The 72,089-nt window shown below is 41.9% G+C and overlaps 2 protein-coding genes across 3 annotated transcripts; both read right to left on the minus strand.

Moving 5' to 3' along the window:
* Nucleotides 1–3,116: 3,116 nt before the first annotated feature.
* On the minus strand, nucleotides 3,117–11,358 carry LYPD5 (LY6/PLAUR domain containing 5). The gene is made up of 5 exons (XM_077260019.1): nucleotides 11,104–11,358; nucleotides 10,803–10,928; nucleotides 9,819–9,992; nucleotides 5,204–5,341; nucleotides 3,117–3,954 (listed from the first exon to the last, which is right to left on the minus strand). The coding sequence occupies exons 1-5, from the start codon at nucleotides 11,159–11,161 to the stop codon at nucleotides 3,647–3,649; spliced, it is 804 nt and encodes a 267-aa protein (XP_077116134.1). The 5' UTR covers nucleotides 11,162–11,358; the 3' UTR covers nucleotides 3,117–3,646.
* Nucleotides 11,359–15,762: 4,404 nt separating this feature from the next.
* Nucleotides 15,763–37,155, minus strand: LOC143770410 (uncharacterized). Of its 2 annotated transcripts, XM_077260021.1 has the most exons (8): nucleotides 37,076–37,154; nucleotides 31,921–32,037; nucleotides 30,847–30,996; nucleotides 28,093–28,233; nucleotides 27,683–27,814; nucleotides 21,470–21,622; nucleotides 21,139–21,336; nucleotides 15,763–18,459 (listed from the first exon to the last, which is right to left on the minus strand). In XM_077260021.1, exons 1-8 carry the CDS (start codon nucleotides 37,137–37,139, stop codon nucleotides 16,415–16,417), a joined length of 3,000 nt encoding a protein of 999 aa, XP_077116136.1. In that variant the 5' UTR covers nucleotides 37,140–37,154; the 3' UTR covers nucleotides 15,763–16,414. The 2 variants fall into 2 exon arrangements, with proteins under 2 accessions (XP_077116136.1, XP_077116135.1); XM_077260020.1 differs by having other exon boundaries at nucleotides 15,764–21,336; nucleotides 37,076–37,155.
* Between the last annotated feature and the right edge of the window lie 34,934 nt (nucleotides 37,156–72,089).

A 72,089-nucleotide genomic window follows, 5' to 3' on the forward strand; every position in this document is an offset into this window, starting at 1 on the left:
TTGAGTGGTTTTTGTAACTTTTCATTTTTAAGACTCTGTACATATCAATTGTTATTTCAAAATGTTATCATCCCGCAGTCCCGGAGTACTGTTCTTAACTAAGGGGGGATGTGGTGCCCCTAGGGGTATTTGCCACAAAAATAGTTATTGACACCAAATACAAATACTAGAATAGCAAGACTGCACTACCATCTCCGGCCAGAAGGGGGAGCTCCAGAGACTCCCCTTGATCTATTCTGGTCTGAGAAAAGGACTGGCAGTTGGGTTGAGGAGCTGAAAGTGAGAGGTCGTATAACTGAACTCCTAACAGCCCTATGACGGATTATAGACCTGTAAAACCCATAGTAGGAAAAGAGGAATAGAGAAAAAGGACATTGTGAGAACCGGGTAGCAATAACCTCTACCCAGAATAGGCGCAGAGACGGATACCGGATCCGTGGCTATATTCATTATATATAATACAGCAACCGGAAGGAAGTGAGGTGATATCGACTTCACCAGGGTAAGACGCAGCAACAGACACAGAGTTCAGCGGTACTCCCAAAGGGGGTAAGCCGACAAAAAGGACTCGGGTTGTCCGTCGAACCAGAGCACAGAAGAGACAGATTGGGTCGGCAGTCAGTTCACATACAGCAGCAGGGCCATACAGAAACTGCGCATAATAAGAGGTGGAAATCCTGACAGGGTCAAAGTAATTCAGAGTTCTTATACAGACTCCGGTGACAGTATTAGTTGCAAATCCCTTTTTGTTGAAGTAAACTGGTTAAACGTTTCAGCGCCTCAGTCTTTCATTTGGACAATAGCCATCGGTCCAGGATCGGGGTCATCACAGCCGAGAAGACCTGCTGCTGATCAAGTAAGTGTCTGTTCCTTCATGATATCCCTTACATTGTGCATCGCCTGAGGCCACAGCACCGGGTCAAGCCACTAGTGACATCCCCCTCAAGAGACGGACCTCATTGATCTGGTGCTGGGTACCTCGGTCTCCCGGGCGTCACATTAGCTAGAGGCAAGCAAGAAGTAAAATTAAGACAAGTTTACAGTTGTTTAAGGAGCACATCGCCCTGGTCAGATTGTTTACTTTGTACAACAAAGGAAAGCATATCTTCATATTTTGAGACTGAACAGAATCAAAAGTACATGATTGGAGCACCATGGAGACTTAACTTTTCAGTGACAATCATATCAAACTCACGTTTTAGGATCTTGATAGACAACTTTTATCGATGTCCTTCTGGTAGGATATTTTTTCCTTATAACCATGCCCCATTAAGACCACACCACTTTTTGGATATTCAATAGTTTGACACCTCCAATGCCTCTTTCACCTGCGTGTGGTGTTAGTGCTCTATATAGTGAAAAAGCATCCTGGTTTCATGCACAGTAAACCTTTCAAAAATGAAGTTTACCTGGAGGTTTTCATGGTGCCTATGAGATTTTTCAACTCTTTGGGGAGTCCTGATCAACTCTTTTTTTTTAAAGAGCCTTATGGATGTTCAGGGAGTATAAATATATCTCAGATGGGGCAGCATAGGCAGAGTAACTACTCTAGAGGACTTTAGATTAGCTCAGATGTCAATTGTTCATTTTCCAAAATTGATTCAGAAGGACAATTCTGACAGAGACAGGAAAAGAGTCAAGTACAAGGATTCCTCTGGATGCATGGGTCATGGGTTAAACCATAAAAAACTTCAACTGACTCTTCTGATTCATGTCATTTGGTGTTAATAAAACACAGTGGACCTATACTAGCAGATGACATGGCTCCCCAAACCAGCACTGATTAAGGATACTTTCCACTAGACATTGGAAATCAAGGTTCCGGAGTCTGGAGGAAGAGTGGAGAGGCCACAATCCACGCAGCCAAGAAGTCCAGTGAGAAGTTTCCACAATCAGTGATGGTTTGGGGAGCCATGTCATCTGCTGGTGTAGGTCCACTGTGTTTTCTCAAGACGTTAGCGCAGTCATCTACCAAGAAATTTTAGAGCACTTCATGCTTCTCTCTGCCGACTAGCTTTTTGGTGATGGAAATGTCATTATCCAGCAGGACTTGTCCCCTGTCCACACTGCCAAAAGTACCAATACCTGGTTTACAAACAACAGTATCACTGTGCTTGATTGGCCAGAAAACTCACCTGACCTTAACCCCATAGAGAATCTATGGGGTATTGTCAAGAGGAAGATGAAACACCAGACCCCACAATGCAGACGAGCTGAAGGCTGCTATCAAAGCAACCTGGGCTTCCATAACCCCTCAGGAGTGCCACAGTCTGATCGCCTCCATGCCACACCGCATTGATGCAGTAATTGATCCCAAAGGAGCCCCGACCAAGCATTGAGTGCATTTACTGAACATACATTTCAGTAGGCCAACATTTCGGATTTTAAAATAATTTTTCAAGCTGGTGTTATAAAGTATTCTAATTTACTGAGATAATGACTTTTGGGTTTTCATTGGCTGTAAGCCATAATCATCAACATTAACAACAATAAACACGTGAAATAGATCACTCTATGTGTAATAATTGTATATAATATATGAGTTTCACATTTTGTATTGAAGAACTGAAATAAATTAACATTTTGATGATATTCTAATTTGGTGAGAAGCACTTGTATATTTACACACATTTAATGAGCCAAATGGTGTTAAGCTATGGGAAAAAGTCTCCCCTTTCGAGCAATATGTCCACTTTGACTTGACAAATGTAATAATAGTGGGCGTTTTTCATGTATTGTCTTAGAAATGCATAAAACCATTTATTTCATAGACTCATTCCAGCTCAGCAATTATTTGACCAAGGTGGCACTTTTTGTTTCTGTCTTGGACCATTTCCGTGACATTTTTAGAGCAGGTTTTGCAAAATGTTGTAAAACAGTGCTCAAAAATATCTGCTTTGCATAAAATCACTCCAGGGAAGGAGGATTGGAGCACATTTGCAACAATTTTGGCAATTTTTTTGAAAAGTGATGAATCAGGCAAAAACATCTGGAAAACATGAACCCCAACAAAACTGAAAAAGAAGCAGGCCATCCTCTATAAAATAGACAAAAAGGGCGCAAGTGTAAAGATGAATTTGATGCAAGCAGAATAAAAGGCACAAAACAACAAAAAATCAACAAGAAAAATGATAATTTAGTATGCTTTGCCTAAATAGCTCCATCATATTCCATAGCGTTTTACATATATTATCATCCCTGTCCCCAGTGGGGCTCACAATCTATGTTCTTTATCATTATGATTGTGGAATGTAAGAGAAATCTAGAGAATACCCAAAAAATGGGGAGAACATACAAACTCCTTGCAGATTTTGTCCTTGGTGGGATTTGAACTCAGGACCCCAGTGCTGCAAGGCTGCAGTTCTAACCCATACAATGACCAAATGTCCCATCATTAGTCCGGTTCACACTGGTGCCATAACCAGTGTCATTCCCAAGACTGGGTATGGAATAACTCAATAGTCTGTTGTGTTCTATCCATTTGGGAACAACATCAATTATATCATGTCAATCCTAACCACAGATGGTCATTTTGGTGAACGATTATTGAAATAAATGGAAAAAAATAAAAGGAAATTCTTTTTGTTGAATAAACCATAAAATTAAAAACTTTGGAGCGAACTGTCGGGATCACATTTGGTAGCAGTTACAAGATGAATTTCATAGTGATTAGGATGAGCATGACCAAGTAGCACGGATGTGTTCTCCCAACGCCACTGGTGGTTATCTTGGTGGCTGAGGTCACCGGCTTGGCTTTGGTGGTACTGGTAGTGGAAGCCTCAGTTTCATTGGGTGTAACAGTTGTTTTTGCTACTAGAAGGTTCTTATTGCAGAGGTTTTCTGAACAAAATGCGGCATTAAAGGATAGGCTATACACGTCGATATCGATGTTGATGGCGGTGTCATTGGTAGGCAAAGAACATTCCTTAATAAAAATGGGAAAAGTGATTCCTCCTGGAAGACAAGGAAAGAGAGAACATAAGGTGTTATAACAGCGTACATGGGTCATCTGTTTTATCAATTAGTGTTTAAAGGGAGGAACATGAGACCCCCGATATTAGACAGAGTCAATATGTACAGAATGAGCACCAATTAAAATGTTAAGTTCAAAAAACCGGCAGCTACTTACCAATCGAATTCCCCGGTTCTGCACCATGCCAAACTATTGAAGTCATTGATTGGCTGATGAAGGTAACATCAACCCACCTGAAGTGATGACATCCTGTCCATCAGTCACTTAACTGCTGCAGCCAATCAGTGATCACAGTGGTCAGCTGACTGATGGATGAGACGTTATCGCTTGTGGTCCAATGGAGATGACCAGAGCGACGGTGATGGCAGCGTGGGGAATTCAAATAACAGGCAAAAATACCATTTTTCCAGGTGTTGATGTTTGGAGATGTAATTTCAACAGGTATAACATGTAGCATCAATAGTCATTCAGTTACAGCATTTAGTTAGTCATTATGATGACACTGCAGTGGTTAAAATAAATCTGTCAATTTTTTTCCATATAGTCTGAGAAAAAGCTTAATGTAAAGAAAGAGACTCTGGTTCCAGTGACGTAACACGTATTTTGCTCCTTTCTGTAGTTTTGATAAAATCACAGTTTTATCAGCAGGAGATTATCACTGGAGGACTAGTAAACCTGCTGTCAGATAGTCCAACCACACCCTCAGCACTAATTGGTAGCTTTCTGCTTATGTACGCAGAAAGTAACCAATCAGTGGTGTGGGCGGGGTCATATGGAGCTCAGCATTCAGGGAACTGCAATGCCCAGTAAATTTAGTGATCACTGTAATCAAGATCTTTGCACCGACATCATGCTGTTTTCAGATGGGGTAGCGAAAAACATGACAGATGATACATTTCCTATAAAGGGTCAGTGACCTACACAAACAGATTTTTTTAATGCAATGCAATGAAATATACCAAGTGAGTCACTTGATTAGTACCATTTAGGCTTCATATAACCAAATATTATATTAATATATCCTACATCTATAGATCTTTTTTTAGTTAGATTTCCTGTAAAGTAGTTCTGTGGTGCCTACTGATACCAAAAGGTAATAAGCAAGATGCAGAAAAGTCACTTGCTGATTATCATTGGGACCATATAATAAAAAAACAGTAAGAAGTAAATTTCACTCTGGCTAAAGTTACATGTTTACAACTCCATGACACAAAGTTCGAGGTTACTCACTTATTGTGATGTTTCCTGCAGCTTCGTAACAAGAAGTGAGATTCAACGCACATCTCACTTTCTCAGCTGATTCCACAGAGCATTGTGATTCATTTGTGCTGAGGCAAGAGTAACATTCCAGACCACTGGTTCCACTGACTAATAACATAAAGCAACATATGACATTAATAATTTCATTATAATATGCTTTAATAGGATGCAGTGACTTCGGAGCCCATCATATCCTTCCCAGTCAATCATATGGTTCTCGGCGGAGGGCACTAGCGTTGTCTGTGAGTGTCGAACATGGGGAATTGTAATAGTGGAGGCTGATGTCCACCCAAGACCATTCATAGAAACACAAGACTGTTCTGTTGGCCAATTTCCGAACCATTCCATTCTAATAAAAATCAGCTTAGTGAGTAACCGAGGATCCATGGTTAGTTTAAAAGGAAAACCCATAGAGCCACATGGTTGGGCACCCAACGTTGTTCCACACATCCAGGATAGGATTATGAGAACCTTGAGGAAATCAGCAGGTGAACGTCAACAGAACAACATTTCATTGAGTACTAAAATTTCTTCACCTGAAGCCATCGAAGGGCAAGAGTTAAAGGAGGGAGAGAAAGAGATGTGTGCATGAAATTGCAATCTGGCTACTGGTTAAGATCATGGTGGTCATTTTAACTCCTTTCGATTAAGGGCACTTCTGGCACCAAGTAGACCTCTGATATCACTGTGAGGTGTCATGACAATAAGACAAACGTTACTTGGGTCATTGCCGGCACTGATGTCAGAGGTCTACATGAGGTCCAAGGGATAACGTTTCTCCTTGTTGAGAGTGACATACCGGCTCTGGCATACCAAGGTAAGGAGGCTCGTTTGCTCCTCTGGGAAATTTAATATGAAAATTGCCTCTTCAGAGAGGAAAAGGACTTGAACTCTTCACACCACCTGTTGGAAGTAGCGATCCTACAAGTCATAGTAGACCTTTTAACGAGTCTTGCACTATGACGTAGGATAAAACCCTACGTGGTCTACTTGATAACTGAAGCACCAGCCTAGAGTGAAGAAAGCCGAAGAGGAGGTGTATCACGAAGAAGAAGAAGAGGTGTAGAGGACCAGACGCCTAGCTACAGGGGTTGCGGCAAAGGTGAGTATTATTATCATTTTGTTTTTTTACCATTTTCCAGCTTTCTATGATTCAGCAAAATGGCAGCAGTGGTTCACGGCCGTTTTGCTGAATTTGTGCAAAGGAAATTGAAAAAAAAATCCAATTCTGGAGAAAATGAAGTTTGGGAAAATTTGAGGAGAATTTAGTTCTACTAAAAAAAATGCTACTTTCTAGTTGCAATACACCAGCAATACAGACCCACACAGCAATTAGTTTTTTCATGGTAACCCTCTACAATTCAACGTAGTGGCATCTTTGGACATGATCTCATGGATACAAAAAACAAATATGGGATTTTTAGGAAACAGAATTTTTTTAAGGCTTAGGCAGTTGGCAGAGTCTTATGACCCATCCTCTTCCTACCCATAAAACCTGTTTTGTTTCTTTGATGTGAGATCTGACATTTGTTGCTGTGTCATGAGTCTATTTGTCTTGATTTTACAAGAGAACATTTCCTTGGCATTTTTCCATTCTCATTAAAATTGATTTATTGCTAATATCAATGTGAATTTTCTCATTTCAATAAGGTCTAAAACATATCAGTCTATGGTCTTTGACACAAAGTAAGGCCACCACCAATGGCCACCATAGCCGAGCCCAAATGTTCTGTCAACTGGATTTCTATGGGCCCTGGAAGGCCAGGCCAGCTAATCAAAAGAACGCCAAAGGATGCCAGCAGTTAAGAGAAGGTTCTCAATGCCCCTGTCCATCAAAGACAGATTACAGGAGATACCCCTTTTCACAGAGCAAATGACTGGGAGGAGGCTATGTATGACTTGTCCTTATACATGGGTTCTATTAATGAGCTGTACAGGAGCAATGTGCTCATGCACACCTGTACGGATGTTTCCTCCCTTAACGTTCCATACATTTTTTCAATATTTTATCACAACATGCTAATAAAATTTTTGCCAAAGTGATATTCACACCTTAACCACTAGGTGGCCATATAAAGACACATTGTTAGCGATTAGCGATTGTTAGCGCCAGCAATTGTTAGTGTTAGTGTTATTCTCATGCAAAGTTCCAAATCCTCTACATAAACATAAAGAACCCTATTCACTATTGCACTTGCACCTTTTTTGTTGTCCCTTGCTCCATCACATATTTCTATTTGCACATTTTTTAAGTCTATTTTATATGTGTTTTAACTTGCCACTTTTGGCATGGTTTAAGATTTCTAGATATTTTCAGATATTTTCACCTGATTTGGAACATTTAAAAAAAATTACAAAATGTGTTGCACATTTACTCTAGCCCCAGACTAGAGTGATTCTACGAACATAGCGCTGTGCATATAGATTAGGAATCACTTACCCTGCTTCCTTCTCCAGACCCAGTGATCATATGATCATATGATTGGGTGTCATGAGGAAACAGGAGATGCTGGGTCTTAGAAAACTCTGGCAGCTCTACTATGCAGCCAGAAGGCTTATATTCCTTTGTAGCTGGTGCTAATATACCATCCCCAGTTACAGCAAAAATAAAACAGAAAAAAAGCATAAAAAATTAACGAAAAAAAGGGACGCTGGCAGTCTAAATCGCTGTTTCCAATCACTCTCCCAGAAATGTGTTTAATATATAAAAATAATTTCTATGGAATGGTTAATGCAATTTAAAAAATGTTTAGCAATCCTTTATAGTCGTAATTAAAAATAAAAAAGTAAAAAATAGACACATATTTCTTATTTTCCTTTACATTTTCTCCCAATATCAACAAAAATAAATAAATATAAAAATAGCATAAAAATGAAGGCCTATGTGTGGCAAAATAAAAAATAAGTAAAAAGTATTTGGATACCTGAATGAGAAAAAATTATAGAACCATTAAAAGAGAATATATGATAAAATGTGAAAATGTACCTGGCGAGAAAGGAGAGAATTAAATGGCGCGGTCATGAACTGGCTAGAGCTATGAAAAAATACCATTTTTGACTTTGCACAAAATTCATTATCTACGTGCACCTTTTTGGCACAAAAACATAAGTGAATACCACTAGGCAAAAGAAAAGTAATCTAAAAAAATACACAAATGATCAATTGAGGCAAAAAGTGATGTTACCACTAGAGAGACCTCACAAGTCCATCTCATAAAATTTATGTATTGATGTCAGTACACTTTTAAACTCTCAGCTCCTGATGAAGCTTGATGCGAAATGTACGTCAGGTGCGTTTTCTTTTATATATAACGTGTACTCCATGCCACTGTGCACTACTATCAGTATGTGATAAAAAATTATTAGTATAGATTATCAGGATTAGTTATTGAATTGGCTCACCAAAAAAGACTAATATCATTAAAAATTAAACTTTATTAATTATTTTTTTTTTTTTTAAAACACCAAAAAAAAGAGAAAGTGAAAAAACATTTTGCTTGTTTTTTCCACTTTTTGTTTTTTGGTGTGTTTTTTTTTTTAAATAATTAATAAAGTTTAATTTTTAATGGTATTAGTATTTTTTGGTGAGCCACTATCAATATGTGATATCACTCTCTCCCTGTTTATCTGTATATACCTTAAAGGGCTTTAATTTATACAGCACCGGCCATTTTGGCTTGTACCTTTTCAGCATCCATCCTCAATACTGTAATTGCACATAATATAATTCTGTATTGATTTGTAGTATTCACACTAGAGTTTTGTTATTATTAGTGATGAGCGAGTGTGCTCGTTGCTCGCTTTTTCCCGAGCATGCTCGGGTGACCTCCGAGTATTTGTTATTGCTCGGAGATATAGTTTTCATCACCTCAGTTGCATGATTTACGGCTTCCAGATACACTGAATACATGTGAGGAAAGGCTGTTTGTTAGGGAATTCCCACATGTATTCAGCGTATCTGGAAGCCGTAAATCATGCAACTGAGGCGATGAAAACTATATCTCCGAGCAATAACAAATACTCGGAGGTCACCCGAGCGTGCTCGGGAAAACCCAAGCAATGAGTACACTCGCTCATCACTAGTTATTATCACTTACCTACCTTTAGCATTTTATGTCTGACTTTTCTATGTCCATTTTTATGCTTTCAATCATTTTGTTATCCAATAAAGAATATATTTTATATTAAATTTGAGCCTTGCACATTATTATAAAGGTATTCCTGAAATTATTGGTGCATTTGGGCCCTTTATCTATTGCTCCTCATACTCATGTTGGCTGGAGTAATTTCATTGATGTTCGTCATGTAACGGAAGGGTCCCCACAATAGAGAAAATTAACGTTTCTTTGTTCTCTTCTCTACTTTTGGCATTCAACTCAGAGCGGGTGGCCTTGATTGCAATTTTTAGAAGATACATGAGGTCTATGCTGATTTTATCAAAACACCTTAATTAATGCCCAAATGTTTCTACTCAATGACAGCAGAACGAGATCTTGACATTGAGAATCCACTTTTACAATTTATCAAAAAGTTAAGGAGCTTAGAGGTAACGTGACATTTCCCCATGTATGTCCATGATCCTTACCTTCAACATCAGGGAATTTGTCACTCAAGTCTTCGATATGTTCATTACATGTCGATGAGTCACAGAGAGTCCTCGAAGCAAGAATTTGTACCCCAAAAGGAATTGATGAAACAATGGAAGTCATAGGGTAACCGCGGTCACATCCCTTCACTATCAGGTGCTCCGTCAGTTTTCCTGATGAAACACAATGAGATTGGTTACAATCTGGTGACCCTATGATATTTTTCTTTACTAGTGGCCAACCCCAACCCAATGAAGCCTAACTCAACCAACTGTGGTCTGGAACCCCCTATATAAAGTCATCCCATGCTATTTAGTATCTCATAACATCCACAGTCAACTGATGACATTGCAGAGGTTGAAATTCCACCTACGTAGATCCTTGTGCTTGGTGGTTGCTCCTCCATATAAGACAACAGAGTTACTTTAAGTTGAAAAATAACATATCCTACATGTCCAATTTGATATTTGGCAAAGCTGATCTTGAAGTGGTTGTGTTACCTTTACTTAAAAGGTTATTACCATCTTAACCCCCAGTGATTCCAAGAATGCAAAAATTTCCCATATGCCCATGTACCCCAGCACTCCATCCATTGTCTAGAATTATCCTCAGCTCCAGAAGCCTTGTAGACAATAAAATTAAGGTGGTGCCAGGCATCGTGAAATTCCGATGTGGCAATTTGGAGCCCCCATTGTGGACATGCTCCATCCACCACTTTTACTGTAGATTTTAGTATTGTTTTGGGTGCCGGTGGTGGAACCCCCAGGAATCAGCAAGCTATCACCTATCCTGTGGAAGGATGATACTTTTTTTACGTTGGGCATAAAGAAGCAACAAATACAAAAAATAATGCATTTTCTTTTTTGGAGAAACACTTAGATTTTAAGTGTTTTTACAATCCAAGAAAAGGTCATATAGGATTGCTTCTTCTGCCTCAGATTTTGCTTTCATAGTAACAGAAATCACATTTTTGTCATTTTTACCTAATTTGGCAGAAAATGAAACTACTGCACAGGCGTTATCATCTCCAGTACAGTTAACTGTACTCGAATTGGAACATCTGACATCCAGAGTCTCATTACAGGCAAAACACTCCAAACAGTGGCAACCTGCAACAGCAAGAATATTAATATTAGTCTATCTATCATCTAGTTATTATAGTAAAGAACACAGGAGGTCATTTGTGGGCAACATACTGTAATGAAACCTCTAACTCCTCCATCTCTCCACTCCCCCTGGAATAAAGTAATAATATTATGTGCTAGAAAACCATTAAGAAATTACCGGACACAGAAAGGAAGCTGGTGATCAAACCCAAGAAAATAGCGGTGGTTGATGGCATTGCTGGAAGCCCAATGGTGTTACACCTCTGGTAGTGACGGGAGATGGTTCCTACAGGAGAACAATGATTGCTTAGGAAGTTCCGTGAGAGTCTAATGATGTCCTTGATTCTGAAGCTCCACCCAATAGATGACACGTTATCTCGGGGTGAGATGTGTTATTGGCCACTTAAAATTTTATTGTGTCACTGCAAAAAAATGCTCAGAGTGGTGAAACATTCACAGTTTTAATGGAGTTTTTCAGTTTACGACAGGTCAAGGAGGTTTGCGAGATTTTGTTATCTTCAAAAGAGAAACATTTTTGAAATTGTGAGTTCACGCAACTTTGGGAAACTTAATATGTAAGCCATACAATTCTTCTTAACCTCACAGAAAAAGTGAGATACATCTGAAGAACGGATGTCTGTAGCCACTGGGGACATATTTAGAGATGGCCTCAATGGGAACTGCAGGAGTGTATCTATAGGAGTTACAAAATGAAAAGTCACACTGAGGCACTAGTGGTTTAGGAGGACCACTGACATATATAACAAAGAAAGTCACCAATGCAGATTTTGCATTCCAAGATTTTGCTGATTTTGGGGCTCAAAAGCTTCAAGTTACACCTCCGTAGAGATGGTTAAATCTTTCACAACTTTTCCTACCAAGTCTAGTAAAAGCCATTGTCCCATATTATCTCTTGTAGTAGAAAACAATCTTCATGCTCTTCAGGCCAGCTCCTTGGACCCATGAAGCCTCAAAAAATTTGAAACTCTTCCCTTCATAGTCGATTTTTTTTTTGACATTTAGTAAGGTTTTCTTATCCTTCTCTTTTTTTCCCCAAGAACCATAACTTTTTTACTGTTTAATCACCACAGCCATATGAGGGCTACATTTTTTTTGCAGTTTTTCATTTTTCCATCCAATGTACCAAAAAATAGAAAAAAAATTCTACGTTGGGTGAAATCGTGAAAAATGCATTACTTCCATTGTTTAATTGTTTATCTTTTTTAACAATCGGATGGCAATCTTGCTGAAAGCACCAATATATTGGTGAAGGGGGATTCACAGAACAAAATGCCACACTCACCAATACTTGTCACAAAACCAATATACTGCATGATGACGACAAGTCCCATTGATAGGGTTAGGTTAAATTGTTGGAGTGGAATTGAATTTATCTTGAATTTTACAAAAATCCATATTCTTAGAAATGCAGATTTTTTTTGTAATTTGTTCCAAACTAATTCAGCAATATAGCGATCTTAGACATCTTTATACTATGCCGGGACTTCCAGCTGGGCCTATCTGTGCCAAGAAATCCCAGACTAGAGCGTGCGTCATAGGATTTTGGCACAGGTTGTGACGTCTTGATGTGCACCATCACGTTACGATGTACATTCTGGGCTGGGAGTTGAGGCCGCAAGTAAGCCCAGGGCCTAATTTCCAGCTGCGACTAGGTCTGGGACATCAATGAAAGCCTTGTCACAATCGGAGGTCCAGGCCTAGTATATAGAAGTCAAAGGTTTCAGGTCGTGGCAATGGTAAGGACCTTACGGGGGACATGGAGCAGCTGAGGTGAGTGGTAAAGTATTAGTTGTTTTGTTTTCTGCATCCCATATTTTTTATGCCTTGAAGTCTCTCCAAACACCAGAGAGTAATAAGAAACATTCAATTTTGCGGAAAATAAATTTGCTTCTAAATTATTTTCCTAGCAAAATCATCTACATTTTCTGAATTTGAAACTCATCTAACCAGCTACGTACAACGTGGTCCCGACAAGTGTTAAGAAAAATATATAAGATATATTATATAAGACCTTGTGCCAAATTGAAACAGAAATCTGTAGAAGCCATTAGGTTACAAGTTTTTGTAGGTCCACCTGCTGGACCTCACCGGTAGATTTCTCAACTCTTTAGAGGACATAAATAAGTCTAGTTTTTGGTTGGGTTTTTCATGATTTTCCGAGTGTGTGTTTGAAATTTGGGCTTTGAGGCTGAGAAAAATAGTGATCCATAGAGCAGTAGAGTTGGGAAAGTGGAACTTGTCTGGAAGGCTTGTCGAAGAATGAGATAATAGTCAGTCTCGTAATGGACTGTATGTTAGACTGTGCACTCTACTGTTCTTACACTTTTACCTGCTTTCATATTTTAATAGTTTGCAGAACTCAGGCATGAAAATAGTGGAAAATTTCCAGCTTCCTCAATTTGTCTGTCATTTCACACACAGTAGCTCCTGGCACTCCTCGTATAATGATATCATTACACAGGAGTTGAGAAGTTTATAGTTAATTAGTCATGAGGGCCAAACCCAAGGTGAAAAACAGCATTTTACGGGACTTTTTGTTATGTACGCAGATGAAACTCATCAACTAATACTGTATGCGTCATCAATGCGGCTGCTGTAGTCCTGTAATTAAGGACTACACTAATGTGTCCAGAAAAAAGAACCCCCTCATTCCTGTTGGCTGTCTGTCATACTACAGCAGTCACACCCAAAAAGTTAAGGAATTTATTCGAGTAAAATTGAATTCTCCTTGAATTTTACAAAAAGTATTAAAATGTGGTTTATTTGCTTCATGATAATTCATCAAAATGGAGGACAGCTGTGGCATTCAATAGAGGCACCAGGTAAGAGGTTAATAAAAAAATAATAATAATCACTTCACAGCTAACCTGTCCCCTGCAGCCCCCTCTCCGATACTTCATGGCTCTTCTTTTCTTCTTCCCCCATTGCACATATCCTCTTCAGAAGCTTCACTCCAGGGTGTGACTTCCAGCACCAGGAATCAGACATCACTGCAAGTTGCACCGTTTCTCCAGACATTTGACATTATGATTTTACATTGAATATCTCCCAAATTATCGGGCTCTATGAAGAGTTATGTGATGATGGTGTCCATAGTGACAGTTCTCTCTTTCTCCTCCTCCCATTATGCTTTACTTCTATTACTATCACCACCCCTCATCCTTCTCCTTCTCTACCCCCCTACTTCTACTAACTGACCTCATCTTCCCCTTACTCTTCATTTACCTGAGTACATGGAGGAACGGATGTCAAAGAAACTTGGTGAAACAGAGCCTTCAAAAGGAAGCATGAGTATGAAGGAAAATTGAGACTCTGAAATTTCTACCAATCTAGAAAAAGAAGAGGCCCCATTACTAGTTTGGTGTTGCAGCCTTTTTTATGGTTTCCCTATAATGAACAGTTTTCATTAATATTTTGGGACGTAGAAGAGGATTATTCGGCACTCTGTTGACAATCCAACTGACCACAATGGCTAATCATGGAGGAATGTAAAGACTTGTCATCCAAAGTAACATTGCCATTAATATCTTACCAGCTATACGTGTATATCAGAAACAACACTAAAAGTTACCACATGAAACTGAAAAATATTTAGAATTGAGAGTCCTCAGTGGTTGATACCTTTTAATGGCTAACATGGTACCAAGATATATATCTTTCCTGTATCACATGAAACTGGTAATTTCATTGCCATCGGAGAATGGAATGGACAGGTCTTTCTAGGTGCCACCAAAATCTATGAAAAGTTTAGAACTGATTAAGAAATTTATTCAGATATTGGGAATACCTCAAGATATTTCCTTTGACTTTGGTCGATAATTATTTCATGTGGTATTGAGTGGAAACTTTTTCAGTCAATTTCTATATTTTCACAATTTTTGTTTATCATTTTCATATGATTATTATAAAATAAGGTCACAAATGGCAGAAAAGCAAAGACATTGCAAACAGTTAAAAAAACTGGGGTCTCACCAGACAGAGACAAACAACATATTCATTTATCACGATATTCACGTGAATTCACCTTGTGACTCTATATATCATTTTATTGCATGGCTACTATGAAATCTTTTTATCCCTTTGACTTGAGATGAGCAGTACAGAATGTTTCCGAATTAATAAACCTTACCCCTAAATTTACTATATTATCGATGAGTTCTGATGTGCACCTCAGACGAAATGTTCACATTTATCATTTTCATTTTTCTTTATTTCGTGACTGAAAATTTGGGATACTAGATGAGACAGTTTGATCTCCAGTTCTCCTAGCAGGAAGTTCTAGAAGAACTTCAAAGAATACTTAACAGGCAGACTAAGATATTCATCCTACATCTGCCTCTTGGACTCTGCACTGATTAAATAAGTGTGCCTCCTCTAAATCTGTAGCCGATGGACGAGAGCCCTCAGAACTTTCTAACCCGATGACATCCTTGGCTTTTCTCTTGCCTAGATGGCCTGGCGCTACATAAACATTGTGTTATGACATCAAACCAAGTTGGTTAATCAAAATTAGATCCACGGGTGCCATAGGTATGAGCAGGTTCTCAAGGTTCCCACCCAATGGCCACAGATTACTGATGTGGCCAATGGACCGATACCTGCTAGTCGATTCGGACTAACTCTAAAATTTATAATTTACTCTGTTTAAAATGTTGAGTTGGACTCAATTTCTCTTCTCATTTGGCCAAACTACAGATAAAAAACAATGTGGTTTTTACCAAAACAACTGCCAGCTGATCCACAAGGTTATTTTCTTAAGTTCCTGGGATCGTAGTTTTACATTTACCAAAAACAAGTCAGACACCAAGATTTTTTTAAAATTTATTTACACATTTTATTATTTCAAAAGGTCATAATCATTTATTTTATTTCATGTATCCAAAATATATAGTCTTTTTTTTACATCACATATTAACTTGTATTTAAAGCATTAGATGCCAAAATAAAGGTTGTAGGCTTGACATGAAGGTGGGTTAGGTTTTTCCAACTGAGAAGTAATTCCAGCAGAGGATGGTGATGGTAGGACATATGGCCACCAATATGGTTCCTTATGAATTTTGTGCATTTTAGGGTTTTGAATATGTTTTGCACAGATGTGTCTACCCAAACATTTCCCCGAATGTCCCTAAGATCAAAACTTTATCATATTACAAATTCAATATATTATCACAACATTCTTCCAAAGCTGGTAATCTCATGGCACTCATCTTTGGATATATTGAGCCAAGAAGAAAGATAAAAGAGGGCACATTTTGTATATTATTATTATTCTAGGGGAAATATGTTTTTTTCCAGTTGCAAGACAATAAAATAGAAGATGTCAGTCAAAACAACAAAGGTAGTCTATAAAAATGGATCATACAATAATTGCAAACATACATGTAATGAACATATTAAAGACATAATAAGTTATAAAAACAAAGAAATAGCACACTCAACCCTTGCCTTGTATTTAGTGAGATCTGCATTCAGTTCAGAACGAGCAGAGCCAAGGCTGAGAAGATGACAAAGTGCCCCGATTTTGCCCAGAAAGTGGTGGCACTATTGGACATGGTACCGTTTTTACTTCCAGATCCATTGTTAGCACCATCACTGGTTGAATCATTTGTACTTCTACCTGGAATCAGCACGTCTGTGTTATGGCCAGACAAATTTGTATTGTAGACATTGCCGTTACCATCTGTACTGGCACCACCATTAGATGATCCACCACTACCTACTCCAGGCACCATCATATTTGAGTTATGGCTGCTGTTATTTATGTTTTCATGGCCCATATTATTTCCAGCACCAGGGTTGCTTCCACCAGAGGGAATTACATCTGAGTTATGTTCATTGCCATTGTTGTAACCATTACTATAGCCCCCAGGGATCATGTCATTTGGGTTATTTGGTTGACCATTGGATCCTGACCCCCAGAAAATGCCATTTGTGTTGGTAGAACTATTATTTGGAGAACCTGGAGATATAAGGTTTGGGATTTGAATATTGCCATAAGATCCAATGTTGTAAGGAATTGGCCCTGAACCATTTGCATGTGGATTTTTTACATTTGGATTATACATAATATTGCTCCATCCACTACCAATATTACTAATGTTGAGAGGCCCATTATTAACACTAGGGAACATAGAAGGTATGTTGGGAATATTACTGTTGTTCCATGAAATGCCTAGACTTTTAAAATAGTCACTTAGAGATCTATTAAACATGGAATTTACATTATACCCAGAGCCATTATTAATACCGGGGGGCATCAAATTTGAGAAAAAACTATTTTTTTGGATCCATTCATTGATTTTTTGGCTGTCATTGCTATGGATAGATCCATTCAATTTTGAAAGAAAATTCTGGATATTATTGTAATAGCTGGAAGAATCATTATTGTTGGTCATCATATTTGGATCATAGTTACTGCCAAAAATCCAACCTGTTTTATTGCTATCGCTAGATCCTCCAGGTAGAAACTCATGCATCCAAGAGCTAATGTTGGGGTGTGACCCATTGTTATTTTCCCCTGAGGATATATGGTTTAGATATGATTCAATACTGTCCCATGGACCACCATAGTTGCTGATATTTCCGGAAGTAGGTCCATTGTTTGGAATCATAAAGTTAGAGCTATGGTTGCTATCTGAGAAATGGCTACTGCCATTGCTATTGAAAGACCCATAATTTCCACCTGGTGATGCCATATCATGATAAGAACCATTGCTGTTGACCCATTCATTGGTCATTCCAGTTCCATTGCTAGAACTGGTATAAGATGTTGAGGAACCATTACTCCCAGGGACGTTGACATTCGCCCCTGGTACCAACATACCATAATTCAAAGAACTATTGTCATTGCTAATCTCAGTTCCATGTCCAGGACTGGCATACGAGGTTGAAGAGCCATTACCTCCAGGGACATTGGCATAACCTTCAGGTATCCCCATACTATGATTAGAGTTATTACTATTAATAATCCCAGTCCCATTACCAGAACTGCCATAAGATGTTGAAGAGTTATTGCTTCCTGACATATTAGTATATCCCCCTGGAACTGATGTATTAGGTTTAGAGTTATTGTTATTACTAATGTCATTGGCAAGTCCAGTTCCATTACCAGTACTCGTGTAGGAAGTAGTTGAGCTATTATTTCCATTAATATTTGCATGCCCCACATGTTCTGTCATATTAGAGTTAGAACTATTGCCCCATCCATTCATCCCACCAGGCCCAGCATAGGAGACTGATGAGTCATTATCTCCAGGACTATAGTAGACCACAGTGTCGAGCCACTCAGAACCTATCCGAGTCCCATTACTAGAACTGCCGTTAAAAGGTGAGTAGTTATTTCCATGGATATTGGTATACCCTACAGGCATTGCATTATTGTGGTTGGAATAATTATTGCTGTTGCTCCATTCATTGGTCATTCCAGTTCCATTTCCTGAATTGATGTACACAAGTGAAGAGGACCCAGAACTGCCGGCAATAGAGCTGTTTCCACTTCCTGCTGTGTTGTTTCCTGATGAGGAGATATAATTTCCAGAACCATTAATGTTTGCAATACCCGTATTATAAATGTTAGCACCATGCCCTGAAATATGTTGCTTAATACCAGAATTATGGGTCTTTGTTTTGACAGGGTCAACTGAGTGTCCATTGTTGCCACTTAATGGAATGGTATTTAGATTATATGAACTACTGTTATCACTACCAGAATTACCAACAATATGATTATTATTAGGATCTACGCTACCTGTAGCCACCGTGGGAGAATTTGATGGATCCTCACTATAGTCTACGTCTGTGTAAACTACATCAGTGAAGCCGGCACTAAAGTCATTACTATTTGGGAAGTCTACGTCTGTGTAAGCTATTTCTGTGAAGCCACTATTGTCATAGCTGTTATATTCATTATTATATGGGACGTTCATATTATTGTCAGAATTTGAGTTGGGAAAAAAATTGTCCTCCCCATAATTGCTAAAGTTTGGAAACGTTGGGTGTGCGTCCGGGATGGAGCTACCATCACTAGTACTATTGTTATTATAGTTTAATAGAACATCTCCTCCAAGTGTTGGTGGTCCTGTTGATGATACACTGAGATTGTTTTGCCCCGTTGAATAATGAATTGGACTAGAGATATTACTTTCAGAGACAATATTATTAGCAGTACCAATATTAGTCGTATTAGTTCCATATCCTGAAATTTGCTGATTAGAATCAGAATTGTGAGGTTTTGCTGTTGTGAGGTTAAGATTCTGCACATTACTGTTATGTCCTGTAACATCACCACCAGGATTGCCAACAGAATCATGACTATTAGGAACTTCACTATCTGGAGAAACTGTGGGAGAATTGAATTGATTGTTATTCCAGTCTAAATCTGTGTAAACTACATCCGTGAAGCCGGCACTCTCATAGTTGCCAAAGTCGTCACTATTTGGGAAGTCTACGTCTGTGTAAGCTATTTCTGTGAAGCCACCATTGTCATAGCTGTTATATTCATTATTATATGGGAAGTTCACATCATTGTCAGAATTTGAGTTGGGAAAAAAACTGTCCTCCCCATAATTGCTAAAATCTGGAAACGTTGGGTGTGCTTCCGGGATGGAGCTACCATCACTGGTACTATTGTTACTATAGTTTGATAGAACATCTCCTCCAAGTGTTGGTGATCCTGTCGATGATACACTGAGATTCTTCCCCTCTGATGAATAATGAATTGGACTAGAGATATTATTTTCAGAACCGTTATTATTAACAGTGCCAATATTATGTATATTAGTTCCATATGTTGAAATTTGCTGATTAGAATCAGAATTGTGAGGTTTTGATGTTGTGGGGTTCAGATTCTGCATGGTACTGTTATTTCCTGGGACATTCCCATTACTACCATTATTCACTGTGTTTGTTGAGTATCCACCGGTCTCGTTGCTAGCTAATAAAATGTCATTTGGATTGGAGGCAGAACTACCAATAGAATCGTGACTATTAGGACCTACGCTATCTGGTGCCACTGTGGGGGAATTGGATGGATCCTCATTAAAGTCTAAGTCTGTGTAAACTACATCCGTGAAGCCGGCACTCTCATAGTTGCCTAAGTCGTTACTATTTGGGAAGTCTACGTCTGTGTAAGCTACTTCTGTAAAGCCACCATTGTCATAGCTGTTATATTCATTATTATATGGGAAGTTCATATCATTGTCAGAATTTGAGTTGGGAAAAAAACTGTCCTCTCCATAATTGCTAAAATCTGGAAATGTTGGATGTGTGTCCGGGATGGAGCTACCATCACTGTTACTATAGTTAGAGTTTGGTGAACCTTCTCCTCCAAGTGTTGATGGTCCTGATGATAATACACTGTTATTATTTTCCCCTGATGAATAATTAATAGGACTAGAGATATTATTTCCAGAGGCATTATTGTTACCAGTATCCATATTAGAAATGTTAGTGCCATATCCTGAAATGTGGAGATTAATATCTGAATTGTGGGTCTTTGGTGTTGTGGATGTCAGGTTTTGCACGTTGACATGATTTCCTTGCACATTCACATTACTACCATTATTCACTGTATTAGCTGAGTATCCACCGGTCTCGTTGCTAGCTGATAAAATGGTATTTGGATTATAGGCAGAGCTACCCATAAAATCATGACTATTAGGCCCTACGCTATCTGGAGCCACTGTGGGAGAATTGTATGGATCCTCATTAAAGTCTAAGTCTGTGTAAACTACATCCGTGAAGCCGCCACTCAAGTCATTACTATTTAGGAAGTCTATGTCCGTGTAAGCTATTTCTGTAAAGCCACCATTGTCATAGCTGTTATATTCATTATTATATGGGAAGTTCATATCATTGTCAGAATTTGAGTTTGGAAAAAAACTGTCCTCCCCGTAACTGGTGAAATCAGGAAAAGTTGGAGGTGCGTCCAGGATGGAGCTACCATCATTGACACTATAGTTAGGGTTCAATACAACTGATGGTCCTGGTGATAACATGCCATCATATGCTTGCCCTGGTGAATAATTAATAGGACTGGAAACAGTGTTACTTTCACTATCAATAAAAATTCTATCGTGGTCTGTATAGCCATTATTACTGTGTGAACCAGTGCCATATTTGGTAACGGCGGGATGTTCCGTTTTTAATGGGTTGCCTCCAGAAGTAGCATCAGTAGAAGGTCGGTTTTGGATACCTGTTCCTGGAGAAGCATTTCCCACGGGTAAATAGCCACTGGCTTGAAGACCGCTCTCAGAATATTGACTGTTGCAGAGACTTTCGTTGCAGCACTTTACAGTAGGGGTGCCCAACTTTTGTAACAAGGGTAGGATAGGTACGTTGCATATTGATGGTGTAGCACAACCTTTGATCACAGTGGGTAAAGTTTGTCCATCTAGGAAAATAAAAACAGAGCAATAATTGAGCAGAAATCACAGCATGAAATCAAATAAGGAAGTCTATTTATCAGCTCCACCTTCTGCGAATGTTAGAAGAATGCAATCATAGTAGTAGAGCTATCTACTTACCTTTTACAAATGTTCCTTCAATTTCTAAGCAAGAGGTCAGGGCTCCATAACATTGGGCTTTGACTACTGACTCAGTTGAGCAACTTGAACCATCAAGTGTATTACAGCTGTAGCATTGTAGTCCATTGGGTGTTTTGTCCTCAGACTTAGAATCTACACAGAAGACATACTGGATTAGTATCTGAATTGTACTGTATTATTTTCATATATAGCTTCAAAAGTTAAATGTGAACCATTCATTTGACGATTTTCTATTTCGTTTTACAAATATTATGTTTAAGGACACTTGGTGACTCCATCTACTTGAGTGGTGACTGAATCAGGAGACCATCAACGCCACTATGGTTGGTCCATTACATGTTGAACTTAAAAGTTCAGTTTCAAGAGTTTTATGGAAATTTACAGTCCATCAAAAGTCAATGGTATAACATAAAAACATACAAATTTGCCCAAAAAAGAATAACCATGATGCGCTCGATCCAATCTCCAACAACTGTAAAGATTCTAGTTTTCCTCAATTTGCTTGATGTAAAGAGCCTTCAAAGAAAATCTTGAAGAAGAACATTGAATATTCCTCACACAACAATATTTTTGCAATATTTTTGGTAGTAGGATATTGACAAACTCTTAGAGTCACCCACGATATTTGATTTTCACTTCTTAATGAAAAATTGATCATTACGGGGTCTCCGGTGTATGGCTAGAGCTCAGAAGCTGATCCCCTTCCACTAATGGTAGATGCTCGCTAATATTAAATAGGCAGCATCTGTGTTAAGCATCTGTGTTCTGAGCTAAGAGTTGACCGATGCTGCTAACTATATAAAACTCAGACATCAGCATCAAAATGGAGGGGCTGCCGCTGCTCTGATCGCCCCCCACATGATGCCTGCTAAATGCTCCTGTTGATACCATCTTTCTACTCCTGCAAAGGTCAGTAAAAGACTACAGTTCATCGTAGATCTTTATTTTCTCTATATATCGTGACACCGTATTATATGTGGTCAAATGATCACAGGCTAAAGTCCCCTAAAGGAGCTAAAAATATATGAAGTAAAAAATAAAAATAAAAAACATTTAAAAAACTAAAATATAAAAATTTGAATCCTCCCCACTATTAACAATAAACAAATAAAAAAAATTAAAACCATAAATAGTATTAAATATAGAAAAGTTCAGCCTGTCAAGATATAAATTAGTTAATCCATTTGTGTAATGGAAATCAAAACGCAAAAAACTTTGTTTTTTGACCACCAAACCTCCAAAAGAAAAATGCAATAAAACACTATAAAAATGTCGAATATTCCCCAAATTGGTGGCAATAAAATTGTTAGCTTAGGACCCCCAAAAAATATCCCTTACACAGCTTTATTGATGGAAAAATAAAAATGACATAGGTCTCGGAATCCCGCCTGATGTAAATAGAGGGGAGTTGATAATAGGCTGCTTTATGGATAGAGATACATCTTACGTAATGGTGTGAATGATACCCTATGCAATTAGAATACTAGGCAGCCACCCCACGGATATTTGGTTGGTGGCTAAGTGGTTGTTTTCAGTATTTTTCACGTGTGCTGCCCCCGCCTTTATCAGCGTTCCTGAAGAAGCCAAATGGCGAAACGTGTGTTAAATGGATCAGTGGTAAACTTACTCTTAGTTTTTTAGTTGCTATTAGGGAATCTTAGTTGGTACTTCAGTTTAATTTTAATGCTTAATTTATTTAGTGCTTACGTTTCATTAATTAAACCTTGACTCTATGCCTGCGGGGATTATCTTTGGGTTATGAATTGACTATTTATCTTTTTTACTTGCAGCTTTATAGCTGTTTGGGATTACCAAGTACTGGGCCCACTACTGTTTAATCCTCACTTGAGGTTCTAGAGTCATTATTATTTTATAACTTCCCTGGCCACATAGTCTTTGGTTTACATGTGATTCTATTTCCACTCACTAGATGATGCTATTATTCTAGATATTTCTAATACAATGTTATCTGTACTAATGCCATTGATATAAATAAAAAATGTGCGAATGGGCAAGATTCTCTAAAAGTCAATTTTATTATTTTATTACATCTGTCTTGTCTCTGCTCTACAGTATTGTGTTTCCTCATGTAACTTGGGAGCTGATTATTATATTTACTATATATGTAACTGCAGCGCCCCAGAGTCCTGGTTGCTGCAGTAATGTCGCTCTTTCACCAGGGGGAGTGATATTACGTCTGATTGTACTAAAGGAGTTCATCTTGCCAGGTATCACAAGTCACACACCACACTTCACACTCCAGTCCACCAGGGGGAGCCTTCTATCTATTAGGGCACTCCTCACACACGGGTAAAACTGGTGGGTTGGATAGGAAGCTAGTCAGACGCTACCTGGGTTTTACCCAGAGAGGACCTGTCAGGCAGACAGGGGGAGAAGGAGGAACATCTGAGCTGCAGACAGAGGGTCCCTGTCAGGGGTGGGATCCTGACAGAGGCCTAGCACGAGAAAGATAGCTACGGAGCAGCGCCTGCCCCACGTGCGGCAGCATCCTAAGAAAGGACACGAAGCGAAGTGTATTGTGGAGAGTGAGAAACGAAGTCACAGCACAAGGAGATAATACCGGGAGGAGTTCTGCCCCAAGATCGGCAGCCTCCTTCTGAGGCGCGTAGCCGGTGGCCGGAACACCGAGGGAGTAATTGACTCTACGCATTACTTCAGAGACCGGCAGGATAGTCAATTCCAAGTTGGCTGCCCGACCTAAATACCTAAGAAGACACGGAGGCAAATTGTGGGGGTCGGGGCATCTCTAGGGTCCCTACAAACAAGCCCCAGGCTATCCCAGTCATACAGGTTGTCCTATCCATACCATCTGGGGGACAGAGAGAGAGAGAACATCAGAAACATCTACGAAAGTTGTGAGGACTATCCCGTGGTGCTCAGCAGGGAGGTACTACAACACACAGGCACTAGTAGGAAGGCTACTGATTTCCACCTGGTTAAGAGAACTCTGGATTTGCCTTCGGACCAGCCAGACTCTGGTTGCCCTGTGAACGGTACTCTGGACTGTGGATGATGAAGTCTTCAGTAAAAGGTAAAGAGACTGCAACCTTGTGTCCTCGTTATTAATCGTGTCTTACATCGTCCCCCATCACCACCTACACATCTGGGAAGCCTTGGGGATATACTTCACCTGTGGGAAGGTATACCATCTAGCTGCCATTCCATCACCCCAGCGGACCCCCAAGCAGCATCGGTCACCCTGACCGAATACCACAGTTGGCATCACGAACACCAGACAAACTTCACCTTTAATTGTACGCCCCTCAGAAGGGCCACGGACCGAGTCGGGCCACCGTGACATCCCCAGAACCGAGAGAGACAGACCCGGTACCGAGTACCCCATTGCCCTACACGGGGGGGTGCTCCATAACCAAGATACCACGACTATTCTCTGTATAAATTCTCCCTTTTTTTATGTGTTTTTAATTATTGTAAGAAAGATTTAGACATTTCTTAAAATATTTTCTGGGTGGTCCATTCTTTTTTGTTTTTTCTTTATCATGTGGGATCTGCTGCATCCTGTTTGTGCATTTGTGTCTGGACATGGTATTGCAAGTATGACTGCTTTTTCTCTTTTAGTGATGTTTTTATTGATTTTTAGCCCTTTTTTCAGTGAATTACACTAGATGTGAAACCTCAATTTTCTCTATACACTGCGACGCCATGTTATAAGTGATCAGGTGACCGCATGCTAAAGTCCCTTAAAGGAACTAAAAAATTAAGTAAAATAGAAAAAGAACATTCTCATTGAGGTCACCGCAGTTCATCATCCCGGCTGACAATAAAGTGAGCTTGGGAATGCACCTTCAAAGAACGGCGGTAACCTCTATAACATAACCGCTCGTCACTGAAGCCGTGCTCGCAGCACCTCATTGTCTCCTGGTTTTCAGCCTGGACATTCGCATCATGCCACCATTCATGTTGTAAACTAGATATCGCTGAGATGGACTACGACATGGGACAGTATTGTTAATCTTCACTTCGGGCAAATAAGGGATATGGTTGTTTATTATTTTTTTAATTTTGTTATTATTTTTGTTACTTTTTTTACAGGGGACATGGGCATTGGTGAATTAGGCGTAAGGTGAGTATTATGGTTGTTTATTATTTTCTGTCTTTACTTGGGACAAGGGCTTCAATAGAATAGGCCTAAGGTGAGTATAACTTTGTTTCTTATTTTGAAATAAATGTGTAAATTAATTATTTCAAATAAAGGATTTTATTCTTGCTTTGCGTTTATTGCCTAACTTACTATGAGGTTAGCAATGGGGGCGTCTTATAGACTCTTCTCCATTACTAACCCATGATCTTGATGTCAGCTGACAATTACCCCACTTGCACTGCTATAGGACAAGTTGGAAGCGTGAGACTAAGAGCCAGATTTGGCGCATCTTATGGATGCACCATTTTGGGGGCGGCTGAGAGATGGTGCTGTTAGCCAAGGGGGGCAATATTTCTGACTCCTTCCCAGACTATTAATATCAACCCAAAGCTGTCTGTTTAGCTTTTGCTGGTTTGAATTTATAGGGGGATCCTACATTATTTTTATCTGGGGTCCCCTATACATTCACCAGTAACGGCTAAGCAAACAGATGCGAGCTGATATTAATATCTTGGGAACCTTACAGGGTATTGTCTCTTGTCCCAGATTATTAACATCAGACCTCAGCTGTGGGCTTTCCCTCTGCTGGGTATGAAAATTGCATGGGAGGCCATGCCATTTTTTTATTTAATTCTCAATTTTACACAAGATGTACACAATGATGAGCGCTGCCTTCATCAGCTGGCGCCTGGGATCAGCGCGTACTATACTAATTTTCCTAGGTGCCGGTATGGCAATGGATGTGGAACACAGACACATGGATAGCAAACGGATGCAGGGATGTCATATAGGTACATACGGATGGCACACGGAAACGGACCACCGATCTCACTAGTACTGGTTTTTCCTTTGCAGGAATCACCAGGGCTTGTAAAAGAGGCCTTACAAAGCTTTATTGATGACAAATAAAAATGTTATAGGTTTCGGAAAATGTTGGCACAAATTAAAACTATGTTTTACAAAAATCTTAAGTTTTTTCACCACTTAAACAAAAAAATCTACAAGTTTGATATCACCATCATTTTAATGACCTGGAGAATCATGCTGCTAGATCATTTTTACTACACAATGAACACTATTTACAACTCCTCCCACAAAGAAAAAAACAAACAAACTGGTTGACTTGCATTTTTTTCCCCATTTCATCCATCTTAGAATTTTTTGTTTGCTTTTAGTACATGGTGTAGAAAACTATACCTCATCCGGCAATAAACATGTCCTCATAAAAAAAAAAAAGTTATGACTCTTGTAAAAAGGCGAGGATAAAATATAAACATAACACGATATAAGATACGGCCACCACCTTTCAGGCCTGATATACAGCATTCTATAATGCTGTAGATAAGCCCCGGTCCAACCTGAGAGATAAGAAAAATAAGGTTTATTATACTCACCCAGGGGGGCGGTCTGGTTCCGATGGGTGTCGCATATCCGGGTCCGGCACCTTCCATCTTCTTATGATCGCCGCCCTCCTGCTTGCTTCATGGCACCCCGGAATCGCGCTCCTGCCCAGGCGCACTTATCTGCCCTGTTGGGGGCAGAGCAAAGTACTGCAGTGCGCAGGCGCCGGGAAAGGTCAGAGATGCCTAGCGCCTGCGCACTGCAATACTTTGTTCTGCCCTCACCAGGGCAGATAAGTATGCCTGCGCATGAGCACGATGCCAGGAAGCCTGTGAAGCAAGTAGGAGAGCGGCATCACAAGAAGATGGGAGGCGCCGGACATAGACCTGAGAAACCCATTGGACTAGACCGTCCCGTAGGTGAAAATAATTAAACTTATTTTTCGGATCTTGCAGGTCGGATCGGGGGCTTATATACAGCATTATAGAATGCTGTAGATAATCCCTGAAAGGCGGTGGCCGTTCCTCGCATCGGTCAAACCTGGTGACAGGTTCGCTTTAAAACCATGGACAATATGTCATTTCTAAGCTGAAGGCAGGATTTACTTGGGGGTTCAGCCGGGACAGGAATATTTCTAGACTGGACCTCTTACGTCCTAAACATTGTCTACTTGATTATTACTATCAAAAGGTTCCTTCGAACTGTGCATCTTCTATATGGGACATTACCTGTGCCACTGTTGCAAAAGTTTTCATTACAGCACTGGACGGACACTGAAGATGTTTGACTGGAGAAAACCAAGTTCTGGGTACAAGATGGAATCTCTCCACATCCTTTTATGTTGACATCTGATATGTCACCTTTTGTTAGATAAGGAAAGACAATGATGTTAGGGGTAAAACGCGCTAAAAATTAATGCTCAATATTTTATGCAATTTTGTAAGTTTTATAGTAAATTTGTTTCGAAAAAACTTGTGAGTTCCTCCTTACCATTAACATAACTTTTGTTGACGAGTGGTATTAATTGATTGGAATTTTTTTTTTTTACTGATCATAAGTCGTCATTTTCATCAATGGAAATATATTTTAGCTGTACATACTTGTCATATACAACCCTTCCCTTTATCCATCTACTCACCAAAGGAACCTACGACTTTCATATCTACACACAGTTTCTGTTCTCCCATGCATCGCATTGTCTTCATTGTATCACTGTTGCAGGCGCTTCCAGGAGATATACATGAGTGACAGTAAAGATCATTTTGAGTTGTGTTAGGACCTGAAAACAATAAAATGATAGTCAAAGCTGACAAAATAATATTAATAATTCCTACATAAACCACCATGTTATCTCATGACTAGTACGTTTGGACCAGCTCTTGCAGATCTTGTCGATCTGATTTAGGAAAAATTTACAACCAAAATATTTAAACCAAAATATGAAAATTGGTAAAAAAAAACACTGAATCCATTTTTTCCAATATGGACATTACGATCCATAGATTCATAACAATAACTGTGATAAGATCAGACAAACTCCTAGGGTCTATTTAATTGCAAATCAGTCAGTCCAATTTCTGTGAAACAAACCTTTTCGGGGCATCTTAGAAACCCATGACCTTATTGGGATACAAGATGGTGAGTTAAACTAATGCCTTTTTACATGGCCTGATAATTGTCAAAACTTCTCAGACCCCACTGATCTCATGTAAACATAACAGCAGCCAGCAAGCATTCAATTTAAATGCTTATTTGTGGGCTGATTGGATAATTTATGCAGGCTTAAAAATTATTTTTGTCATCAGCATACTTCCCTGTTTTTTACAAGGGATATGGTTTTGTCAAGATATGATTCTTCATCCTCATACAGATTGAATTAACCTGTGTTAAGGAGCCTTGAACAAAAGATGAGCAGCTTAATTGTATTGTTCGGTTGGTTTTATTGGCTTGGTTGTATCAGCTTAGTTGTATCGTTGAGTGGGTTATATTGGCTTGGTTGCATCAGCTTAGTTGTATCGTTGAGTTTGTTATATATTGGCTTTGTTGTATTGTTGAGTTGGTTATATTGGCATGGTTGTATCAGCTTAGTTGTATCGGTGAGTTGGCTTTATTGGCTTGGTTGCATCAGCTTAGTTGTATCATTGAGTTGGTTATATATTGGCTTGCTTGTATTGTTGAGTTGGTTATATTGGCTTGGTTGTATCAGCTTAGTTGTATCATTGAGTTGGTTATATTGGCTTGCTTGTACCAGCTTAGTTGTATCATTGAGTTGGTTATATTGGCTTGGTTGTATCAGCTTAGTTGTATCATTGAGTTGGTTATATTGGCTCGGTTGTATCAGCTTAGTTGTATTGTTGAGTTGGTTATATTGGCTTGGTTGTACCAGTTTAGTTGTATCGTTGAGTTGGCTTTATTGGCTTGGTTGCATCAGCTTAGTTGTATCGTTGAGTTGGTTGTATATTGGCTTGATTGTATCGTTGAGTTGCTTATATTAGTTTGGTTTTATCAGCTTGATCACTGCGTTGATGATATTGGCTTGGTTGAATCGACTTGGTTGTATTATTGAGTTGGTTATATTTGCTTGGCTGTATCAGCTTGGATATATCATTGAGTTGGTTATATTGACATGGCAGTATCGTTGAGTTGGTGATATTGGCTTGGTTGTATCGACTTGGTTGAATCATTGAGTTGGTTATACTGACTTGGTTGTATCGTTGATTTTGTGATATTGTCTTGGTTGTATCAACTTGGCTGTATCATTGAGTTGGTTATATTGGCTTGGTTATATCAGCTTTGAGGCATTGATGAGTTGGTTTTATTGGCTTGGTTGTTTTGGCTTGATTGTATCATTGAATTGGTTGGCTTGGTTGTATCGTTGAGCTGGTTATATTGGATTGAATGTATAAGCTTGTTTGTATCATTGAGTTTCTTATATTTACTTGGTTGTATCAAATTGGTTGTATCGTTGAGTTGATTATTCTTTGGCTTTGATGTATCAGGTCGGTTGTATCGTTGAATTTATTATATTGGCTTGGTTGTATCAGCTTGAGTGTATATTTACGTACAGAAATCTGCTTGTGTAAACTATATTATTTATTATTTTGCCATGACCAACCATGGTTCTTCACGAAAAACCCCATCACTCATAGTCGAGAACGCTGGTGCCGGTTTATTAAGACTGGTGTTGTACATGCCAGTCTTAATGAGGGGCATAATGGAGCAAGTGCACTCAATTTATTAAGAGGTGCTGCCCACCTATTTATACTGTATTTGGAGCATTTTGAGCTCTGCACCTTTGTCAGATACTAGAGTGATATTTCTGGCATAAGTTAAGAAACTCTTGATGTATTTGATGGGAGGATGCCATCATGTCCCATCCAGCCCATGCTCTGCTCAATTTGAAAATTCCAAAAGCTGCCAGCTTTTCAAAATCTTTTCAACTTTTCAGTGTTTTATTCCAGAAAATCGACATAAACACTTTAATGAATCGACCCCCCCCCCAATACTTTTAGAGTCAGTCTTTAATTAACTGCTCATAAAGCCATCTTGGAAAAATTGTGCATACAGTGACCTCTAGTGATTGCCAAAATATACCTTCGGTCACATGCATTCTAAAATAGTTGCGTTGACTGTGGAATCTTCAATGTTGAGGTTTGGCCACATGCTCATCTGTGGCACCCACCATTTTGAAAAATACTCATCTGTTGCTCATGGAAACCAATAGTAGGTTATCGAATGGCCGACCTTTCAAGTTGACAAACAAGACCCAAGAGTGAACCCCAACCTAAACTTGTCAATGGAGCAAATTCAGCTAATTCGATATTTCGTTATCTTAAGTCCCAATACACTAAGACCATAATAACCTACAAATATATGGATATGGCTACTGTACCTGGGATTCCTTTAGTGTTACAAAGATCCGAGTCGCAAAACCTCTGCTGCAGGGACAAGGTGATCCGGTCATTTGGGGATATTGATATTTTTTGGGAACTTTTAGTTGAGTTTATGCAGCCTTTAAAAACTTTCTGCACCTTACAAGGAACTTTATAAAAAAAAAAAGAAATGTTATATCACTTATTCACAATAGCTATAAAGAATAGGCAATTACATTTTCCAAATCCACATTTTTGGCTATTATCATGACTATACCATGTCTATATAACATACATAGTTCCTTCCAGTTCTTTTAGTAACTAAAATAATATGTACAACAATGAGAATAGAAGAAAGAAGCTCCACAGTTCAGAATGTGAAATCTGTTCTCCACCCTGAGGCCTGATCGGAGACATATTTTCATAATTTAACTTATGGTTGAACTCAAAAATTATTTTAACATTTTTACCTCGGGAAGAAATTGCAGCAGGATGCACTATGGGAAGAAGACAAGCCGGCGGTGGTCATGTGATGGGGTGATGTTCTGATGGAAATCTCTTGCCTTATCATCATGTAGATGTGACACCTACCTAACATTGTGCAGACCAAGTTCCCCCCTTCATGGCAGTGGGATCAGCTAATGTCAATGCCTCTTTGGGGACATAATTGTGTGTCAGAAATGGAGGAACATGAAAAAGATCAAGGTGATTACTTATCACCAAATTCCCAGATCACAGTCCAAATCGACCATCTGTGGGATGTCCTAGAAAAACAAGTCTGATTCATGGAGGCCTAACCAAGAAACTTATAGGATACAAGGATATACTGCTAATGACTTGGTGCCAGATATCACAGGACTCTTCAGAGGTCTTGTGGACAAGGCACTGACAGGCCCAGATCTGTTTTGGTGGCACAAGTGACTGGAACAGGTGGCCATGAGAGGAGGGGAGTTGTCCTTCAATGGAAGTCTTCAAACAGAGTCTGGACAGACATCTGTCTTAGACGGTTTAGTGGATCCTGCATTGAGCAGGGGGTTGGACACGATGACCGCTGAGGAATCTTAATAAGGAATCCATAATAAGTGGCTACTTACAGGAGTCGACATACAAGGCGGTGGTGGAGCACTTGTCATTGTCTCCAGGACACGTCACCTCGGTTGGACTGCACCCATTATCACTACCTACGCATGTGTGACACTTCAAGGAGTAAGCTGGAAAAGAGAAAAAAGAAAAAACAGTTCAGAAGCTTGGATCATAAAGTCATATCATTTTATACATAATTTGTCCATATTTGTGCCATATTGATATGAGCATTGGCTTTCATTATACATTAATTTATATTCATCTGACACTTTACTACGAATAGTATAATGTAGGGTCAATTACCCTGATTCCGGCAATGTGTTACTTGTTGGGTTGCTAGCTGTAGTTTGGAAATGATCACTAGGTGTCTCGTGCCTCCTCATCGAACCCCGCCCCTGCACTGATTTACAGCTTTCTGCCTACGCACAGTATACTTAGAAATCAACCAATCAGTGCTATCCATATTGGGTCACTCTTATCATTCAAGTTACGAGTACCAAAGAGGTTCAGGTGAATTAGAAGCAATGATCCTCCACTGTTCGAGGCATTGATATATCTTATTTCAAAGCCATCTACTAGTAACATACTCTGACATGTCGAAAAAAAAAATGCTTTACGTGGGAAATCCTTATCATTTTGTTTCCTGGCATCAAGAGTACTAAAAAGTTTCCAAAAACTGCCTCCAAACTATATAATTCTGATTAACTTTACGGGTCTTGAAGCTTTTCCAGAATCTTTTCACAAGGATGCGAAGACTTTTGCAGCAAACTTTTTTTTATTATGCTTCTTTCTGTTACAGGGTGTGTAGTCTTATATGAGTTGTATAATATAGGGCAGGTACATATTTCTCTTGTAAGGTTTATTTACACAGTTCTCATAAATGCAGAAGAACATATATAATTATACAAGAGCATTTGTTTTTTCTATATATATATTCCTGTAATTCTTGTCGTGTAGGTGACACTGAATTTAGTTGCATAGAAGGTGTGTCATGTCATCGTACTGTGATACTCATTATTTCTCAGCAGTCAGCGGTAGAGTATTCCGCTTTTTGTTTTTTTTGTAAATCTGCCATGCTGTTCCAAAGCTAAGAACCTTTATATTTAGTGCACATTTTTATGGTCTTTACCAAGGGGGTGGTGCTCACAAGTTAACAATGCAGAGGAGCCTAAAGTCCCGCCCCAGAGGATCCAGTGAGCCCCTCCCACTTGGAACCAGATTTACAAATAATAAACAAACCATGCATGTATTATTGCATGTACACCTTTTTTGTCTAGTTTTTGGTGTTCTTAGCCAACTTAGCCAAGTTTTTTTCTCTAATTTGAATTTTTTTTAAGCTCATTTTTGTGTTGGACCTTTTTGTTATGTTTTTCAATGTGGGCCTAATTTTTGATTCCCATTGTTTGTGGCTGATTTAATTAATCAATTCCAACTTTTTAAATTTGTTGTACAAATTTTCTCCAAACAAACAAAAGTGACATGTTGCACAAAATATGTCACAAAATTTGCGCAAACAATTTCAAATGTGAATATTAACATTCCAGAGGAGGAACTGGAGAAAAATTGTACAAAAAAATGTGCTACTTTTTACAAAGTCGCAATTGATGAATATCTGGAAAACAATAACCTTGCCCACATTGGTGAAGATGAATTAGAAACAAGCAAACAAGTAAAATAAACTGAAAAAAATACAAATTAAAAGATGAATAAGATGGAAAAAAACAGGTGAAAAAGAACAAAAATTAGACAAAAAAGGGAGGAAATGTGATAATGAAAGTGTGGAAAACACTGTAAAGGATTTCAATAAATAATCTTTAGCTTATTCCATCTCTAAAAATGAAAAAAACAAAAACCAAATCAAATCTATCCTCAAAGTTGTAACAATGAAAACTGCAACTTATCCCGCAAATAAAAATAAGCTCCAACTAGTCAGAAACAAATTAAAACATTATGGGCATGGCAAACAATTGATGCATGATCAAATCCCATACTGGGATTTAAAAAAAGGAAAAAAATGGCAAAAGTATATCGCTCAAATTTCTAATAAGATTATAAAATAAAAAACTACACACGCTTAGTATTGTTTTGTCTGTAATGATTCATTCTATACATTTATTGTGATTGTTATTTTTTATCCTCTGTGGCAAACACTGTCAAAAATGCTGGTAACAATTTCAGAATACCAATCGTGCCATCCTCCACGCCTTACTAGAGATGAGAGAATTGATTTGATTTGTTATGAATTTTCTCAAAAATTCAAATTTGACAGAATCCAAATTTTAGGTATTCAATCCTTAAGAATACATCAAAATGTTGGCTAATGTTTTGCAAGATCCTATTGAAGGATGGGAAGGGGTTGCATGATAAAAATTTTGCATTCACTTGTCATAGGACCACCCTTTACTTGCAATTCTCTGCCCATTCCTCTGCTTGCTTTGGATCTTCCTTCAAATTGTTCTTCTATTTGGAGTGATCTTTGGTTCAGATCTTAACGCTCCGGCTAAACCTCATATAAAAAAATAGAAAGAATCATATGTCTTTAACGTATGGCGCATCCCAAATAACCACGGGAGGCCAAATCAGTGCCTCAAGATTTGGACTGAAAACCAAACAGAAGACTGATGCAAAGGCCAAACAGAGGATTGATCTGAAGACTTAACAAAAGAACGAAGAGAAGATTGATCTAAATACCTATCCAAACATCGAAGAGAAGAGTCATGTGAAGACCAATCTAAATACCAAACAGAAGACTCATCTGAAGACTGATCCAAAGACTGAACAGGTGATATATTTGAAGACTGATCCAAAGACCGAACAGAAGACTGATCAGAAGACTGATCTAAAGACCTTAACAGGTGACTGTTGTGAAGACTTAGCCAAAGACTGAACAGACGATTAATCTGAAGAATGATCTAAGGACCGAACAGAAGACTGATCCAAAGACCTTAACAGGTGACTGTTGTGAAGACTAATCCAAAGACAGAACAGAAGATTGTCTAAAGACCAATCCAAACACGAAGGAGAAGACTCACATGAAAATCAATCTAAATACCAGCAGAAGAATGATCCAAATACTGAACATAAGATTGATCTAAAGTCCAATCCAAACACTGAAGAGAAGACTCATCTGAAGACCAATCAAATACCAAACACAAGACTGATCTGAAGACTGATCCAAAGACTGAACAGACGATTAATTTGAAGACTGAATCAAAGACCAATCAGAAGACTGATCCAAAGACCTTAACAGGTGACTGTTGTGAAGACTGATCCAAAGACTGAACAAAGGATTGTCTAAAGACCAATCCAAACACGAAAGAGAAGACTCATATGAAAATCAATCTAAATATCAAACAGAAGAATGATCTGAAGACTGATCCAAACACTGAAGAGAAGACTTATCTGAAGACCAATCTAAATACCAAACAGAAGACTAAGTTGAAGACTGATCCAAAGATTGAACAGAAGACTGATCAGAAGACTCATCCAAAGACCGTAAGAGATGATGGATCTGAAGACTAATCCATTGGCCAAGAGAGAAATATGTACTCAAAACCAATACAAAGACTGAAGAAAAGACTTATCTGAAAACTAATCCAAAGACCGAACAGAATACTGCTCTGAAGACCAATCCAAAGTGAATAGAGGACTAGGGTGGGACCTGCAGCAGCAAGACAGGTGAAGGGTGAGCCTAGGAATGGAGAGTAATGTATACTCTTTTCTTTTTAAAAAAAACTTTGCTTACTCTCCGTTTATTATAATTGGGGTTTGGAGATATCTCCAAGAATGATAAACCTTTTTAAAAAAAATGTTGAATGATTCCCCCATCTCTAATCCTTACCAGACTATTGAAGAAAATCATTAAAATTATTTTTGGACCAGTATTTTGAAAAGGGGAATCCAAAAGGATTTGAGGGACTAATGTGAGGAGAGGATATTAATATATATTTTAGTTAATTAAAGTTTATTATTTCTCTGTACAAGGTGTGGTGGTTGGGTCATCACACGTGCTGCTCTTAAAACTCCCAGCCCTGGCCGATGCCTAATAATACCAGTAATTACAGTCTCAGATCATCAGAACTTTCTCTTTTTCCAGGATGAAAAATTATCTTTCTTCTTTCACGAAGCCTCCCAGCCGCCTCCCGCTCATTCTTACACCCTAAATTTTCTCACCCGCGCCCATAACTTCTGACTTAATTGCATTTTCACCTTTGATTCATTCATGAATATTATTCAGACTTGTGCTTTCCCATCCTGCCCAATATGTAGAAATCGCAAGTTTTAATTTATACAGATAATTAAAATTTCTCCTACTTGTATCTATCTGGAAAGCAGATGTACATGATAAATTTCGCAATATGACACACATATAAATGTAGCCAAGCCAAGTTTGCAATTCAGTGTGACTATAATTCAAATGTGAAAAATATATCAAATTGATGATTTTTACATAGGGCTGCAAAGAAGTCACATGTGGATTTTTGTATGCATCTTTTTTGTGTGTGTGCGAGTTCTGTCTGTATTTTTCACCTGTAGAACTCGTACCTAGTATAGTCCATGGGGATGTTCATATGTTCGACTTTTGTGCAGAAAAAGTGGTTGGTGCAAAATTATGGAGACATTGATTCGAGTGCCGGATAAAAATCGTCAATGCAAGTCTATAGGTCCATGAAAAAAAACTTCCGGCGCTCCGATGCCATCTGTATGGTAGATAGGGGAAAGTGGAGAAACTTCTTTTTTTTGTTTCTCATCTGAAAAAACTTTTTGAAAATTGGACCAAACTCGTTGAAAATTTGAAGAAAACCACTGAAGAGACTCGGATTGTTTTTTGCACAAAAATCTATTTTCTCCTATCTAGGATCAACATGTTAGGGCATGTTAGGTTAGGCTATGGGTTGAACTAGATGGACTTAAAGTCTTCCTTCAGCCTTAATAACTATGTAACCAGATCTTAGTAATCAAATCCTTATTACAGCACAATTATGATGCAGACTAAATATTAACAACAGTAGTCCAGACTTTCAGATAATCGGTTACCTGCTTCCGTTTCACATATTTTTTTCAACCCTCTCAAAAATGAACAATCAGGTCCCTTTATTTCCAGATTTAAGGACTTGCATATTTTCCATATTTCGGTCACATAAATTGATCAATACTGGATCTTACCTGGAATAACCAATGCCACAAGGCAGCCCAGCAACAGGGACCTTTCTGCTATGTGCGCACCCATCCTGAGTTTTCCCCCTTGTGCCATGAGCCAGGGCACAGCGTGAAGTATATATACCTGTGCCATCATTCATCGCCCATCAGAAACGCCCGGGAACCTCCACTCCCTGAATGATGATGATGAGTAACATGTAAAAACCATGCAAAGCACTAATTAATATTTTGGTACAGAAGGAGAGAATCATTATCAGCCTGGAGAAATATTTCCAAAGCAAAGTGTATCATCCTCCCCTTTAATAGGGGCAAGAAAAGATTTCCGTATATTCTTAAGAATATTTGAAGTAGGAAGAGACGAAGAGATGAAGTAGTTAAAGGAAACTCCACTACAAAAACTTTCATTGCATTTATCAACTCTCAGAGACTATTATTCATTACTAGGGATTATTACTAACAGGAGTGTACATAGAAATCATGGGACCCCACAGCAGAAGTCCTATTTGCCCCTAAAAAAGAAAAAATATATATTATGTAGATATTCGACAGGGTTACATAGCCCACAACTCTGCAGCTGTTACAAAGTAATTTTACCCCTATTGAAGCCCATTAATGTTCCCACACAGTAAAATACCCCTTTCATGGCCCCTACAAAGTATGATGCCAACAAATGTGTCCTACAAACACATTTGTAATGTCCTCCCATATAGCCTCCAAACAGTGTAATGCCCTCCATATAGCCCACCAGACAGTTTAATGGTCCCCCATAACTTTTTACACAGTATAAAGGACCCTACACTGCCCTCCAAACAGTACAATGGCCATCACACAATCCTCCAGATAGTATGATGGCCCTCCAAATAGTGTTCTGGCCCCATAAATAGCCCTACAAATAGTATGATGGCGCTAAAAATAGTATGATGGTCCATGTGAAGGGTGGGGGATTTAATGGCAGCATACAATCCTCCTGAAAGCATGTGTAGCTGAAGAAAGACACCTGACTAAGCAGGTAGTTCTGCCACACTAGTAAGTATCCAAGCTTCTGCAGGAAGACCTCCTGTGGAGCCCATGAAGTGTAACTGCTTTATTCAGGCTAGGATTTCATAAGGAGAATATGGACTTATCGTACATCCTAGCCCCACAACAGGTACATTTTTCGAGATATCCAGGGTCTCAATCCATTCTAGCACTCCAGAGTAAGGAGATACATAGGATGGCTCGTAGGAGCCAGGTAGCAAAGCCGAGTTTGGTCTCAACATGTAGCAGGGGCTCGGCCGGATCCGACGGTGACAAAATTGCCTCCCAACTGTAATGTGCTGCTACAGTGCAGTATAGTGCAACCTCCACCAGGGGTGCTGGTTAAGGAAAAGAGGTTGTACACACAGCGCAGCAACACAGGTGTCACAGGTAATGAAAGAGAAGTCAGACAAGCCAAGGTCATACACAAAGAGATCAGCGCAGTACACGGGGAGTCAGAGGGATAGTCGGGGACAAACAAGAAGTCAGAGCCTACCGGGAACGTGGTAACCAAAACGTGAGACGTAAGACGAAGTCAGGGTACAAGCCAGAGGTCAGAACAAGTCATAAACGGGTACAGGCAGTCAGAGGCAAAAGGAACACAAGTACAAGTATCCAGGTCAGGTGCTAAAACCGTGCAGCATGAACTATAGCTGTCACTGGCCCACAGGCTGCAGAGGACTTAACTAGCTCAGCCAGCTTCAAAGTGAGGCGATTAACTCCCACATGAGCAGTCCAGAGACAAGACAGCTGAACATAAACTCAGAACTGGATCATGACACCAACGATCGTCCATTAAGGTGTTTTAACTCATCTTAGGTTTTGGAGTTTTCAGCTGCTAAATGAAAGGGGAGGGGATTTAGGTCCAGCCCAGGGGGCAGGAGGGGAGTGGTACCAAGGGGATAAATGCTCATGTAAAACATGGCCTATTGCCTTTTTCTGGGGAGGTCATGATGACATATTGTGTGGGGAGAAGTCAAGGAACAGAGGGGCCCACCAGCCTTACATGTGGCAGACCTCCCACACAAGCCAGGCTTTTCATCTGACTGGTTTCTGATCCTTATCTTTTGCATACTTTGTACTACCACTATCTGTATTTGCATATCTGACCATTGTATATGTATAACCATTATATAGTGTCTTGTCTAGTGTTCCATTAAGGAAATTAAATATATAATTTAATTTTGGTTGCTCTTTTATCTCAATCCATGAATCCACACATCCGTGTTCTCAGCTGCACTTTCCATGCTACTGGGGCTAGTTTCTGGTCGGATACAATCCCACCCCGGAGCTTTTCCGTTTTTTCATTTTCGTTTTTCGCTCCACTCCTTCCCAGAGCCATAACTTTTTTATTTTTCCGTCAATATGGCCATGTGAGGGTTTATTTTTTTGCAGGACGAGATGTACTTTTGAACGATACCATTGGTTTTACCATGCCGTGTAACAGAAAATGGGAAAAAAATTCCAAGTGTGATGAAATTGCAAAAAAAAGTGCAATCTCACACTTGTTTTTTGTTTGTCTTTTTTGCTAGGTTCACCAAATGCTAAAACCTGCCATTATGATTCTCCAGGTCATTACGAGTTCATAGACACATAACATGTCTAGGTTATTTTTTATCTAAGTGGTGAAAAAAATTCCAAAGTTTGCTACAAAAAAAAAAAAAATTGTGCGATTTACCGATACCCGTAGCGTCTCCAATTTTCGTGATCTGGGGTCAGCTGAGGGCTTATTTTTTGCGTGCCAAGCTGGTGTTTTTAATACCATTTTGGTTTAGATACGTTCTTTTGATCGCCCGTTATTGCATTTTAATGCAATGTCGTGGCGACCAAAAAAACGTAATTTTGGTGTTTAGATTTTTTTCTCGCTACGCCATTTAGCGGTCAGTTTAATCCTTTGTTTTTATTGATCGATCGGGCGATTCTGAATGCGGCAATACCAAATATGTGTATGTTTGATTTTTTTTTAATTGTTTTATTTTGATTGGGGCGAAAGGGGGGTGATTTGAACTTTTATATATTTTTAACTTTTCTTATATTTTTAAACACATTTTTTTAATTTTGGCATGCTTCAATAGCCTCCATAGCACAACTCGATCGCCTCTGCTACATAGAGGTGAAGCACAGATCACCTCTATGTAGCAGAAATGCAGGTGTACTTTGAACGCCGACCACAGGGTGGCGCTCAAAGCAATCGGCCATCAACAACCATAGAGGTCTCAAGGAGACCTCTGGTTGTTATGGCAATGCACCGATGACCCCCGATCATGTGACGAGGGTCAGCGGTGCGAGCACCTCCGGCCACGCAGCAGGGAGCGCTAGTTAAATGCCACTGTCAGAGCTTGACAGCGGCATTTAACTAGTTAATGGGTGCGGGCGGATTGCGATTCCACTCGCGCTCATTGTGCGCACATGTCAGCTGTACAAAACAGCTGACATGTCGCGGCTTTGAGGTGGGCTCACCACCGGAGCCCAACTCAAAGCAGGGCATCTGCCAGCTGACGTACTATTCCGTCAGCTGGCAGAAAGGGGTTAATGATCTGGCTTATATCTAGCGGGGAACTGGTGGTAGTCCTACCGGGCTGACCGGGTGCTGTTTCACTGGGACTAGTGAAAACAGCCTCTCAACCTGTCAGGTTTGTGAGTGAGTGTGGTGCCATATCAGTGACTGAGTGGGCCACATCCTCACTACCCAAACCTCCCTCGGCCCATATAGATAGGGAGTCTGTGTAAAACTGTGCCAAGCTGACCTTATGTGTCCCCAGGGGGTGCGGAACGTCACGTTGGTGCAAGTGCGAAGACCGTACCGTGTGACTCCTAAAACGTAATACTGATGTCAGGCGGGGTGGCAAGGTGCAGATCCATCATATTTGGTGGCAGCGGTGGGATTCTGTGTGATCTCTCTCATGTCATCTTTCACAGCCCCCTACATAGCCCTCCAGATATCATGATGGCCCCAATGTAGCCCTCTAAATAGAATGATGACCCCACATAGCCCTCGAAATAACATGTTGGTGCCTCACATAGCTCTCCAAATAACGTGATGGTCTCCCTCATAGCCCTCCAAATAGCATGCTGGATCTCCAGATAGCCTTTCAGATAGCATGATGGCCCTTACATAGCCCTCCATACAGTTTGATGGTGCCCCACATAGCCCTCCAAATAGTATGATGGTGCACCACTAGCCCTCCAAATAGTATGATTCCCCCACATAGCCCTCCAAATAGCATGATGGCCCCCATATAGCCCTCTAAATAGTATGATGACCCCCCACATAGGCTTCCAAATACTATGATGGTCTCCCCATAGCCTTCCAAATGGCATGATGGCCCTGCAAATAGCATGATAGTTCCCCATATAACCCTTCAAATAGCATAACGGCCCCCACATAGCCCTCTATATATCATGAAGCCCCCTACATAGATTTCCAAATTGCATGATGACCCCCACAAATAGTCCTCCAAAAACTATGATGGCCCCTCAAATAGTGTAATGGCCCCCAAGTAGCATGATTGCCTTCACATAGCAGTCCACATAGAATGATTGCCTCCTGATTGCGGATACAGTTGAAAGTCAGGCCGGGGCAGTGCCAGAGGTGGCATCGGGCCTCCCAGACTCACCAGTCTCATAGCAGCGGTGTGGCTGGACACTACTAACAGTATGACAAATGATTACTAATTATTTGAGAGTATTATTAATTAGAAGTGACTGATTCATTATTAGGAACTAATATTATTTGGACTCAATATTTAAGGACCATTGCTGATTATTAAGAACTGAATTGTTATTAATTATTAAGGACTCAAATATTAAGGACTAATATTACTAGGGGCTCATCATTTATTTGGTAACATTCCTGATTATTAAGAACTCTAATTATTAGGACTATTAGTAATTATTTCAAACTCGTTATTTATTATGGATTGTTCCTAATTGTTAGGCTACCTCATTATTAGGGACTATTATTTATTATGGACTACTACTAATTATTAGAGACCCTTATTATTATCAGGAACTATTATTAATTAGTAGAAACTCATTATTTATTAGGAACTAATATTATTAGAAAATTTTATTATTTATTAGGGCTGTTATTAAATAGTAGGGTTTCATTGTTTATTAAGGAATGTTGTGAATTATTAGGCAATGTTAATTATTAGGGATTTTTTATTTTTATTTATTTGGAACTATTATGAGTTATTATTAAGGAAAAAAATTGGCTTTTGTCGACATTTTCCGAGACCCGTAATGTTTTATTTTTCGTGATCTGGGGCCGGGTGAGGGCTTATTTTTTGCTCCCTGAGTAGATGTTTTTATTGATACCATTTTGGGGTAGATGCAATGTTTTGATCATCTTTTATTGCACTTTATTGCAATGTTGCGGTGGCCAAAAAAACATAATTCTGGAGTTTTGATTTCTTTTCTCGGTACGCTGTTCACTGATCTGATTAATTTATTTTATATTTTTAATAGTTCAAACTTTTTGAACACAGAGATAGCAAATATGTGCGTTTTATATTTTTAGTAGAAAAAAATGTACTTTTTTTTATTGATTTATTTTTAATTTGGCAAAGGGAAGATGATTTGAACTTTTGTGTTTTTATTTTTTTTCATTTTCACTGTATTGAATAACCCCTTTAATTTAATTGGTCATTGAACCTACAGAGTTTAAGCACCTCTGACACAAGGAGTTGGCAAACTGTTGTCTCAAAGGGACTACCATTTCTTTGTTAGTTGATGACACCAGAAATGGTGTTCCTGGATGCTCTCCTGCAGGAGGAGGTGTCAGTAATAAGATGCTAATGTTCATAGCCTAAGTGCTTCTGATACGTCTTGAATAACCATGACATCCTTAGGCAAGGAGAAACAACACCTAGATGAGAAACACTGTGACACTTCAATTTTAGTTGTGGAGACATGTGGGTTTACTCATGAGCCATCAGCCATCGTTTTTCATTTGTATTGTGGCGGTCAAGATAAGGTCTGGAAGACTAAGCAAAATTTCAGTGAGAGCTGCTCATAGGATTGCTAGAAAGGCAAATAAGAACCCCCACTAAACTGCAAAAGACCTTCAGAAAGATTTAGCAGACTCTGGAGTTATGGCACATTGTTCTACTGTTCAGAGACACCTGCACAAATGTGGCTTTCATGAAAAAAGAGTCATCAGAAGAAAATCTCTCCTGCGTACTCACCATAAAATTCAGTGTCGGAAGTGTGCAAAAAAAAATTAATCAAGCCTGATGCATTTTAGAAACAAATCCTGTGGAATGATGAGGTTAAGATAGAACACGTTGGCCACAATGATCAAAGGTATGTGTGGAGATAAATGGACACGGAATTAATTTCAGGGAAAGAACATCTCACTAACTATTAACCATGGGGGTGGATAAATCATGATTTAGTTTTGTGTTGCAGCCAATTGCACAGGGAATATTTCACAGGTAGAGAGAAGAATGGATTCAATGAAATGGGCAGCATGGTGGCGCAGTGGTTAAGCGCTGCGGAATATGTTAGCGCTATATAAAAATAAAGATTATTATTATTAAATGTCAACAAATTCTTGATATAAACATAACAACATCTCTTAAAAAGCTCATGTTGAAAAGAGGATGGCTGATACACATGGATAATGATCCTAAACACACATCAAAATCCACAATAGACGACCTCAAAAGGCATAAGCTGAAGGTTTTACAATGGCCCTCACAGTCTCATGATCTGAACATCATTGAAAATCTGTGACCAGACCTCAAAATAGCAGAGGATGCAAGACGGCCCAGGAATCTCACAGAACTGGAAGAATTATCCAAGGAAGAATGGAGGAAAATTCCTCAAACAAGAATTGAAAGACTCTTTGCTGGGTACAAAAAGTGTAGCCATGCAGAGTGCCCAAACTTTTACATTGGCCCAAGTTCCTTTTTGTGTTTTTTAAAACGTAAAAGATGAAAATATTTTTTGTTCCTAAAATACCACGGAAATGTGTCATCTTTAACGTTAGGTCTTTTAGAGATCTTCTCATCTTCAACTTGCTTAACTGTTTTATTCAGTTATTGTCCAAATTTGTTTGCAGGGCAGATGTCCTTCTCTTGTCCCCTTTTAACTTCCTTTTGCAACCCCCTAGCCCTTACTATGACCATTTTACATGCTGAAGTTTGGGTCCCCATTGGGTTCGGATTTGTAGTTAACATAAACATCAAGTTTGGTCCCGAACCAAACTTTTAACTCTGACTGAACCCATAGAACCAGAGCATCTACAGATCCGCTCATACCTAATTATCGAGTGCTTTTCATTATTTTTTAGTAATTTTATAGGATGAAAAAAATCTATTTTATTCTCCTTTTAGTAATTTTATAGGATGAAAAAAATCTATTTTATTCTCCCTCTAGAATACAAATACATAGAAATACACTGATGTGTACAGTGTATTAGTACAATCTGCCTGTGGGGTCAGAGCCTGCAATACAGATCAAGTGTACAAAATTCTCCCTATTACATCACCAAAGCCTGTGGCTCAGTATCACTAGCTCCTTCCTGTAATGTTGTAGGCTGTGGGTTTGAGTATCAGAGAGACTCACAAAAAATAATAAAATGACATATTTGAGTTGTACTATTTTTAATAATCTTATAGGAACAAAAAATTCTGACTTTTTCTTAACCTCCAGTATACAGAGATCATAGACATACATTATTATATACAATGTATCTTTATGGACATGTATAATCTGCTTCACAGTTTATTGCCTGCAATACAGGACAAGATAACCAAATTCACCTACATCATTTTGGACTGTGGCTCATTGATAGAGCTGCAGTCTGCGAAAGCGGAGACTTGAGTTTGAGTCCTGGGGAGAACTGGTTGCAGGAGAGGGTGGGGAAAAGTTTAATTTAAGCACTGAGAAGAAAGATGCTTTCTCGCCCCAGAGGAGGAGCTAAGGAGCTATCAAGACGTTACAGAGAGGTATTAGAAGCTGGGACAAAAGCACTGACATGGTGGGACTGAGCTCTCAAATTGGGACAGTCCAGCTGAATCTAGGATGGTTGGTAGCTATGCATGTATATTTAAAAAATTGGCTTTTTTTTTATCATATTACAAACTTTATTAAAAATAAGATTTGTTATCATCCAATTTTCTCTCTGGCAATGGGAGCTATTTTAGACTCATACTTCCTATCCTTTTAGGAAGAGTTTTCAGCAGGTTTATTATCATCACAGACAGGATTATAATGACAGGTAACACATTAGTTTATCAGCTGGCAATCACAATAGGTGATATCTTCCCCTTACAATTACCTTTGCACATTCTCATTAGAGGCTTCAAAACAAAAGAAAGTGTCAAAATCAGTCTATTGCTGCTAATGTTCATGTGCATTTCCTGAAATGACAGGAAGTTGGGGAAAAGAAGCCCCAGTGGTTGGTGTGGGAATACATGATTTCATATTTTCATTTTTAATAAAATTTACAATATAGAAAAAATTTGCCAAAATATAAAGAACATTTTTTTATCAGAAAACAATAGGTCATTTTTAGATGATACATTACTTAAAGATGAAAATTGGCGCTATCAGATGATCAGCAGATAACAGCTCTCGGCGTTATGTTATGGTTTTGTATCATGTATTATTACACATTTACCCAAACAGAAACTCGAGCATTATAATTTATTATGACCAATGATTCATTTTGCTTCTAGGCCAAACCTACTGGATTTTCTACCTTCTGCTGAACTAGTTAGGGCCAGCTAAAATCTCGGATTGTATTCTGTTTTGTGCCAAATTATTTTGGGAGGAGCCGCATGTTCCTGATTTCTGGAGAAGGAAAGGTATAAGGATGTGTAGGGGAAGTGACTTTCTTTGGATTTCAATTTTTTTCTTCATTAGGATAAATCATTCGTTAAAAAAAATATAAAAGTTTACCATGGACATGAAGTGGAGATGAGTTAGATATATTTTCCTTATTTTTATTGCACCATCATAGTCTGTAGAGCTGTACAAACACCATCACTGTCCCCACTGGGGCTCACAATCCCCTATCAGTATGTTTTTGAAGAGTGAGAAAAAACTGGAGAAGCAAGGGGAAACCCACAAAGAACGTACAATCTCCTTGCAGATATTGTCCTTGGTGGGATTTGAGCCAAGGACCCCCAGTGCTAACCACTGAGCCACCATCCTGGCCTGGCCCACTATGACATTTATTCACAATGTATGGTGACACCTGGTTCTCAGTTTCACTGCTTGAAACAATCATTGCCATTCCCATTGAAGACCAGATGGTGATATACTATCAGTCTCCTTCACTCTTTCCAGCTGCCAGAGGGAGAAGGAGATTGATTCTGTCTGGAGTCCGCCTCCAGCAGCACCTGAAAGCAAAACGTGATGGAAAAGGGTATTAACCAAGTTTTACAAAATTTGTACAATTTTGGTTTAAAAATTATCCATGTGATAATGCCCTGAGTGAGCTAGACATGATCATGGAAAATGTTTCTACCGAGATATCATCAGGCAGGTCCATAACTGTCATTCAAGACCAAAAGCAAAGTCAATTTCATGCTGTTAATTTAGGAACACTTTAGCCCTTTTTCAGCCCTTCCTCCCCAACCCTACATGGAAACACCCATTTGTGGGTGGTGTTTGTGTATAAAACCACCCCTTTTAACCAGGATTGTTTAAAAAAAAAAATCGGTAGGGACAAATTTGACAAAGTTGACATGTGTACCTTAATGAGGGTCCTTGGCAAGGACCTTGGCAAAAGGTCCTTGGCAAGGACCTCGGCAAGAGGTCCTTGGCAAGGACCTCTTGTCAAGACTTGACTCCACCCTCCGAGCACTTTTAGCTTATTTGCATATGGGAACAAGTTTATTTATATAAGGCCAGAAAAAATATGTTGTAACTTGTGCTTTATTATTTTACCCAATGCCGTCATTGATTTAATTTCGATAAGTTTTTCTATAAGGACTTGATGCCAGATGATGCCCATGATACCAGACTGTGGGTGTTTTTTTTTACGGGGCTTCTACAAAAGTGTGAGAAACTCCTTCCCTGATCACGGAGACTTTGTCTCGTTATCTTCTCTTTGTTTATTCTGTAACCTGTACATGTTTGATTCCCAATCATTAATCATCCCGTAACACAGTAATTAACGAGAAAACTTAATTATTTCCTGATGGTATCATTAACCCTATAAATAACATCAATAGCACGACTCCTACGAGTGCACATTATGTGTGCAGCTCTTGTGTCATCTCTTTAAGCAACATTGTTAAAACAAAAAATGTGTTTCTTGTTCTGGGAGATCTGGGTGAATTACCATTTCTACAGAACTTGGCACATTCCTTTCCGAAAGATTTGTCAACTTAGATGGATTGCCCAGGAATATAAAACATGTTTGCTTCCTAGAGAAAACAGCGCCATACCTGTCCATACGTGAATGAGTCGGAGCTACAATTCCAGATGCCACCTGTGGGATGGGGTGGCGCTATTTCTGGAAGAAAACCTGTGTTTTACTAATGACTACAACTTCTTTGGGCAATAATCTGTCCTCTCCATCCATATCATAATGGATTCAGCATTGAAGAACTGGGTGACAACCTCGGCAGGTAGAAAATATACCCTCAGAATTTAACTTTCAGAAGTGATTCATTCGACACTGTCTGCTATACTTATAATGTGTAAGAAAAAACACAAAAAAATTGAGCTGGAGTTTGAGTTGCTGTACATGCAACATACATGTTCACATTGGCCATTAAACAGACAAAACCTACAAGAAACAAAATGAGCATAAACCTTGCTGTAATTAATTAAGTATAGCAATAGGATAGCATAGGGTCCTTAGTAACACTGTTTTTGATAATTAAAAAAAAGCATAAACGCCATGCTGCCAGCGCCAAGGTGACCCTATTTGGGAGGTCCTACACTGCCTAATATTAAAACATTACCATGTGTCAGAAGAGACCTATGTGAACAATGCCAAACAAGGGACTAGGTCCTGAAAACTGGACACCTCAGCCCTGGGAAGCATTTTAAATGTAATGTTCTGACTAAGGAAAGGAGGCCACGCCATCACTTGAACAAAATGCAAAAATCCAAGAAAAAACACACAAATTCAGCTGGAGTGTGAGTCGGTATACATGCAATAGTAGCCATTAATCAGACAAAACCTACAAGAAACAAAATGATCATAAACCCTGCTGTAACTAAATAAGTAAAAACCAATTGTGTATTTCAATAGCATAGGGTCCTTAGTAACACTCTTTTTGATTTTAAAAAAAGCAGAAAAGCCATGCTGCCAGCGCCAAGGTGACCCTATTTGGGAGGTCCTACACTGCCTAATATTAAAACCTTACCATGTGTCAGAAGTGACCTATGTAAACAATGCCAAACAAGACAAAACCTACAAGAAATAAAATGAGCATAAACCCTTCGGTAACTACATAAGTAAAAAAGCAAAAGTGTATTTAAATACCATAGGGTTCTGTTTTTGATATAAAAAAGTATGAAAGCCATACCACCATGGCAAGGTGACCCTATTCAGGATGGTCCTACACTGTCTAATATTAAAACTTTACCATGTGTCAGAAGTGAGCTGTGTGAATAAGGACAAACAAACGACTCTGGACACCTCAGCCTTGGGACACTTTTTAAATATGGTCTCGGTAGTGATTTCAGGGAGACATTTTCCATAACCAGACCCACTGCTTCCAGGTTACATCTTTTACACCACTTTCCCACCCAATGAATATGCATTTTTTAGCAAACCATTCAGAATTCATACAAGGGAAACTATATATATATATATATATATATATATATATATATATATATATATATGTTGTTCCCATTGTATCTCCTCTTTCGACAGTAGCCCCATTACCAGCAATAAAAAGGGAAAACCACAATAAAAACTGGGAACGGCACACCCGTCTGATTAGGAATAATAATGCTATAATAAAAGTCCATGCTCCACCCTGTGAAGATATATATTTATATGGGCACAGTACATTCCCGTAGACCTCTGTGCATCATGTAATAAATATTCGGTAATTAGTGCTCTTTATAATGATTTTACGCTCAATTACTTTAATTTATACATTTTATAAATTGGCCATTATCACAATGTCTATCATCGACGTCATCCAGTTTTCATCAGATCGAATGACGTACAGATCTATATTGTTATCCAGCTATATCCAGGGGTGAGTGCAAGAGTTGCAGTCATACCTAGGTCATGGAACTAAGGGTCGACATGTAAAGTTGCACAGGGGCCAGAGGTGTAGAGGGGCAACCATCCAGCTCCAAAGCAAATAGAATTGTGCACAATGATGAGCTATTAAAGGGCAAAGATCACATATCCGCTTCTGTTTGTGTCCCTGCTTGGAACCAAAAGGTCCCTTTTGCCAATATCAGAAGACTAAAGCTAAAAAAGACCTTTGATAATTGGAGGCCATGTTGGAAATTTTGCACTGAGGCCAACAAGATTCAATCTCCTACTGCTTTGTTTATGCCTTTCTCTAAATTCTTCTAAAACTGATGCTGATGAACCCCATTAATCACAAAGGCTTTCATTTGGGATCTATAGTTCGGGGCACCGATGCAAAATCTGTAACGGTGGCCACTCCATGCCAACAATAATACTGGTGTATTCTTATGTAGCAGAAGGATCTTTGGGGACGAAGGACCAAGTTGCCACTACTCCCTCTTGACCCTTTTTAGCTCCTCCCCTGAGGAACTCTCCTGGCTGCAAAATGTGAACAGAGCCCTAGTGATGACTGCTAGAACAATGTGAAAATGACTGTTATGAATTGGGCCCTATATGTTTTTTCTGTAAGCTTCATCAGAGCTTTAAATCTGGGCAAAGGTAATTGTGAAGGGAAGTGAAAAGGTGAGCTGTGATATCACTTGTTGTAATTAGAGATGTTATGTTTTGATAAGGAGGGGGAAAAATACTAAACTGAATGGTGGATCATGTGCTATCTGATGTACATAGAGGTGTTATCAGTCATTGTACAGGAGGAGCAGGTGAGCTGTGACATCACCTATTGTGAATGGTGGATCCTTTGTTATCTACCGTATATAGAGGTGTTATCAGTCATTGTACAGGAGGAGGAGGTGAGCTGTGACATCACCTATTGTGAATGGTGGATCCTGTGTTATCTACCGTATATAGAGGTGTTATCAGTCATTGTACAGGAGGAGGAGGTGAGCTGTGACATCACCTATTGTGAATGGTGGATCCTGTGTTATCTACGGTATATAGAGGTGTTATCAGTCATTGTACAGGAGGAGGAGGTGAGCTGTGACATTACCTATTGTGAATGGTGGATCCTGTGTTATCTACTGTATATAGAGGTGTTATCAGTAATTGTACAGGAGGAGGAGGAGGTGAGCTGTAACATCACCTATTGTGAATGGTGGATCCTGTGTTATCTACCGTATATAGAGGTGTTATCAGTCATTAAACAGGAGGAGGAGGTGAGCTGTGACATCACCTATTGTGTATGGTGGATCCTGTGTTTTCTACGGTATATAGAGGTGTTATCAGTCATTGTACAGGAGGAGGTGAGCTGTGACATCACCTATTGTGAATGGTGGATCCTGAGTTATCTACTGTATATAGAGGTGTTATCAGTCATTGTACAGGAGGAGGAGGTGAGCTGTGACATCACCTATTGTGTATAGTGGATCCTGTGTTATCTACTATATATAAATGTGTTATCAGTCATTGTACATGGGGAGGAGGTGAGCTGTGACATCACCTATAGTGAATGGTGGATCCTGTGTTACCTACTGTATATAGAGGTGTTATCAGTCATTGTACAGGAGGAGGAGGTGAGCTGTGACATCACCTATTGTGGATGGTGGATCCTGTGTTATCTACTGTATATTGAGGTGTTATCAGTCATCATACAGGAGGAGGAGGAGGTGAGCTGTGACATCACCTATTGTGAATGGTGGATCCTGTGTTATCTAAAGTGTATAGAGGTGTTATCAGTCATTGTACAGGAGGAAGTGAGCTGTGACATCACTTATTGTGAATGGTGGATCCTGTGTTATGCACTGCATATAGAGGTGTTATCAGTCATTGTACAGGAGGAGGAGGTGAGCTGTGACATCACCTATTGTGGATGGTGGATCCTGTGTTATCTACTGTATATAGAGGTGTTATCAGTCATTGTACAGGAGGAGGAGGTGAGCTGTGACTGAGCTGTGACATCACCTATTGTGAATGATGGATCCTGTGTTTTCTACAGTATACAGAGGTGTTATCAGTCATTGTAGAGGAGGAGGAGGAGGTGAGCTGTGACATCACCTATTGTGAATGGTGGATCCTGAGTTATCTACTATATATAGAGGTGTTATCAGTCATTGTACAGGAGGAGGAGGTGAGCTGTGACTGAGCTGTGACATCACCTATTGTGAATGATGGATCCTGTGTTATCTACTGTATATAGAGGTGATATCAGTCATTATACAGGAGGAGGAGGTGAGCTGTGACATCGCCTATTGTGTATGGTGGATCCTGTGTTATCTACTGTATATAGAGGTGATATCAGTCATTGTACAGGAGGAGGAGGTGAGCTGTGACATCGCCTATTGTGTATGGTGGATCCTGTATTATCTACTGTATATAGAGGTGATATCAGTCATTGTACAGTAGGAGGAGGTGAGCTGTGATATCACCTATTGTGAATGGTGGATCCTGTTATCTTTTGTATATAGAGGTGTTATCAGTCATTGTACAGGAGGAGGAGGTGAGCTGTGACATCACCTATTGTGAATGGTGGATCCTGTGTTATCTACTGTATATAGAGGTGTTATCAGTCATTGTACAGGAGGAGGAGTTGAGCTGTGACATCACCTATTGTGAATGGTGGATCCTGTGTTATCTACTGTATATAGAGGTGTTATCAGTCATTGTACAGGAGGAGGAGGTGAGCTGTGACATCACCTATTGTGAATGGTGGATCCTGTGTTATCTACTGTATATAGAGTTGTTATCAGTCATTGTACAGTAGGAGGTGAGCTGTGATATCACCTATTGTGAATGGTTGATCCTGTGTTATCTACTGTATATAGACGTGTTATCAGTTATTGTACAGGAGGAGGAGGTGAGCTGTGACATCACCTATTGTGATTGGTGGATCCTGTTATCTACTGTATATAGAGGTGTTCTCAGTCATTGTACAGGAGGAGGAGGTGAGGTGTGACATCACCTATTGTGAATGGTGGATCCTGCATTATCTACTGTATGTAGAGGTGTTATCATTGTACAGGAGGAGGAGGTGAGCTGTGACATCACCTATTGTGAATGGTGGATCCTGTGTTATCTACTGTATGTAGAGGTGTTATCAGTCATTGTACAGGAGGAGGAGGTGAGCTGTGACATCACCTATTGTGAATGGTGGATCCTGTGTTATCTACTGTATATAGAGGTGTTATCAGTCATTGTACAGGAGGAGGAGGTGAGCTGTGACATCACTTATTGTGTATGGTGGATCCTGTGTTATCTACTGTATATAGAGGTGTTATCAGTCATTGTACAGGAGGAGCAGGTGAGCTGTGACCTCACTTATTATGTATGGTGGATTCTGTGTTATTACCTGTATAGAGAGGTATTATCAGTCATTGTACAGGAGGAGGAGGTGAGCTGTGATATCATCTATTGTGAATGGTGGATCCTTTATTATCTACTGTATATTGAGGTGTTATCAGTCATTGTACAGGAGGAAGTGAGCTGTGACATCACCTATTGTGAATGGTGGATCCTGTTATCTTTTGTATATAGAGGTGTTATCAGTCATTGTACAGGAGGAGGAGGTGAGCTGTGACATCACCTATTGTGAATGGTGGATCCTGTGTTATCTACTGTATATAGAGGTGTTATCAGTCATTGTACAGGAGGAGGAGTTGAGCTGTGACATCACCTATTGTGAATGGTGGATCCTGTGTTATCTACTGTATATAGAGGTGTTATCAGTCATTGTACAGGAGGAGGTGAGCTGTGACATCATCTATTGTGAATGGTGGATCCTGTGTTATCTACTGTATATAGAGGTGTTATCAGTCATTATACAGGAGGAGGTGAGCTGTGACATCACCTATTGTGAATGATGGATCCTGTGTTATCTACTGTATATAGAGGTGTTATCAGTCATTGTACAGGAGGAGGAGGTGAGCTGTGACATCAACTATTGTCAATGGTGGATCCTGTGTTATCTACTGTATATAGAGGTGTTATCAGTCATTATACAGGAGGAGGAGGTGAGCTGTGACATCACCTATTGTCAATGGTGGATCCTGTGTTATCTACTGTATATAGAGGAGTTATCAGTCATTGTACAGTAGGAGGAGGAGGTGAGCTGTGACATCACCAAATGTAAATAGTGGATCCTTTTATCTACTGTATATAGCAGTTACCTTTCTTTGTCAGCGATAGTATTAAGACTGCTGAAAGTTCAACTGCAGAAATCAGGAGGTCAATACGTCTTGTGTCCAGTGTGAAAATTAAGTCGTCTGTGTCTTTTTCTGATAATTCTTTCCCTTTGATATATAAAATGTGAACAAAAATGTCAGTTTTTATTGTCTCCTAGTTAAGCATTTAGTCCATGAAACAGGAGGCCCTGGCTGAACAACATCTTAAATTCTGCACTAAATTTTGTAGCAATAAACTTCACGGTCCACGGTGATGATAGGGAACACTGTGTCAAGGAAAGCAGATAATGATAATGTGTGAACAGTATTTATCCTGAGCTGCACAGGAAAATTTTGGACATCAAAGGATGGTATCAGTAATTGCTAAGTTTGCATCACGTATGGACTCATAAATAGTGATTATTACAGAAGTGTTGTCTGCGGCTATAAATCTTTGCGACTGCTCTCTGATGAGAAAAGTGAACTTTTACCCCTTACACAAGAGATGCATCTTGTCTAGGAATGAGTGAACCCGAATTGAAAAGTTTGGGGTTCGTAACAGACACTAACGCCATGTTCACACGTTCAGTATTTGGTCAGTTTTTTACCTCAGTATTTGCAAGCCAAAACAAGGAGTGGGTGATAAATACAGAGGTGGTGACTTGTTTCTATTATACTTTTCCTCTGATTGTTCCACTCCTGGTTTTAGCTTACAAATACTGAGGTAAAATACTGACCAAATACTGAATGTGTGAACGTGGCATTAGTGTCCGCTACCAAACCTCAAACACAGACTTCTTACTGTCCAGTTTACTGTTTGGGTTCAACCAGGGCCGGACTGGGACTAAAATTCAGCCCTGGCATTTGAAGTTACACAGGCCCACTTGTCACATGGTGACTGTATAATATCTTTGTACACTTGTAGGCAGGGCCGGTTTTAGGCAAAGTGGGGCCCTAGGCAAAGTTTAAAATGGGTCCCCAAATGCTAACATATTGCACATCACACAGAAGCCTTTCTGTTGTATTTACGTGCGCTGAGTTCAGGCCGCTAAACGAGTTTGATCGACAATACTGAAGTTGTTCAACGCTTGTTTCCCGGCCTCTTTCCACCAGCTGAGGAATAATGATGAGACAGAACGATCACTAATAGATCACTAACAGATCACCATACAGTATCATGTTTTCAGCAGCACATCTACAGTTTACACTGGCAATGTGCTGCTGACAACAAGGCTTTTTGTTCCAGCAAAAACAATCCGAATATGCAGCATTTTACTTGTTTAGTAAAATACACCCCATAGTCCTCCATATATTATAATGTGCTCCATAGTCCTCCATATAGTATAATACACTCCCTATAGTCCTCCATATATTAAAATACACTGCTCAGTCCTCCACATAGTATAATACACTCCTCATAGTCCTCCATATAGCATAATACAATCCTCATAGTCCTCCATATAGCATAATACAATCCTCATAGTGCTCCATATAGTATAATGCACCGCCACAGTCATCCATGTAGTACAATTCACTTCCCATAGTATAATGCACCCCATAGTTCTTCATATAGTATAACGTATTCCCCATAGTCCTCGATACAGTATAATGCAGCCCACATATAGTATAATGCAGCCACCCCAGAGTATAATGCAGCCACCCCAGAGTATAATGCAGCCACCCCAGAGTATAATGCAGCCACCCCAGAGTATAATGCAGCCACCCCAGAGTATGTAACCCCCATAGAATATAATACAGCCCACCTCCCCATAATATATAATGTAGCCCCCCATAGAATATAATGCAGCCCCCCATAGTATATAACGCAGCCTCCCCCATAGAATATAATATACCCCCACAATAGTATATAACACAGCCACATAGTACATAACATGGCCTCCCCCATAGAATATAATATACTCCCCATAGTATATAGCAAAACCCGCATATTATATAGCACAAACCGCATAGTATACAGCACAGCCTGCATACTATAGCACAGCTCGCGTAGTAGATAACACAGCCCACACAGCAGTATTCAGCACAGACCACACAGTAGTATACAGCACAGACCACACAGTAGTATACAGCACAGCCCACGTAGAAGTATACAGCACAGTCCACACAGTAGTATACAGCACAGCCCACAGAGTAATATATACAGCACAGCCCACAAAGTAATATATACAGCACAGCCCACAGAGAACTATATACAGCACAGCCCACAGAGAACTATATACAGCACAGCCCAGAGAGAACTATATAAAGCACAGCCCAGAGTACTATATACAGCACAGCCCAGAGTACTATATAAAGCACAGCCCAGAGAGTACTATATACAGCACAGCCCAGAGAGTACTATATACAGCACAGCCCAGAGAGTACTATATACAGCACAGCCCACAGAGTACTATATATAGCACAGAGCACACAGTAGTATACAGCACAGAGCACAGCCCACAGAGAGCTATATACAGCCCACAGTAGTATACAGCACAGAGCACAGCCCACAGAGAGCTATATACAGCCCACAGCAGTATACAGCACAGAGCACAGCCCACAGAGTACTATATACAGCCCACAGTAGTATACAGCACAGAGCACAGCCCACAGAGTACTATATACAGCCCACAGTAGTATACAGCACAGAGCACAGCCCACAGAGTACTATATACAGCCCACAGTAGTATACAGCACAGAGCACAGCCCACAGAGTACTATATACAGCCCACAGTAGTATACAGCACAGAGCACAGCCCACAGAGTACTATATACAGCCCACAGTAGTATACAGCACAGAGCACAGCCCAGAGAACTATATATAGCACACAGTAGTATACAGCACAGAGCACAGCCCACAGAGTACTATATACAGCCCACAGTAGTATACAGCACAGAGCACAGCCCACAGAGTACTATATACAGCCCACAGTAGTATACAGCACAGAGCACAGCCCACAGAGTACTATATACAGCCCACAGTAGTATACAGCACAGAGCACAGCCCACAGAGTACTATATACAGCCCACAGTAGTATACAGCACAGAGCACAGCCCAGAGAACTATATATAGCACACAGTAGTATACAGCACAGAGCACAGCCCACAGAGTACTATATATAGCACAGAGCACACAGTAGTATACAGCACAGAGCACAGCCCACAGAGAGCTATATACAGCCCACAGTAGTATACAGCACAGAGCACAGCCCACAGAGAGCTATATACAGCCCACAGCAGTATACAGCACAGAGCACAGCCCACAGAGTACTATATACAGCCCACAGTAGTATACAGCACAGAGCACAGCCCACAGAGTACTATATACAGCCCACAGTAGTATACAGCACAGAGCACAGCCCACAGAGTACTATATACAGCCCACAGTAGTATACAGCACAGAGCACAGCCCACAGAGTACTATATACAGCCCACAGTAGTATACAGCACAGAGCACAGCCCACAGAGTACTATATACAGCCCACAGTAGTATACAGCACAGAGCACAGCCCAGAGAACTATATATAGCACACAGTAGTATACAGCACAGAGCACAGCCCACAGAGTACTATATACAGCCCACAGTAGTATACAGCACAGAGCACAGCCCACAGAGTACTATATACAGCCCACAGTAGTATACAGCACAGAGCACAGCCCACAGAGTACTATATACAGCCCACAGTAGTATACAGCACAGAGCACAGCCCACAGAGTACTATATACAGCCCACAGTAGTATACAGCACAGAGCACAGCCCAGAGAACTATATATAGCACACAGTAGTATACAGCACAGAGCACAGCCCACAGAGTACTATATATAGCACAGAGCACACAGTAGTATACAGCACAGAGCACAGCCCACAGAGAGCTATATACAGCCCACAGTAGTATACAGCACAGAGCACAGCCCACAGAGAGCTATATACAGCCCACAGCAGTATACAGCACAGAGCACAGCCCACAGAGTACTATATACAGCCCACAGTAGTATACAGCACAGAGCACAGCCCACAGAGTACTATATACAGCCCACAGTAGTATACAGCACAGAGCACAGCCCACAGAGTACTATATACAGCCCACAGTAGTATACAGCACAGAGCACAGCCCACAGAGTACTATATACAGCCCACAGTAGTATACAGCACAGAGCACAGCCCAGAGAACTATATATAGCACACAGTAGTATACAGCACAGAGCACAGCCCACAGAGTACTATATACAGCCCACAGTAGTATACAGCACAGAGCACAGCCCACAGAGTACTATATACAGCCCACAGTAGTATACAGCACAGAGCACAGCCCACAGAGTACTATATACAGCCCACAGTAGTATACAGCACAGAGCACAGCCCACAGAGTACTATATACAGCCCACAGTAGTATACAGCACAGAGCACAGCCCAGAGAACTATATATAGCACACAGTAGTATACAGCACAGAGCACAGCCCACAGAGTACTATATATAGCACAGAGCACACAGTAGTATACAGCACAGAGCACAGCCCACAGAGAGCTATATACAGCCCACAGTAGTATACAGCACAGAGCACAGCCCACAGAGAGCTATATACAGCCCACAGCAGTATACAGCACAGAGCACAGCCCACAGAGTACTATATACAGCCCACAGTAGTATACAGCACAGAGCACAGCCCACAGAGTACTATATACAGCCCACAGTAGTATACAGCACAGAGCACAGCCCAGAGAACCATATATAGCACACAGTAGTATACAGCACAGAGCACAGCCCACAGAGTACTATATATAGCACAGAGCACACAGTAGTATACAGCACAGAGCACAGCCCAGAGAACTATATATAGCACACAGTAGTATACAGCACAGAGCACAGCCCACAGAGTACTATATATAGCACAGAGCACACAGTAGTATACAGCACAGAGCACAGCCCAGAGAACTATATATAGCACACAGTAGTATACAGCACAGAGCACAGCCCACAGAGTACTATATATAGCACAGAGCACACAGCAGTATACAGCACAGAGCACAGCCCACAGAGAGCTATATACAGCCCACAGTAGTATACAGCACAGAGCACAGCCCACAGAGAGCTATATACAGCCCACAGTAGTATACAGCACAGAGCACAGCCCACAGAGAGCTATATACAGCCCACAGCAGTATACAGCACAGAGCACAGCCCACAGAGTACTATATACAGCCCACAGTAGTATACAGCACAGAGCACAGCCCACAGAGAACTATATACAGCACACAGCAGTATACAGCACAGAGCACAGCCCACAGAGAACTATATACAGCCCACAGCAGTATACAGCACAGAGCACAGCCCACAGAGAACTATATACAGCCCACAGCAGTATACAGCACAGAGCACAGCCCACAGAGAACTATATACAGCCCACAGCAGTATACAGCACAGAGCACAGCCCACAGAGAACTATATACAGCCCACATCTCTTCTCTTCCTCCCCTCCCCTCCTCCGAGAATGGCCCCACAGTCCAGAAAAAAAAAAAACTCTCCTCACCTCTCCTCGTGCCCAGCGTTGCTTCCTGGTTCCTGCTCCGGTCTCAGCAGCTGCAGTCTGCCCGGGACACAGCAGGTGCGCGATGATATGACATCATCGCGCACCCGCAGTGTCAGAGGCAGAGCGGGGAATGATGGGAGAGGGGGCGTCTGTAGACGCTCTCTCCTCCATCATTGCATTCAACTGTACCGGCGTCTATACGCCGGTATAGTTGAATGCGACGGCGGGGGCGGCGGATTGAGCGGCCCACCACTGGCACCGGCCCTTCTGGCATTTGCCAGAAGTGCCCTATGGCCAGTCCGGCCCTGGGTTCAACAGACTAATAAAGCTTGTTGAAAGGCTGCAGTGCAGCCAATCAACAACATTTTCCGTTGTGGGCACTTCCGGCACTACGCATGAAAAAAAAATTATAACATATTTTTTATAACCAGCCAAGGTAAAGCAGACAGCTGAGGGCTGGTATTCTAAGGCTGGGAAGGGCCATAAACAGTCTAAAAACAGCCACCCGAGAAAAGGCACGTACATTGGATGCTCCAATTCTGGAGCTTTGCCTTGGCTCTTCCTGCTTTTCCTCATGTGTTGGCTAGTGGGGCAACATTTTCCTCCTTTCTCTCATTTATCAAAAAATTAAGAATAATAAAAAAAAATAATCCACAGGGTCCACCAGAATCCATAATATGGTGCTCCCACGATGATTCCATTCTTCTGCATCCTCTCTATGGAGCCCCGTTCAGAGAATGCAGCTCAAAAGACTGGAGCAACAGCAACTGCTGGGTCTCGCCTGCACTTCGGCTGCTGTGAACTGAGGTGACATCAGTGAAATCACCCCATTTCATAGTGGCAGGTTCTCACAATGCACAGCTCAAGTGCCAAACTGATGGACGACCGCATCAGTCTAGCACTGGCGCTATGAATGGTGAGAATTGGCCGCTATGAACTGAGGTGACCTTACCAGTCTCCAGTTCACAGCGGCTGGTTATCACACTGCACAGTGCCAGACTGATGAGGTCATTCATCAGTCCGGCACTAACACTGTACATCGTCAGAACCGGCCGCTATGAACTGAGGTGACCTTACTGATGTCACCTCAGGTCACTATGCGTAGTGGAGCGCCCCCACTACCGCAGGGCCGAGGGGTACCCGGTGCCGGGCCTCTCTGTCTCAGTTCTGGGATTGTCACGGTGGCTAGACCCGGTCCGTGACCCTGCTGAGGGGCGTCCAGTGAAAGTTGAGAGATATAATGATGTGCGGTGCAGGGTGCGATGAATAACAAGGACACAGAGTTGCAGTCTCTTTACCTCCTTACTGAAGGTCTCGAGATACTCAATCCAGAGCACTGTCAACAGGGCTGGCTGAGACCGGCCGGTCCAAAGGCACATCCGGAGTTCCCTTAACAGGTGGGAATCAGTGTCTACATTCTAGCGCCTAGGTGTTGTAGTCCTTCCCTGCTGAGCACCCCGGGATAGTCCTCACAACTGTTGTGTCTGTCTCTGATGTTCGTTCTCTCTGTCCCCCAGATGATATGGTTAGGACGCACCCGTATGACGGGGTAGGCCTGGAGTTCTTCCGGGACCCTAGAGTCGCCCCTCTCCCACAGCTGCCTCCGTTGTCTGCTTAGGTGATTTAGGTGAGACAGCCAACCTATAATTGGCTGTCCTGCCGTGGTTTGAAGTAATGCTTAGAGTCTCTTACTTGCTCGGCGTTCCGGCCACCGACTGTTTGCGCCTCAGAAGTATGTTGCCTCGATCTTACAGCACGACCCCTTCTGGTCCTATCTCCTCTGCGCTGTATTCCTGTTTCTCACTCCTTCACAATACCCCTCGCTTCTTGTCCTTTCTTAGGAGACTGCCGCTGTAAGCACTGGCACAGCTCCGTAACGTTCTTTCTTGTTCACTGGGGCTCTGCCAGGATCCCACCTCTGACAGGTCCTCTCTCGAGCTCTTCCCAGCTCCTTTCTCCCTGACTTCCTGTCCAACCCCCAGTTTTACCCAAGTGTGAGGAGTGGCCTAATAGATAGAACCACCCCCCCTGGTGGCCGGAGTGTGAAGTGTACTGTGGGTGTGTGTTACCTGGTCAGGTGAACTCCTTTAGTGCAATCAGACGTACTATCACTCCCCTTAGTGGCAGAGCAACAGCACTGCAATGACCAGGACTCTGGGGCGCTGCACTCCCCCCCAGTTAAATCCAGTACTCCCGGACTGGGAAAAGAAAAACAACATTACATGTTAGTAGGAAACACACAAAACTTTGAAACACTATAAACAAGTAAATGCTATGAACCAGTAACTATATAACAATGCTTCCCTTTATGGGAGGTGAGGACAACTTGAACGTTACGCAAATCTTGGGTCATGCACAGTTTATGACTCCCAGTCCAGTGGTTGAGACAGCGGGGACCCCGGGTAAACAAAGGGGTCCCCTTTTGGAAGTTTTTGGAGCAATTCACTGTCCATTACTCCGTTGTCCATTTTTTTAAACCTGTAACAAAAGATATGCACACAAACATTTTCAACTAAATAGCAGCCCTCATTAATACCTCCAAGTTTTGTAGCGGAGTGGAGTTTGATTCTTGGTGCTGCGTGTCGATCTCCGCAGTGCAGGGGTTGCTATTGGCCTAACAGGGCCCGCTATGCTTGCTACCGCTGGTGTAGTGCACTGTCTCCTAGCTACGCTTCTAGTGAGTCTGGGTAGCACTGGCAGGCTGGAGCTCTCAGGGCTGCTGCTACCAACAGTGGGTACGGCAGATTCGCCGATAGCAGAGGGAGGACTTGCCGGTTCAACGGTAGGCATGGCATCGTCAGGTAGGATCTGCTGAGGTTGCGGGTCTGGATGACCTGGCACCATAATTAGTTCTGGTGGGTTCGGTTGACGGAACGTTAGGACAGGTACCACGATGGCCTGATTTATCTGAGTCCAGGACTGGGGAAAATCACCAAGAACAGTGTGTATCATCTTCTCCTCTTCTACAGGTGGGGAGGTTCCTGGAGCCGTTTCCCTCTCTCTCAACTTATCGGGGCAGACTTTAAGGTGATCCCTGGATACCGCCGTCGAGGTCTCCCCTCCGTCCTTGCTGATGAGACAGACCTTCGTGTTGTTGAAATCGGATGGCAGGATGGTATACGGTTCCGCTTCCCACTGGTCATCGAGTTTGTGTAGTCTCCTCTTTCATTTGAATAATTGCTCACCAGGTGACAAGGGAACTGCAGGAGCATGCTGGTTGTAGTCTCTTTCTTGTTTCTGTCTGGCCTGAGCGAGACTTCTTTCCACGCATTCCTGGACTTGGCGGTACCTTTGCTGCCTCTCTGCATCCCAATCTGTATCCTGCGAGGTATCTTCGGGGGTTAGGACCCCCATGTCCAGATCAATGGGTAACTTGCTAGATCTCCCTCGCATCAGGTACGCTGGAGTGCAGTTGGTGGAATTCACTGGAATGTGATTGTACATGTCCACCAAGTCAGGCAACTTGGTTGGCCACAGGTTCCGTTCCTCTACGGGCAAGGTCTTCAGTAAGTCAATCACCACTTGGTTCATCTTTTCACACATCCCATTGGTTTGGGGATGGTACGGTGTGGTTCTGATCTTCTTACACCCGCACAGGTGGCAGAACTCTTGGAACACCTCTGCTTCGAATGCTGGCCCCTGATCGGTCAGTACCTTCTCCGGGTACCCATGGGGCCTACAAAAGTACTGCTGGAAGGCCTTGGCGGCCGTTCTGGCCAATAGATCCTTGACAGGTACAACCACCAAAAATCTGGAGTAGTGATCTACGATAGTAAGAGCGTAGATATAGCCTGACCGGCTAGGTGTCAGCTTCACATGATCCAGCGCGACCAGTTCGAGCGGCCGTTTGGTGATGATGGGCTGCAAGGGGGCCCGTTGGCTGTCACGGTCCTTCCTGCGTAGGCTACATGGACCGCACTCCCGACACCATTTCTCAATGGCTCTCTTCATGCCGATCCAATAGAACCTCCCTCGGAGTAGCCTCTCCAGCTTCCTCCATCCGAAATGTCCGGCTCCATCGTGGTAGGCTCCCAGAACCATGGGCGCATTTCGCCTTGGCACCACTATCTGCCATACCAATTCATGAGTACATGGGTCGATGCTCCTCCGGCACAGCTTACCATTGTGAATAAACAGTTTGCTTCTCCCCTTCGACAGCTGTCATGCCTCCTGTGGATCATCTGGGCCGGGATGCAACCCTGCCTGCGTCAAGAGCTCTTTCACCCGACGGACCGTGGGGTCACCATCCTGGCTCTCCGCCCATCCGTGATGGGGCAGGGGATTCAGCGTGGCATCCTGTTGGTTCTTGTGCCTGTTCTTCACATGATGGGAGTACTGAGCGGCTTTGGGGCGATGGAATGCGGGCAGCTTCACCACTTCAAGTGCCTCCGGGTCCTCCCCTGCTTCTGGCAAATTGGGCATCCGGGACAAGGCATCGGCATTCGCATTCTTGCGTCCTGTCCGGTACTTGATGGTGAAGTCGTAGTTGGACAGCCGGGCCATTCACCGCTGTTCCAAGGCCCCAAGTTTGGCTGTATCCAAGTGCGTCAGTGATTGTTATCCGTGAAGACGGTGAATTTCGCCGAGGCCAGGTAGTGTTTGAACCTCTCTGTCACTGCCCAGACGATGGCAAGGAACTCCAGTTTAAAGGAACTGTAGTTGTCAGGGTTCCTTTCCGTGGGACGAAGCTTCCTGCTGGCGTAAGCGATCAACCTCTCCTTGCCTTTCTGGACCTGGGACAGCACGGCCCCCAATCCTACATTGCTGGCATCCGTATACAGCACAAACGGTTGGTCGTATTCGGGGTAGGCCAGTACCTCTTCTCCCATCAGTGCCGACTTCAAACAAGTGAAGGATCCTTCCAGCCCCTCATTCCAATCAAATGGGGCATTCTTCCCCTTGGTCTTCTTTGATTGGCCCACCAACAGGTCTTGCAAGGGCGCGGCCTTCTTGGTGAAGTCCTTAATGAACCTTCGGTAATAGCCTACCAGCCCGAGGAACTGCCGGACTTCGTGGAGGTTGCTGGGCTTCGGCCAGTCCTGGATCACTGTGACCTTGTCGGGGTCTGGGGCCACTCCTTCAGCACTCACCACATGGCCCAGGTACTGCACTTTGGGTTTCAACAGATGGCATTTGGACGGTTTCACCTTTAAGCCAAAGTTGGACAGGGCTTCAAACACCTCAGCCAGGTGCTTCAGATGGTCTTCGTAGGTCTTAGAGAAGACAATGACATCATCCAAATCCAGCAGTACGGTTTCAAAGTTCTTGTGCCCCAGACAGCACTCCATCATCCTCTGGAACGTCCCTGGGGCATTGCACAATCCGAAGGGCATGTAGTTGAATTCGCAGAGACCCATCGGTGTCGTGAAGGCCGTCTTCTCTTTGTCCGCCTCCGCCAGGGGAACCTGCCAGTACCCACTGGTGAGATCTAAGGTAGAGAAATGGTTAGCATATTTTAAGGCAGCCAGAGACTCCTCTATCCTGGGCAGTGGGTATGCATCCTTATGTGTAATGCGATTCAATTGCCTGTAATCAATTCAACACACATCCTCATTGTGCCATCTTTCTTTTTGACAAGGACTAAGGGAGCTGCCCAGGGGCTACAACTGTCTCTCACCACCCCAGCCTCCTTCATTTCTCGTAACATGTCCTTGGCACACTGGTAATGAGCTGGGGGTACAGGGCGGTATCTCTCTTTTATGGGCCGATGATCTCCTGTGGGGATATGATGTTGGATCCCTTTCACCTGTCCAAAATCTAAGGGGTGTTTGCTAAATACCCGCTCGTACTCGTGGACCACCCTGTAGGCCCCCTGTTTCTGGTGGGATGGGGTAGAGTCAGTGCCCACATGCAATTCCCGACACCAATCTTTCGAGTGCCCTGCAGAACCGTTGTCCCCCGCCAGGTCAGACGGGGCCAAGGGTCCAGGTGTCTGTATCACACTATTATTGACAGCGAACAGTTTGGCGAGCGTGGTATACTTGGTGAGATGGACCTCTTCCTCCCCACAATTAAGGACACGTACTGGCACCCTCCCCTGGCGGACGTCGACCACCCCCCTGGCTGTTAGGATAGTAGGCCTATTGTCTGAATATACGGGTTCTACCAGGGCCTGGTAGTCCTTACCCCTGAGGCCTATGGCTGCCCGACACCATATCACCATCTCACTTCTGGGAGGTATCGCGATGGGGTTTGAATCACTCACAGTGACACGACCAATTTCACCACCAGTCAGCTCTACCTGCTGTCTCTGCATCAGAGCTCTGACTTCTTTTTGCAGGGCGCGTTGTTCACTGTAGCCAGCGGTTTCTGCTACCTGTTGTAACAAGACGATAGCTTCTGCAAGACAATTTTCTATAACATTGGTACCGATAGTCATCATGGGATTACATTCACGGCGGTCAATATCAACAATTACAATCCCCTGGGCCTTCAATTCCACCCGCCCCACCTTGATGGTGACCTCTTTATACCCCACTTGTGGCAATGGCTGACCATTACTGGCTATTATGGTGAAATCGTCATCGGGGCCACGAGTAATATCAGTATCCTCCCAATACCGTTTATAAAGCACGTAAGGCATAGTCGTCACCTGAGAACCGATGTCCAGCAGAGCGTTCATGGGGATACCGTCGATCACAACAGGAAGAACTGGTCGCCCTCCAACGTATTTGGCTCTCCAATACTGCGGGCCTGGTCGTCCTACTCCTGGGGGTTGGCCCTTTGCCCCAGGGGTTGCTCGTTTAAAGGACAATACCTTGCAAGATGGCCCACCTGGTGACAGCGGCGGCAGATAGGTCATCCGTCCCGATGAAAGTGATCGTCGTCCCGGCCTCTGGTCGGCGGAGTCCTCCTCTGTCGCATCCAGGGGACATCCTCTGGTCTGGAGGCCAGCTGGATCTTCTCCTTGGGGGCCTCCTGTAGGGACTGCACAGTCCGGGCTAGGGCAGCAACGCTCTTGGTCAGCTCCTGCATCTGGAGGCAGAGTCCTGCAGGGGAGTCGTCCTCTAGGCTCTGGGCATCGGCCTCGGCGGCGACTGGGGCATCCGACGCCACCTCTTGGTGGTATGTGAGAGCGGGACGCCTGGGTGGCATTGCACGACTGGGCTGTTGCTCCTGCAGCGCCTGGATAGCTTTATCCTTGAATTGCGCAAAAGTCAAGTCTGGATTCTGCATGGCCAGGAAGTGCAATTGGCCCCTTTGGTGACTGCACAGGAGCCCCTCAATGAACCGCTCTTTCAGGAGTTTATCCTCATCCTGCATGCTGCCGGGGTCACTCTGCTTAATGGCCCGCAGCGCCTCCTGGAGATTAAGGGCATAGCCCCGTAAGCTATCCTGCGGTCTCTGTTTGCACCCATAGAAAGTCAATTTAATTTCTGTAGCAGTACGGGTATCGAAGGTGGCTTTAAGCTTTGCAAAAACCTGCTGGGCAGTTCCCTTATCCGCGGCGGGCCAGGACTTCACTTCTCTCAGAGCCGCCCCAAAGAGTTGGCTGATTATCATATGAACCTTCTGAGGCTCTGTCAGGGGATAGAACTCGAGCAGGCTGCAGATCCCTTCTTTAAAGTCAGTGAATGTATGCGACTCCCCAGAGTATCGCGGGAGCCAGGCCGCTCCGGGCAGGTACGGCATAGAGAAGGGCATTATGGCCTTGGTGGTAGCGGCAGTGTCCGACTGGCTGATGGGGGCAGCGGGTTCTGCGACAACCGGTGGTGGTATTAGGGCCGCGGCTGCATCCGCTTCGGGGACCGGAGCTGCCCCTGTGTCCACGGCTGCGACCGGCGCCCCCGCTCCTCCCGACTCAGACATGGCTGTCCCTTCCTCCCACTAACCTGCTGGAGGTCGGAGTTCCTCTTCCGGGGTTGGCACTTTACTGCGCTTTCTCGTTCCACGCCTCTTTTGACCGGTTCCGCCCACGAAGCTAAGGCTCCTCCCTCCGTGCGCGGCGATGGCGAATTGTGGCGGGAACTCTTGGCGGCAATAGCAATGCACAGTCTTTGCAATCAGTCACAGTCCAATCACAATAAATCACAGTTCCAAGGCACACATGACCTGATTCTTCAGGCTTAAGTAGATCCTGTTCGTGACGCCAGGTTGGAGTGCCCCCACTACCGCAGGGCCGAGGGGTACCCGGTGCCGGGCCTCTCTGTCTCAGTTCTGGGATTGTCACGGTGGCTAGACCCGGTCCGTGACCCTGCTGAGGGGCGTCCAGTGAAAGTTGAGAGATATAATGATGTGCGGTGCAGGGTGCGATGAATAACAAGGACACAGAGTTGCAGTCTCTTTACCTCTTTACTGAAGGTCTCGAGATACTCAATCCAGAGCACTGTCAACAGGGCTGGCTGAGACCGGCCGGTCCAAAGGCACATCCGGAGTTCCCTTAACAGGTGGGAATCAGTGTCTACCTTCTAGCGCCTAGGTGTTGTAGTCCTTCCCTGCTGAGCACCCCGGGATAGTCTTCACAACTGTTGTGTCTGTCTCTGATGCTCGTTCTCTCCGTTCCCCCAGATGATATGGTTAGGATGCACCCGTATGACGGGGTAGGCCTGGAGTTCTTCCGGGACCCTAGAGTCGCCCCTCTCCCACAGCTGCCTCCGTTGTCTGCTTAGGTGATTTAGATGAGACAGCCAACCTATAATTGGCTATCCTGCCATGGTTTGAAGTAATGCTTAGAGTCTCTTACTTGCTCGGCGTTCCGGCCACCGACTGTTTGCGCCTCAGAAGGATGTTGCCTCGATCTTACAGCACGACCCCTTCTGGTCCTATCTCCTCTGCGCTGTATTCCCGTTTCTCACTCCTTCACAATACCCCTCGCTTCTTGTCCTTTCCTAGGAGACTGCCGCTGTAAGCACTGGCACGGCTCCGTAACGTTCTTTCTTGTTCACTGGGGCTCTGCCAGGATCCCACCTCTGACAGGTCCTCTCTCGAGCTCTTCCCAGCTCCTTTCTCCCTGACTTCCTGTCCAACCCCCAGTTTTACCCAAGTGTGAGGAGTGGCCTAATAGATAGAACCACCCCCCCTGGTGACCGGAGTGTGAAGTGTACTGTGGGTGTATGTTACCTGGTCAGGTGAACTCCTTTAGTGCAATCAGACGTACTATCACTCCCCTTAGTGGCAGAGCAACAGTACTGCAACGACCAGGACTCTGGGGCGCTGCACGTAGCACTAGTGCTGGACTGATAAGCGGATGTCCATCAGTTCATCACTGGCACTGCGAATCGTGAGAACCAGCTGCTATGAACTGAGGCAACCCCATATAGTACAGCATCAGACCTGGCAGTGGCTGCTGCTAGAGGCTATAGAGCTGCGTTCTCTGAATGGGCTCCATAGGCTAGACAAAGAAGACTGGGATGGCCGTGGAATGTCCATAGGACTACAGCAGATGATGTGGACTTTTTTTTTTATACATGGGGGAAAGAGGGAAATTGTTGGGATGTTTTTTCAGATAGATATTTTTCAATGTGCTTTCTTATCTTTTTACCTACCTGGTTAGTAATGTGGGTGTTTGATAGATGCCTCTCCATTACTCACCCCTGGGCTTAATGTCAGCGAACAACAACCCTACAATCCCATTACCCCGATTGCCACCGCATCGGGGCAATCGGGAAGAGTTGAGGCTAATGGATGTGCCATTTCTGGGGCGGCTGAGGACTAGTCTTATTAGGTTGGGGAGAGGCCAATATCTATGGCCATTTCCAGCATACTGATATCATCCCTCTAGCTGTCTGCCTTCACTTAGCTGGTTATTAAAAATATGGGGGTCCTCACATCATTATTCTAAGGATCCACCATTTTAATAACCAGCAAAGGCAAAGCAGACAGCTTGGGCTGATATAACTAGGTTGTGAAGGTCCATGGATTTTGTCCGCTTCCCAGAATAATAAGACCAGCTCACAGCTGGAACCCCTACTTTGTTTTTTTTCATTTATTAATTTATTAATAAGTACAGTAAAATACACATGCATGGTAACCTTTGTTCATAGCCTCTAGGTGTTTCAGCAGCTGGAAACTCCAGTAACCTTAAAGACTCCCTTAAGGCTTCCGGGTCTCAAGGCTGCTGAGAGACCCAGTGGCTGTGAACTCTGGTAACCTTTAAGATTACCTAAGTTCACAGCTACTCGGTTCCGCAGGAGCAGAAATACCAGACTAATGGGTATCAGACTGCTTAGTGCCGGACTCGTGGTCGCTCATTGGTGCTGTTTATTCATTTATTTATAAGTATTTTTCATTTATTTATTAATTTATTATTAACATAAAAAAAAAATGGTGAGGGGTCTCCCCTATCTGCTTTATAATTGTCTAAGGGGTACTTCCGTCTGTCTGTCTGTCACAGATATTCATTGGTCGCGGCCTCTGTCTGTCACGGAAATCCAACTCGCTGATTGGTCGCGGCTAAACAGCCACCACCAGTCAGCGACGGGCATAGTCCGGCACCAAAATGGCCGCTCCTTCCTTCCTGCAGTCAGTGCCCACTCCATAATCCCCTCCAGTCACTGCTCACACAGGTTTAATGGCAGCGCTAACGGACCGCGTTATGCCTTGGTGTAACGCACTCCATTAACGCTGCTATTAACCCTGTGTGACCAAATTTTTACTATTGATGCTGCTTATGCAGCATCAATAGTAAAAAGATCTAATGTTGAAAATAATAAAAAAAATTAAAAATCATCATATACTCACCTTCCGCAGCCTTTCCCGCTCCTTGTGACGCTCCGGTGACCGCTCCATGCAAGCGGCAGGTTCCGGTGCCAAGGATGGTATGCGAGAAGGACCTGCCATGACGTCACGGTCATGTGACCGCGACGCCATCACAGGTCCTGCGAGAAGGACCTGCTATGACGTCATGGTCATGTGACCGCGACGTCATCACAGGTCCTGCGCTCATACCAACCCTGTGACCGGAAGCTGCCGCGTGCACCGCACACAGGGTCAGGACTTCAACGGGCCTTCAGAAGGTGAGTATATGTTTATTTTTTATTTTAAGTCTGTATACTACGTGGCTCTGTGCTGTATACTCCGTCTCTGTGCAATATACTACGTGGCTTGGCAATATACTACGTGGCTGGGCAATATACTACGTGCCTGGGCAATATACTACGTGGCTGGGCAATATACTACGTGGCTGGGCAATATACTACGTGACTGGGCAATATACTACGTGGCTGGGCAATATACTACGTGACTGGGCAATATACTACGTGGCTGGGCAATATACTACGTGACTGGGCAATATACTACGTGGCTGGGCAATATACATGACTGGGCAATATACTACGTGACTGGGCAATATACTACGTGGCTGGGCAATATACTACGTGGCTGGGCAATATACTACGTGGCTGGGCAATATACTATGTTGCTGGGCAATATACTACGTGGCTGGGCAATATACTATGTGACTGGGCAATATACTACGTGACTGGTCAATATACTATGTTGCTGGGCAATATACTACGTGGCTGGGCAATATACTACGTGGCTGGGCAATATACTACATGGCTGGGCAATATACCACGTGGCTGGGCAATATACTACGTGGCTGGGCAATATACTATGTTGCTGGGCAATATACTACGTGGCTGGGCAATATACTACGTGGCTGGGCAATATACTACATGGCTGGGCAATATACCACGTGGCTGGGCAATATACTACGTGGCTGGGCAATATACTATGTTGCTGGGCAATATACTACGTGGCTGGGCAATATACTACGTGGCTGGGCAATATACTATGTGGCTGGGCAATATACTACGTGGCTGGGCAATATACTATGTTGCTGGGCAATATACTACGTGGCTGGGCAATATACTACGTGACTGGGCAATATACTACGTGGCTGAGCAATATACTACGTGACTCTGGCAATAAATTATGTGGCTGGCCAATATACTATATGGCTGGCCAATATACTACGTGGCTGGGCAATATACTACGTGGACATGCATATTCTAGAATACCCGATGCGTTAGAATCGGGCCACCATCTAGTTTTTAATAATCAGCTAAGGGAAAGCAGACAGCTGCGAGCTGATATTAATAGGCTGGAACTGCCCATGGTTATTGGGCCACTTCCAACCTACAAATATCAGTTGGCAGCCACCCCAGAAGTGGCATATCTTATTTGATGCACCAATTCTGGAGCTTAGCCTCAGCTCTTCCCAATTGCCCTGGTGTGGTGGCAATCAGGGTAATTGTTTTTGGAGTTAGTAATGGAGAAGTGTCAGTCGCACACTCCCATTACTAACCAAGTAGTAAAAACAAATTTAAAAAAATATACAGAAAAAATGTTTATCTTCTTCTTTCTCACCTGTGGATAGACCGCCAGTCAGAGTGTGGGAACCACGATAAGGTTCAGTAAGGTTACAGCCGGTGAGAACCACTGTTTGTCACACAGAGGATAGCATGGTGACCACCAAATGTTCAGGCTCCCCTCCATTCACTTGAATAGAGTTTGGGGCAAATTTTTTTTACCAGAACCAAACTTTTTTCTCAGCTTTGGCCAAATTCATCCCTACTCCTGTTCACCATGAGTGATATATGTAGAGTAGATGCCAATTGCTCAAAAAGTTATAAGATGACCATATTTCGATGGCACCTAGTGAAAACGGACGGGAGTAGAGGCTATATCCTATCTGCTACATGTGGCCCTTCAGTAAACCACAAGCAAGCCCACGTTAGTGCCTGTGGTTACAACCCCTTTAATGTTTTTCTGATTTGACCCTTTAATGACTGCAACTTGAATATCTTCTCCAGGATTAAAGCTTAGGAGCACAAGTGTCTTTAGTGCCTGCACCTGGTATTGGCTGCTGGAGGTGCCCCCTTAGTGCACAGTGCCCCCTCTGTACCTGCCTTGGGTGGCACTAGCTATTCTTCCATTCACTAGTATGAGACATGTGTCACTGCTCGCTCGGCCACATTTTCACCTTCTCGTCTCGCAGGATTACAAATCCAGAGAGTTTCACAATTTATATAATCTACAGAAGATAAAAATAAACCAACAGGAGAAAATGATGAGTGTATGTGAGCGCAGCTATTACTCAACTCTACAGAACCGGTGTCCTGCCCCGGGG

This window comes from Ranitomeya variabilis, chromosome 4, assembly GCF_051348905.1.
Source record: "Ranitomeya variabilis isolate aRanVar5 chromosome 4, aRanVar5.hap1, whole genome shotgun sequence".
NCBI lineage: Eukaryota > Metazoa > Chordata > Amphibia > Anura > Dendrobatidae > Ranitomeya > Ranitomeya variabilis.

Bases quoted from the DNA above. Each gene is read 5' to 3' on its own strand.
- LYPD5 (XM_077260019.1), bottom strand. From the start codon at position 11,161: ATGCCATCAACCACCGCTATTTTCTTGGGTTTGATCACCAGCTTCCTT. The intron at 5,342-9,818 runs GTAAGGATCATG...TTATGTTATTAG, and splicing joins CAAATTCCCTGATGTTGAAG to TCAGTGGAACCAGTGGTCTG. The intron at 3,955-5,203 runs GTGAGTAACCTC...CTTGTCTTCCAG, and splicing joins TGCAGGAAACATCACAATAA to GAGGAATCACTTTTCCCATT.
- LOC143770410 (XM_077260020.1), bottom strand. From the start codon at position 37,139: ATGGGTGCGCACATAGCAGAAAGGTCCCTGTTGCTGGGCTGCCTTGTG. The intron at 32,038-37,075 runs GTAAGATCCAGT...TCTCTTTTCCAG, and splicing joins TGTGGCATTGGTTATTCCAG to CTTACTCCTTGAAGTGTCAC. The intron at 21,337-21,469 runs GTAAGTAGATAG...TTATTTTCCTAG, and splicing joins TGAAGGAACATTTGTAAAAG to ATGGACAAACTTTACCCACT.